The sequence below is a fragment of the Cebidichthys violaceus genome, unplaced genomic scaffold (assembly GCF_023349555.1).
Source record: "Cebidichthys violaceus isolate CVI_PGR_0920_01 unplaced genomic scaffold, fCebVio1.0.p SCAF_2, whole genome shotgun sequence".
Lineage (NCBI taxonomy): Eukaryota > Metazoa > Chordata > Actinopteri > Perciformes > Stichaeidae > Cebidichthys > Cebidichthys violaceus.
In genome coordinates this window covers 4,150,880-4,222,968 of record NW_027176372.1, presented here as the reverse complement: position 1 = coordinate 4,222,968, position 72,089 = coordinate 4,150,880, and the positions used below count along the sequence as shown (strand labels likewise).

General features: G+C 41.0%; 1 protein-coding gene across 1 annotated transcript; it reads left to right on the top strand.

Annotated features, from left to right (window-relative positions):
- Window positions 1-34,301: 34,301 nt before the first annotated feature.
- slc7a11 (solute carrier family 7 member 11) lies at window positions 34,302-63,959 on the top strand. Its single transcript, XM_068714119.1, has 12 exons — window positions 34,302-34,960; window positions 36,130-36,256; window positions 39,828-39,943; window positions 42,105-42,230; window positions 44,755-44,854; window positions 46,757-46,801; window positions 47,953-48,076; window positions 57,990-58,093; window positions 59,359-59,455; window positions 59,948-60,097; window positions 60,309-60,486; window positions 63,510-63,959. The coding sequence occupies exons 1-12, from the start codon at window positions 34,672-34,674 to the stop codon at window positions 63,563-63,565; spliced, it is 1,512 nt and encodes a 503-aa protein (XP_068570220.1). The 5' UTR covers window positions 34,302-34,671; the 3' UTR covers window positions 63,566-63,959.
- The last annotated feature ends 8,130 nt before the right edge of the window (window positions 63,960-72,089 follow it).

Genomic DNA, 72,089 nt, shown 5'->3' with positions numbered 1-72,089 from the left:
AATCTAGCAGTCACATACATTCAAAATGAAAACCTTTAGATGATTTATACCCAGGGCAATTTATTGTGAAAGCAAGGTTATATACATTATTTCTAATGATTGGGAGTGATTATTTGTTTTTGGGGTTTGTTAATCTAAGTTTTAAAATACTGGGCCTCTCCCAACATTGTGAATATTTTCATTTGGCCCTCCGCCTGTCTGTTGCATAAAGCTGCTATCTTTATCTGGCCATTTAAACTTGAGACTTAGAGTCTACAGCAAAGGCAGCGGCTCTGTGATGCTGTACTCATGCACAGCAGTGCTTTGAGCTGAATGCAAACATCAACATGATAACATGCTCACAATGACAATGTTAACATATTGATGATAAGCAGGTATAATATTTAGCATGATAGGCACCTTACTTTCATTGGATTACCAAAGCCCATAGGATTCATCCTGTTGACTCCACGCATTTCTGTATCAAATGTCATGACACTCCATCCGATAGTTGTGTCTCTAAAAAGACGTCAAACTAATGGTGGCGCTAAGGGGTTCACCAAAGCTTCATCCTCTGGGGACCATGAATTTCTGTACCATAGAAATAGAATAGGAGTAGAACGGACATTGAACTGTTTCTGTGGTCAATTGACAAGTACAAAAGAAAATGGCAAGGGATGTTAGCTGTTATGGGGACAACCACATCAGTGGTGCTGTAAAGTGTTACCGCAGCTCGCCGGGAAGAGAGCGGACTCAGCCCTGGAGACGGACGGCTGGCTAGTTAGCTAGGTAACTAGCTTGTCTTTAAGGTGGAGGAGCCGTTGGACGCAGACCACTGTTTGGCTCATTTTCTGAAACTAGCGTAGCATGACCGAATTAGCAAGTTGGATAGTTGGCTAGTTAGTGGATAGTTGGCTAGTTAGCTCGCTAGCTTGTTAATTCCACGACACTTAAATGCTACACTTTTTACAGAAAATTGGCTCATCTACCATTTACCAGTGCATAGACAGCAACACTGAAACTTCCAACAACTTTGCAACAGAAAGCTGAAAAAAATCTGGAAAATGAAACATTTTCTTGAGCTGTCAAAAAAAAATGAACTACCTCACAATTACAAACCGACCAGCTAAACATAGTCTTACAACATTATGAATCACTGTAAAGCCATCATCTTTCTCAGTGGCGGCTGGTCCAAGACATGTGGTCTATAAACACATGGTGTCACATACATTCTACATGGTACCTCTGTAGAGAAGCTGTCGATAGCTGATGTGATGTGGGGGACAATCAGAGCTCCACTGCTCTGCTGATAAGGACCTGACAGCCACGGCTCCAGTTGAGCAGCTTAACACTGCATTAGTTTATCTGAAAGGAGACACCTGTGTCCATGCACACAGTAATGTCTCTCTTTAGATGCTTGGATTCAACTGAAAGCATGCTGTCCATCACTAATGCCAACACTGAATGATGGATTATGTGCTGCACATTTTTAACAGAAGCAATATTCAGGAATACTAAGACGAATGCGGCTCCAACAACAGCTCATTATGTTGAATGAATTCAGTTGTTTGCTGAACATGGATACGCAGTCAATATAATTTTAATATATAATATAATTTAATATAATTCTGATGAAGAGGGAAAAACAGAATATGCCGATTTCATGGCAGACTATGACATGTGATAGCAGGTAAAGCACAGTAATTACTAACATTGATATTGACTACATTCTATTTAGTATGCAACATCACAACAGTAACAGAACACAATAGGGAGGAAATACTGTATAACAACTGTAAATAGAAAATGAAAGGTGTTCTGTTGTGATTTAGGACAGAGAGAGAGAGAGAGAGAGAGAGAGAGAGAGAGAGAGAGAGAGAGAGGAAAATTGAGAGGAAAACTATCTCCCACACCCCCAGCACCATTCTGTCCCCATCCTATTCAGCCCTCCTGCTTCACCCAGCAACAGAAGACCCCCCCCTCCTCACCATCAGCAAAAGACAACCTACTCATATCTGATGAACAATCCTACTGCTCTCCTATCTACTACACCAATGTCTGAACTAGGAGTGATCAAAACGACGCTCCATACTCTGTAACAGACTGCTGCAAACACGATGTAGAGATACCTTAGATAAAGATCTCTCTCTCTCTCTCTCTCTCTCTCTCTCTCTCTCTCTCTCTCTCTCTCTCTCTCTCTCTCTCTCTCTCTCTCTCCACACACACACAAAACAAGGTTAGTCTGAAAGAATTTTCTCTCCTGTAAATCGGTTGCACCAGATTGGTCTTTTGCCTCTTTCGCTTTGTTCATATTTTGGTTGAATTTATTTACAGCTACATAAAGTGCTGAACTATTTGTACAAACTTTTAATTCAAATGAAATAAAACATGCAATGCACACAGTAATATTTCACACTACCAACAGAATAAAATCAGTAATTAACATTAGCCATACAGTTGTGGTCAAAAGTTTACATACACTTGTAAAGAACATAATGTCATGGCTCTCTTGAGTTTCCAGTTATTTCTACAACTCTGATTTTTCTCTGATAGAGTGATTGGAACAGATACTTCTTTGTCACAAAAAACATTCATGAAGTTTGGTTCTTTCATGACTTTATTATGGGTTAACAGAAAAAGTGACAAAATCTGCTGGGTCAAAAATATACATACAGCAACATGAATTAGCAATTTTGGTGACTTAGAAAGTTGTGTCAATGAAATGAGCTTCATAGCATGGCCTCTTAACTTCTTGTGAGTGATTATGAGTGACTACAACTGGTGACTTCTCTGAGGCCATTTAAATAGGGCTCATTGGATACAAACGCCCACAAACGCTACAATGGGAAAGTCAAAGGAGCTCAGCATGGATCTGAAAAAGCGAATCATTGACTTGAACAAGTCAGGAAAGTCACTTGGAGCCATTTCAAAGCAGCTGCAGGTCCCAAGAGCAACAGTGCAAACAATTGTTTGTAAGTATAAAGTGCATGGCACTGTTTTGTCACTGCCACGATCAGGAAGAAAACGCAAGCTATCACCTGCTGCTGAGAGAAAATTGGTCAGGAGGGTGAAGAGTCAACCAAGAACCACCAAAAAGCAGATCTGCCAAGAATTAGAAGCTGCTGGAACACAGGTGTCAGTGTCCACAGTCAAGCGTGTTTTGCATCTCCATGGACTGAGAGGCTGCCGTGCAAGAAGGAAGCCCTTGCTCCAAAAGCGGCACCTTAAGGCTCGACTGAAGTTTGCTGCTGATCACATGGACAAAGATAAGACCTTCTGGAGGAAAGTTCTGTGGTCAGACGAAACAAAAATCGAGCTGTTTGGCCACAGTGCCCAGCAATATGTTTGGAGGAGAAAAGGTGAGGCCTTTAACCCCAAGAACACCATGCCTACCGTCAAGCACGGTGGTGGTAGTATTATGCTGTGGGGCTGTTTTGCTGCCAATGGAACTGGTGCTTTACAGAGAGTAAATGGGATAATGAAGAAGGAGGATTACCTTAAAATTCTTCAAGATAACCTAAAATCATCAGCCCGAAGGTTGGGTCTTGGGCGCAGTTGGGTGTTCCAACAGGACAATGACCCCAAACACACATCAAAAGTGGTAATGGAATGGCTAAATCAGGCTAGAATTAGGGTTTTAGAATGGCCTTCCCAAAGTCCTGACTTAAAATCCCATTGAGAACATGTGGACAATGCTGAAGAAACAAGTCCATGTCAGAAAGCCATCAAATTTAACTGAACTGCACCAATTCTGTCAAGAGGAGTGGTCAAAGATTCAACGAGAAGCTTGCCAGAAGCTTGTGGATGGCTACCAAAAGCGCCTAATTGAAGTGAAAATGGCCAAGGGACATGTAACCAAATATTAGCACTGCTGTATGTATATTTTTGACCCAGCAGATTTGATCACTTTTTCTGTTAACCCATAATAAAGTCATGAAAGAACCAAACTTCATGAATGTTTTTTGTGACAAAGAAGTATCTGTTCCAATCACTCTATCAGAGAAAAATCAGAGTTGTAGAAATAACTGGAAACTCAAGAGAGCCATGACATTATGTTCTTTACAAGTGTATGTAAACTTTTAACCACAACTGTATCTTCCAAAAAGCTGCATTAAATGCAAAGCTTAGAAAACAGATGTGAACTGGGGCGCCCTCAGGCTCATCCAGCAGTAGAGCGGCACTCGCTTCGCTGCATGTTATCCCCTCACTACACTTGTTCCTTTCGTTCTCCAAGATGCACTATAATAAAGACAATAAAAAGCCCCAAAAAATTTAAAAAAAAAAGTGAATATAAAGAAATGAGACAGAAAAAGACAACTATCAAACCAAAAACACAGACACCAACATGACCCACCACTACAACATGAACACTTTGAAAATCTAAAACAGTACAAACTGATTAAGACAAAAAAGAATGAAAACGCAGTAGACCCTTGTCAGTTCTGGGACATGTTGAACTGTTTAGAAACTACAAAATCCTAACCCTAGCCACAACAAAGTCAGACAAACAAAGTTAACTGTTAACCTGTTCAACATGGTGCTGACTAATGGCTGCATTCCTGATCACCTCAATCTATAAAAATATAAATAAATCAGACCCTAATAACTACAGAAGGATCTGTATCCTAAATTCCAGGATAATCGCCTTTATTAAAAAACTACTCAGTAAATGTTGACTTTCTTCCAAATTAATAAACTTCTGATCATGTTTTTTTTTTTTAAACACTTTAATTAAGAAACAACCATAAAAAGGGAGTAAAAATATTTTCTTCATTGATTTTAAAAAAAGCCTTTGATTCCATTTGGAATGAAGGACTTCTTATCAAAATCCTCCAAATTGGATAAGGTGGTAAGATTTGTGACCTTAATAAATGTGCGTACGACAGTGTGCTGTGAAAATTCAGTACTTTACTCAAGGACATGGTGTGAAGCAAGGATGCTTTGAAAGTCCTACATTATCCGACCTGTATGTAAATGAACTAGCAGAGCAGTTGGAGCGTTCAGCAGTTCCAGGCCTCACACTCTCACACACAGAGACTAGATAACTGCTATATGCAGATGACCTCATTCTGCTGTCCCCAACCACAGATGGTCTTCAACATCACCTGACCATCCTGGAACAGTACTGTCATAACTGGGCCATCGAGGTACATTTCATCCAAAACAATAAAAAAATAATCACCAGAAAAACAGGTGTGTTGAAAACAAATGTTATTTTACTTTGAATAACATCCAAATGAAAACCACAGAAAACTATACTTGCCTTGGTCTTACCATATCTGCATCAGGGCTCCCAATATGGCAGCAACTGCACTCAACGAAAAAACATGCAGGGTAATGTATGAATGAAATACCAAATGATTCATCATTAACATTTCAATTAGAATCGGGACACAAACTCTCCCACTCGGTAGATCGGAGCATGACTCATGGGACAAACACCCAATAGAGGCCCTGCTCACTGCATTCTGTCAAAGAACCCAAAACGTTCAAAGGAAAACACCAAACAATGGCTCCCCAGTGGAACTGGGACGTTTCCCATTGAAATGAATCCGGGAGCAGCTCATGCAAGCCACAGCCTGAGGGACTCACAATCACTAGGAGATCCACAAAATGTGGTTTGTTGCACTAAACTGTATAACATTGTGGTGTAATGGTAGATTTTTAAAATGAAACATCAATATCAGCACTTCACTAGAGACTGCTCTTTCTCTATGCATCCTCTCGGAGTTAAACATCCCACAGTATCTCATCCTACCAACAGTACAGTCTCTCACAGCCAGACACACACTCTGTCTCCGGCTGAGGAGTGTGTGTTTGTGTGACTGCAGTCTACAGGTTGGCCTCTATTATCATCAGTAGCAGCAGGGAGACCCACACCTTATGGGGACGTAGATACTTGAACACAGCGACTCAGCTTGACAAACCGGATTCTCTGGTTGTGTGCGAGAGGTTGTGCAAAGTTTGCTCATCTGTCTACACGGCTCTCTCTTCTACCAGACATTTCTTTCTTGAAATGGTTTTCTGTCCCTTTCTCTCCCTCTCCATTGGTGCTGCTGAATATTGCCTTTATGTAACCGTCCATGAGTTTGACTGTGCTCTTTATGCCTCTGTGCCAGAATGTGTGTGTGTGTGTGTGTGTGTGTGTGTGTGTGTGTGTGTGTGTGTGCGTGTGTGTGTGTGTGTTTCTATTTGAGATTTATGCGTGGCTGTGTGTGTGCTGGAGGTAAGCCAGGGGTCAGCAGAGAATGATGGGGCTATGGACTTCACAATTTCAGCTTCATTCAGCTCTGATTACTGGCTCAATATTCTCTGTGTAGTAATCTGGGCAGGTTCAGTATTGGAGAATCCATCCCCGCAGTATTGTGTCTGAACAGCGTGGCTTTGCCTCTCAGAGCTAAAATGAACTGATGTCAGAGCAATAAATACAACTGTCCCAGGAGCATTCAACTGAGTCAGAACAAGAGGTTGGTGAATTCTGTAAGTGAACAATGTTATCATTTTGTACACGCTGGAAATGATGGTTAAAACAGTGTGTATCTGTTCACTTACAATGCGATAATATAAGTCCAAAACGAGGCACTAAAATCATTCGCTCTAAGCCCCACACAAAAATCGTCAAGTCAGCAATGTAGTGACCGTTCATTCAAAGCTTAGTATGGGAGAATGTCAAATTTAAAACATTAGAAGACAACAGAAGCAATAGTGTTTCTGAGTCCCTTCAGAAAACCTCTCATTCCACTGCAGCAGGGTCCGACAGTCGGCCCCATGCTGTCTGCTTAGTAGCCTTTATCTGAATAGAGTTTTCAATATGACTGTCTTCTACAAGGGTGCACGTATGTTATCTGCTCACAACACGATTCTGTATAACAATGCTTATAAATATTAACATATAAAACATGTTTTCACTTTTACTTTTCAGAAATTACAGACTTTTTCTACCCATGCCTGCTGCCCTTTGGCATTATGGTGACATGGGTTTCAGGCCAGCCAATCAGCTCCTTCCCATCTTAAAACTTAATTTCAGACTCATTTGTCAAGTAGTACTAATCATTACTATTGCAGCTTCCTTGTTAAATAACATTTAATTGATTCAGTGTACACAGATACACTGCACACATGAAAAGCTAAATTAATTCAGGAAAATTAGACCTGCTGGTTCTATGACCACAGAATTTGTCCTCAAACACATGTGTCAAAGCACCACGTTTCATGCTATATAGTCATTTAAAATGGCCAATGCACTGAAGTTAATAAACAGAACATAGTCAGGTTCTGGGTTTCATTAAACAACTTTTAATTAACAATGAATTGCTCCTGAACAAACTCACCTTTTCATATTATGAACTTGTGATGGAAGAAGTATTCAGATCCTGTAAAAAGTACTAATACCACACTGTAAAAACTCTGTTACAAGTAAAAGTCCTGTACTGGATATGTTACTTAAGTAAAAAGTATAATTAGGACTATAGCTGTTCTATATTATGTTCATTTTTTAGGCTATATGTATATGTATTTAATTTAGCTCTACTTAAATTGATCACTGGAGTCAACAGGTTTGAAGACGCACAACTTTTACTTTGAAGGCGAGCAGTCTCTGTTTACTGCTCTAAACCCAATTTTCATTATTCAAGTTGGTTAATGGAACAAGCTGATGTTTTGGTGAGTGGAATTGCATTGAAACGTTCATTCAATGATACAATAACACATGGAAAGAGTTAACCGCGTTCAGGCGGCATCCGCTATTGAAGAGCGAACTCACGCGTATCAGAACACGTTCGCAGGAGGACCTCTGGCTGGAACTGAACCGCACCGATGTTCTGTACAACCACGTCATTAAACTCTTTGTTAACAAAGAAAGGAGGATGGACTTTGTCTTTAAGTGAACAGCAGCTTTGGTAAGTGAAGTGCTTTGTTTTTACATCTGCAGTAGCGTTACTACTGTGTTCATTTGTCTATGGTGTCGTTTTTATGATATGGTTAATATTGTTCCCTCTGATATGAATAATATTTGAATGGTGCTCTTCAGTGTGTGGTGGAATGCGTGTTTTAGCGCCACAATGTTTTTCTTCCGTGGTGGGCGTGTCATACAGAACGTTGGGTGGGTTGCCACAATTTAAGCTTCTGCCTTTTCCAAATGCACTAGTATTATTCAAACGTAAAAAAACCCTAAAATCTTATGTTCTTATAAATCCAACATGCCATCTGCGGTCCCTGAGCCATGTACATCGCCTGTGGTGACTGTGGTGTCACCACCATACAGTCTTGAGGGGTACGGATTGCGTAAGCCACTTGTGTCAGTTCTGTGTCCAAGTCTAGAGAACTCCCAAATTATTTGTGACCTCATTCGTGGCTCTTGAAGCAACACGTGTACCGTGTTAATCTAGTGAAGTGGGCTGCAATGCAGAAAGAGGTTGAGTATCTCGATCGGAGTGGCAACTCCTAGTTTATAGCCTAAAGGCAGTCTGGTGGCGGAGCGGTGAGAAGCCCTTTTTGCTCACATTGTTTTCTCCTGTTTAGGTAAGCTGCCTGTATTTACTTTTGTTCCTTTTGGATTAGGTAAATTAGTATGTAAATGAGGATTGTTTTGTTTATTGTGTTGGGCCAGACTCACCCTTACACTTATTGCTACTATGTCAATAAATAAATTGTGGACTGTATGGCAGCAGCACTGGTCATTATTGGGAGGAAGACCCATCATTATGCCCGGTCAGGTTTCCTCTAGACCGGGCGTAACAACACATATCTATGTTATATTGTTTCTTTTCGTCGCTCATTAGAGACTTGGTTACCTGTATACATGGCAGAGAAATCGGTGTTCTCCAGGAGAAATCTACCTGGGACAACAACCCTTAACCTGGTTATGGAAAACAGGTTTCTTATTAAAACATGACAATTAAGAAATCAACTCACTGGAGAAAGGCGACTGTGACCTGGTTACATTAGTGCAGGTAAACATGATTGTAAATGCAGTTGACTCTCAAGTGGGGGGCTTTCAACCAATGCAGCTTGTGAAAACATTGCATCCATTTCACATAAAGAAAGCCAGCTGCTCAGGGTGCTGGTGATCCGGGTTTGGGGTACTATGTCGAAAAATCGGCATTCAAGCCTGGTTATAGATGTTGACGGTTTATAAAAAAAGATTATACAACTGTACTGGTTGTAGAAACTGATCAGTCTTCTACTTCCTGACAAGATTTCAGGGACACGATTCATTTCTTGTCATGAACATTTCTAATTTGAGATCAGTGAATTCCTGCACAGGGTTTTGTGAAGGATTTTGAAAACTCTTATTTGTTGAGCAAACCAACTTACAATCCGTCAAGTTACCCAACCCATTCCTTTAACCATGCATTCATATTCAAGTATCCCTCAACGGCACACAGTGACTGTTAAAAGAATACAGCTAAATGAAAGCACTCCACAGCACCAGATGATGTCCTAATCTCTATGCCAGAGGCCTTGGCAATTGCTGAAGCTAGCAGAGAAAGAATGAAAACAGAGGAAGAAAGTTCAATAGTGAATGATAAGTGAGTGTGGTCGCTCTGCCACCAATGAGATGCACAGAAAATTAGATTTGCAGTTTCCCTCTGAATGCTGTTGCAGTAGAGTCGGAGCCAGAGCCGTGGGCTTAATAAATGACCTTGGTGTTAATGCATTTATGACTCCCTTCCACTCCCTCACATCCTCAAAGCATCAACTTTTTTCCTTCACCGTGTTCATTAGAACTCCTCATTATCTTGATATTTTCAGAGAGACTCGTTGTGGTTTATTGAAATCTTTTGCGCCTCGCGGAGTCATTCTCGGAGGGAAGAGAAATCTCCTGTGAGGAGAAGAAACACTGTTAGACGCCTCGGTATTCAGCAGCTTTGACAGTGAATTATGTTACTCAGCCTGAAAAAGCTTTGTCTGTAATTTTGCACTGTGTGATATGAACCATTCCATCATTGTGAGAAATGTCAATGTAAGAAAGTGATGAATTATTTAACAGTTTTTATGTATTTTCCGTTCATACAATTGGGAAGCACAGGGTCAGTTTAGCAGCTTTATAGAAGAAAGGAAAAGCTTTTTTTTTTTCCAACAAGTCCTCCAAATTGAAAGACCAAATACACTGTTTACCCAAGTCCTCTAGAACGACCCATAGAAGTGGTCCCTGATCTGACGCTGATCTGGCACAAAAACCTCTATGTTTGGTTCAGTGAAAGATATGAAGTTCTAGCATAAGTCCAGTCAGGAAGACTTTACTCTTACATGCATAAGCCTGTAGTTTATTTCTCATACATCTGCCAATCTCTCCTCACCCATACTCACTCTTTATTTCCTTGCTGTTATTGTTTGGGGCTGTCAATCATGACATCAGCTGTTCTGATCAGCTGGTCTCTTTTATCCAATAGCACAATGACATGGTTAGTCTATCATCTTGTTGCTGTCTCTCTTAAATACGATTGTCTCTCTACCTTCAGTACGTTCATGCTGCTGTTATGCATCCCTCCTCATCTCCTTTCAGTCTTCATCAGATCCATCATCTTCTTCATTATCTTTTCTTCATCTGACGTGTCTCTCCTGATTGAACTTAGTGTACACAACCTGCATTTTGTCAGTGAGCAGAGTTCAATTTACAATCACTGTAATTAAGCGTGTGAAAATGAAAGAAAACTAAATTTGAAAAGAAGAAAAATACGCTTCAGGGTGCATTTCGTGGTCTGTGGACAGCTTGATTAAGTCTATTGCCACTGTCAAAAAGTCACTCCATTGTTAACACTTTTATAGGATGATTTCTGTCCTGGAAGTTGTGGCAATTGTGGAGCATGTAGATGCAGCTGCCGGTAGCTCTCATGAACTTTGCTACATTGTTGTTTAAAATCTTTACTCGTTTATTACTGGAGCCCTATCCTCTAGCACAACGACATAAGCTCCAACAACGACTCAGTCTCAGTCGAGACGATCAACACCCATTGCTTCCTACGACCACTCAGCCAAACACCACAAAAAGCCTCAGGAGGATAGGGAGGAGAGCTGGGATGGAAGCCAAGCTAACCAAGCTAGGACCCCAAGACTGTTGGTTTGCATCCGCACGGTATGGTCATGTCCCTACTTTACAAGATGCTGTTTATTCTCCTTTCTGCAGAAGTTGTGCCCTAGTTTTAGGTAATGCTTTCTTCAAAGTCTGCATTCAAGGCTACGATTATGTTGTAATCTAACGGGTCAACAAGGCTGTCCCTAATCAAATGCTTCTCCAAATGACAATTTTGTTTGAAAGTGGAAGGCAACTAGTCCTTTGCAGTCATCACTGTCCTTACCATGTGGCAGCCACTCATTTGTTTCACTAAGCAATGAGTAAGTCTAGCAAGGCTTAAGGTATATTCTCATAACAATCTACCAACCATGCTTCTTTAGTCCTCTGACAGAAAAGGTTATATAACAGTAGATGGTGCAACATAGCTAAAAGACTATGGAAGCATGCTCTTTTCAGAATCGGCTAAACATGTAATTGTTAAGTTATTGTAAAAAAAAGTCTGCGTGAGTTAGAGGAGAACAGCTCTGTGTATTTAGAAAAAGAGGACTTAGCCATGCTAAACTGGTTGGGCTATGTAATTGGAAATGGGATTTAACCGATCCTGCTGTTAGAGAAAAGTTACTAAAAGCATGAAACTGGTACTTAGTGTTATTTTTGTGGGATTCACTTTTTTTTCATTTGTAAAGTTGCACTGGTTATAATTTACAATGTTTAAAGTGTGATGAATGGATGCTCTCGATGGTCTTTGATTCATCCATTATCAAGAGAGAGGAAAAATTATATCATTGACTTGTTGAGCCAGTCAGCCATACCACGGGAACAAAGCAAACATAGGATCGACCGGGCAGAGAGGCTTTGGTGTACATTTGTTTTACTAAGATACAGAAAACACACATTTGCACACAGTAATCATGTTAAAATGAATCAGTAAGATATAAGTTATTTTCAAATGTATCATTACTACGGCGTGTGCATGTGTGTGTGAGCATTTGAATGCAGGGCTAGTTTTGGTGTCCTGCTATATTTGCAGAACCTTGTGACTTCAAAAATATTTATTCTCTCACTTTAATTCAAATTTAAAAAAACCACACACGGGGCAACATCACTGTACACCCTCCCCCTCCATGTTCATCCAAAGAAACACACAGGAAATACAGGGTACAAAACGTCACATTACCTACAAGACCCACGGCACACAATTACACAAATGGGAAAATACAATTTCAGTTTCATTTAATTTCCAGATTGGCAGCCACAGACGTCCATTGTGAGACACATGGCAGGGAGAAACAAATCAAAATTGGCCAAAGTTAACTGACTAACAATCATTTCATGAGAAAATATGTGGAAATGTGTGGAAATGTCTCCCACTTTAATTTTGAAAGGAAGGTAATGTTCATTATCGTATTCATTGATATGTGCTTTGCCTTTCAGAGTTTGTGCTCATTAAGTTAACTGTGAGACTGTGCTGGCTGAACACTGTGTTGCTTCATTCCAAATCACAGCCATTGTCTTCCTCCCTTCCTCCCTACTTGGCCATGCAGCCACAGAAGCCCAGCCTTTGTGTGAAGCCCACAGCAGTAATCTATATTTCATAGGCCCTCTCCGTGAATAGGTGAACATTTTGGTGGAGCCAGCTGGCCCCCCACCTCAGGACTAACCACACTCTTGGCAGAGATTGTTGGATTAATAACTAATAATCCAAAAAGAAGCCTGAAGCTGGCAGCCAACAAGCTGCAAACTCAACAAAATTGTCACATTCTTTGTCTTGCTTCTTTTCTCTTCCCTTCAGTTTACAGCAGGTTACTGTTAATTATAGCTTTAATAACTCATGGGTCAAGGCTAAAAACCGGAGATGGAGCCTTTTGAGAAAGAGCCCCCCAAGCTCTAGATCGACCTACAGGAGGAGATCGGGCAGGCTAGCTCTGTTTCTTCTGTCAACTCCCTCGTAAAAATGCGCTTTTTCACAATTGCTTTCACTGAATCTTTTGGTTTTTACTGTGTTTTAGTAATTCGTACAACACACTTGTGAGTACTACTGTATCAGCTCTTTTTAAATGTATTTATATCTGTAATTTTACCTTACTTATGTATGCAAGTCCGATATGAATAAAGTTGTTGTCAGGAAGACAGGAAGTAAAACATTTAAAATTTTGTATGAATTTCTCGTGTTTCTTTTCCCATTTCCAGGTGCTGTACTTTAACGAACTCCTAGGAAATTAATCAGATCAGCTTAGAATTTGGTCAGAACAATCTAAAGACCTAAAAGTTACTAAAAGCTTGAGGTTTCATCGAACAACGTGGATGTGGTGTGGCGGCCATTTTACATGGTTCACCATCATCCATCAAGCTGTTGTAACTCGACTGTACTTTGTCAAAACTGTCCAACTTGACATGCTTGATGACTGTCATGATTTTAGGACTTCTGCATACCAATATTAACTCATAGTCATAGCGCCACCTACTGGCAACCATGGACGTAAGCAGGATTCTATATTTACAGCAGCCCAAACACTGAACTTATTAAAAGGGTTTGTGAGCACACCACCAGAAAAAGACTTCTCTGATCTAAATATGTGTAAACTGAGATGTTTGGAGAGCAGAAATTGGATAAAAAAAGTTTCTAAATCGCGCTTGTACATGGAGTTCTCATTAATAGTACATTTTATTGTTTTTGTTCGTTTTGGAGCCAGGCCGTAATGTAAAGTAATTTCATGAAACGTGAAGTTTGTTTAATAAAATCAAACTGCACCCAGCCTAACTTATATGATAGATTATTCTACATTGGCTCACCTTTTTTGGCTTAAATTAATTTTTTTATAAAAAGATGGGTTTTTTTGCACATGGAACTATACATTCTCCTATTTCTCCTCGACTCTTCCAGCTTTGAGTCTCTCAGCAGTGATTGTCAGAGACACCTGCACAAACAAATGGTTTTGAGACCTGCATTTACTTTGAATGCGCTTCAGTGTTAGTAAAATAACAGACTTTCAGACACATTCAGTTTTTTGTCAATTCTTACAGAATTACAGTTATGATTGTATTCGGAGGTACACTCAAAACATTCAAGGCTTAAGACGTGGCAAAATGACCTGGCTATGCCATTGATTTAACAGCAACAGAAACGCATAGCATAATTGTAGTTCAATAATATAGTATTATTGCATACATATATTTTACAACACTTATTTTGCTTACATTTTTGTACTGTTTGAGAGTCATTTCTATAAATCAAATCCAAAATTATGCCAATTCAAACACATAGGTACAATAAAGAAGGTATATATCATTTCAGTGAATCACTTTGGTAGGAAAGACAAGTGAGTAGTCTCAGAAACAGATTGTGAATACAGAGCGTGAGAGACAACAGAAGTGTGAATTTGTCTGTACACAGACAACATAACTCCTGATAAATATAGAAAACATTAAACAGTTTGTCCATAAGTATAGCAATATGACAAAACAAATGTCCTTCCAAGAGAGGGTGCTTTCAAAAAACATCCCACAAAAAGGGAAACTACCCAGCAACTACAACTTACTACAGATTGCTGACTAAATATTGTTTCATTCCATCCATAAAAACATTTTAACTTGTTTTGTACGTGCTGTTTACAAACAAAAGTACTCTATTTCTTCTGAAAACCAAATTTATACTTATACTTATGTTTATGAGCAATGGGCAAATAATGCCGTTTAACTTCAAAATCCAAGGTTTATGTCTTTTTAATGTCAAAAAAGAATACTTTTGTTTTTTTCAAGCAACAAAAAATATTTTTTTATAAGAGAAGCAAAGATGAAGCATGTTTTTATTTGTAAAAGTATTCTACATCCAATGTTACTGTATGCTTGACAACAAGTGCAACCAAAGCACAAAACAAAAACGTTTTTTCATATCCATCTTGCATGCAATATTGTTCATATAGGACAAGACACATTCAAAACCAACTTCAGTGTTTATGTACAAAAAATAAAATGTAGTAATTAAAATTATGTTTTAATAAACTGTTGAAGCTAAAATTAATTCACATTTTATTTTCAAATGAAGCATGCATGTTTAGCATTAATGAATCAAGCTGCGGTTATCTCCGTCACCTTTCTGCTTGAGGCTCTTTGAGAGTAGCATTACATGATCTTTCTTATCTGATCAACAGTTCAACAGGCTCTTCTTCCTGCAAGTGTTTTATGTCAATCAGGACACTGCATAATAGCAGCAAAACCGGTTAAATTATATTAGTTTTGCCTGGCAGTCAGGACTGCAACGTGCACTTACGTGTCCCTAATTACAGATTTTAAAGAGCGTGTGATTGTATTTACAAATGCACCCGATATATCGGGATGATTTTACTTTATGACCTGTTAAACCCTATCTGTGAATAACAGGACATGTGCATGTATCTAAAGAGGGAGGAAGACACCCCTCTCTCTCTTCACCATTTCTCTATCACATAAAGCAGAAATGCTGAAAAAATAATCTTAGTCAAAAAACTCCATCACAAGTAAAAGTCCTGCATTCAAAGTTTTACTTCATACAATTCTGATTCAAGTGACAAATGAGCGGCAGGAGTGTTCAATTCTTGTCACTTGTGTGTCATGATTGCAGCTGTATGTTGAGTGAAATGCAGGATTGGCTGTTAGTAATAACCACATTGTTTCTAGCTTGCTGTTAATGTTAGCTTTAAACAGTAACTCAAGTCATATGAATGCTACTCTCATTGTTAACAAACCACATTTTTGTACTTTGGATTTCAGATATCAGTGTGTGTGTGTGTGTGTGTGTGTGTGTGTGTGTGTGTACACGTACTTTATATACGAAGCTTGACCATAAAGTTTTGAACTTCGGTTCTATATCAGCTATAGTAACGGGTGACAGCTAGACCAGCCAACCAATCAGACGAGTGCGAGCTTCCACAGGCTAACCATATTTTTCAACCTGGTTCCAAAAGTGAGTTGAGTGGAGTTCAGTCAAACCATGCAGTGGAAAAAAGGTGTTCTTCATCCTTGTTGCTGCTGTCCAGAAACATTCTCAGACTTCAAACAGTATTTTCAGCTGTAAAAATTAACGTAGCTTCCTTTGTCTCAAACAACAACAACACTTACTAAAAATATAACCTTGAAGACTTACAGTCCGTGATACACAGCTGCTCACAGCAAGCAACAGCTCAGGCATTTCCCAATGTCCTCACTGCTGGTGTTAGAAGAGGCCCTACATCACAGCGCACGTATAAAGCACAACGCCACATGCAATATTGGTGAATCTTCACCTCAACTATAAACATAAAGGGTAACTTCGGTATTTGGGTACACTTTTGTGATACCAAATTACCACAAATGTGTGTGTGTGTGTGTGTGTGTGTGTGTGTGTGTGTGTGTGTGTGTGGGTCTGTGAAGACCTCTGAATGTCTTCACAGAGTGATCATTACAAAATTCATGGCTCTCAACATTTTAGTGTGAAGTGATTGTCCTATTAGATTGTTTTATATGTTTGTATGAGCAGTTTTTGTCCATAAATGTGAGCTCCTATATACAACAGAACACTGATTACAATGACAGTGATTAAATCTGCCTTAAGTACCTTTGTTGTACAGAATAATCTACTTCTCCAAGCTAATAAGGCAGAGTACTGCTGCATTCATCTGTTTTATTGTTGAAACTATTGTTATTGTTATGCTATGCCCACTGCTGGTGTAAGAACTATTTTGCACAAATCATTCAAATGCTGCAACAATCCCTCTTAATTTAGGAGCAATTATGAGGCTTCAAAATGTCAACAAGAACAAATGTATGTCCTTGTTTGTGTGTGTGTGTATGTGCGCGCGCATTTTTGTGTTTGTAGGAGAGACCAAGAACTTTGAGGATGCCTTTGAGCTGAGCAATGTGAAGCTGTCTGGTATGCCACTAGCCTTCTACTCTGGGATGTATGCATATGCTGGGTGGTAGGTATGGTCCTCACACACAGAGACAGTAGCTGGAGAGGTAGAGCGGTGATCCAATAATCAGAATGTTGGTGGTTTGATCCCTGGCCCCTGCAGTCTACATGTTGCAGTGTCCTTGGGCAATAAACTGAACACCAAATTGCTCCCTGTGAGAGTGCATGTGAATGTATATCAAAAATGTTTCCTGTTCGAACAGGTTGCTTCCTGTGATTGGCTAGTAAACGTTGTAGTTACATTACCTTCATTTAGCAGACGCTTTTATCCAAAGCGACTTACAATTCAGTATCTATCTATACACCGTGGGCACAGCTGGAGCAATTTGGGGTTAAGTGTCTTGCTCAAGGACACATTGACATGAGACTAGCAGAGCAGGAGCTGGGGATCGAACCGGCTCCTTGCTGGTTAGTTAGCTAGCTATCTTGCTTATTCCACCATGCATTCATGCTGGTTACAGAAAAAAAACATGGTCTACATTACTCTATTATTTTGCCAGACTTTAACAGTAATTCATAAGAATAATGATAGCCGTTACCCCAATCGCGTATGCTAGTTGCTAGTTCTTAGAATAAGCAATTCACAGGTTATTTAAACTTAACATTAACTTGTGTTATGTAGCCTGCTTAACTAACATCACGTACATGACGAAGGTAAATTACTTAAGTTCCCAACCAAACACAATGTTAACCACGTGTTTACTGCCACAGTTAGGTGTGGTGGTATGGGTTGGAGGACTTGTCGTTATTAGGTTGTGTTTTTTTTTTTTTTTTAAATAGCTACATAGTAAGTTACTCCATTTTAGAGTTTGAATCCTGTTTAAATATTAAAAAGAGTTCACGCAACAAAACCACTTAGACAAGTATAGAAAAGAAAACATCATGGTTTTGTTTAAATGAACTACGTTCGTTACATAACTACATGCATTCAAAAGATCGGTTTGGGCTAACATCACTAACTTAACTTTAGTAACATTTGTAACGTAACTTCTTATGTGCCCTACATAATTTAAAATCAGCAACGTAGCTTATGCAAGTCAACGATAATCATGATAAATACCCCGGTTTTCCTATTTTTCTGGTGTCTAAAATACGTATTCAAAGCAGAAGTCAAGAGGCACTTGAGAAAATGGGTACAGCAGCTGGGGCAACAAAGCCACTGTGGACACAGGGCATATTATCTATTTGAAGGGCAAAAGGCCAAACTAACCACCCTGGTCGTCATTCCCCCCGTGAAATACTTGACCTGGTTGTAGTTTATTGTATTTTTATCTCCTGTATAGACTCCAAGAGCAGGTGGTGCAAGGTGGATGTCAGCTATAAAAAGGGAGAAGTGGTGAAGTGGGAAGTATAAGTCACATTATAGAACTAGTGGATAGTTACATGACATTTTCTGGGAAATCCATAAGACACAGTATCAAACAGTAGCCACCTCAAAATGCAGATCTGCTTTTTGCAGAAACAGAAAAGTGAGGAATATAGAACAGTACAGTTCAACCCCTTTAATCCCAAGTAACATATCCAAAGGCTCCTCGTCGAAAGATGCACAACACAAAGAGGAAACCAAGCTACATAAACAAAACGCTCACAAACCCAAAAAACAAAGCATGAGCTTTGACTTCTTACCAAAGCTGCTTGAACAAGCTGCCAAGTTGGAGACACATTTGAGGTTCCTCACCTACCAAACCTAATTCTACCATGACCCTAAGCATCTTGAGGCATGCCATGCTCCAAGCCAGTTAACATACAATACCAGACAAACAGCATATATAATATGGATGACGAACTGAATGCTCAACGTCTTAATGGCTGCTGCACTTTATCAGATAGGCATGTGATAATACCATCTAAGTGAACAACTAGCCTCCAGCCCATGTTGCAAGGAGGACTTCAGTGTTCAGCAGTGGACATCATGTTGCCAGGTCTTAAGCCTCAAATATGTTGTGTAGCGACGATACAATCATAAATGTAAGCCTGTAAAGGTCATTAAGAAAATTGATGTGTGTAAAGATAGAACAAAAAATAAACTTGAAATCAGAGGATATTTATTTATTTAACCATCAAATATTTGATTTTTGACAAGTAAATATATTATATGAATTACCTCATCTTGTGAGGAAAGAGCCTGGAAGACGTTCAAATCAGGGAGTACAAAGTATAAAATAAATACCTACAATTATACATCTTATTTTTTTGTCGTTTTCATGGTAATGTGATATGTTGCAGCAAAGTGCTGTCCCATTCATATTTATACCATTTCGAGCCCTTGCAGCCTCTCACACTCAACCACTTACCAGATGATGTCAATTAAGTCCTTGAGGGTTCAAGGCTTAGGGTTTAGGGAGGACATTGGGATTTGGCCGTTCTTTTGTACCATCAAACATCAAGTTACACATACCTACAAAATTTCATACATCTAGGTGAAACCCAATGTTGGGGCTACTCAAAAGTGGGTGCTATCGAGCCAATTTTTCATCTCGCAGCTGGACACCCCAATCAGACTGCAATTTTTACCACGACTGCCTTGCGTGCCAAATTTCAAGATCTTACCAGTATCCCAAGCACCTCCTTTTTGCGACGAAACACGTACGATAATAATAACAAACATTAGAAGGACAAGAAAGAAATGTATTATATTGTCATATACATATATACAAAATGTAGCTTCTGCTTTTAACCCATCACCAACTTATTGGGAGCAGTGGGTTGCTGAGAAGCACCCGGGGAGCAGTTAGGGGTTCAGTGTCTTGCTCAGGGACACTCCGACACAGGACACATACCAGCCAAGGATCGAACCACCGATCGTATGGTTCCCAGACGACCCTTTTAACCCAGTGAGCCACGGTCGCCCCAACAATGGGTTCTACGCTCCAACTACATCGGTGCTCGGGCCCTAATTATCAGCAAAGCATCTCCAACAGCTTGGCTGCCCGGCAGCTGCTAATGTGATTGTTTCAGCCCAGCCCTGTTAATGTTAATCACATCATGGACATCCCATAATAACAGCCACCATTGCTTATTAGACTTCTGTCAGTGCTACTGATAGCCTTGAGCTGGGGAAGACTCATTCACTAAGAGGTCTCTGATCTTTTCTAACGCAGTTAGTTCTAATCCTGTGTGCGATGAGTGATAGACAGGCCTTAAGAAAGGTGTTAAGAGCATTTATCTGTTCTTAGAAGGCTGTGATGTAATACAATAATTACTCTGTTCTTCCTTCCACACAGACAGGAGGCAGAAGTTTACATCTCAAACTTAATTTGTCAAGAAGTTAATATGAAAAGTAATAAGTTGAAAGAGTTGAAGAGCTGAAAGCATGTCTGCCTTCTGGAGAACCACTTATTTAAACAACTTCACACTAAGCACTGCTCTTCATTGGGTCTTTAGCAACACACCATGACATACAGTAGTTACATCACACACCAAAGTCGCGGCTACTCACAATCAAAAATGTCAGTGAAATTTACTTCACAGGAAAAAAACATGAAAGGCAGACTTTACTGATAGAAATACTAGAAAATAACAGTTACATGCAGTGTGTAGAATGATGAGTTAATGAGAAAGAAATATTTGTTTAAAAGACCCACAAGGTGAATGACTAACACATCTTTTTCATTTTGAGAAAGAATTGAGATGAATCCTTTCGCTGTTTGGTCCTCACCTTATTAACTCACATTAAAGTTGAGTGGTGGCCCCCAGAGTAAAAGGGCCACTCACAGATAATTTATTATGATGTTTAGAAAAACATTGAATAATGTCACTATTCTAATTCATTGAACCCCGAAATAACTTACAAAAGTCCCAAAAGCAATTAAAATATGCAGCTTAAGTGTATGCTACTCAGCGTGTACTTCTACTTCAGAGGAAAACATTGTAGTACTACATTTACTTGAAGGAGAAATGTTACTGGTTACTTTGCAGATTCGACCCACAAAATATATGATTAAAATCTGACGAATTATTGGTCTTTAATTAAGCTATCCAGCATCATATTAGAATTGAAAGCTCCACATTGAACAGATATATTAAGTTAATTCAAGTTTACTTTATCTACTAGAATGCAGGACTTTGACTGTGCATCTTACTTCATTTGTTTAAAATATCATGATATACGTATGTGAGAATTTTGAGTGAAGCTTTTAAGTCTGTCATTTGTGTTACTCATTTATTGGCCACGGGGGTTAAAAGCTGAACAATAAAACTGAATATATTAAACAGATTAATGATTTTGATTTGCCTGAAAACAGCCATTTTTGTTGTTAAAATTGTAGATTTTCTCTATATAGTCATTGGAGTTACAGTCACTGCTGTTACTCCTCCTCCTGGTAACACCAATGACATTCCTGTATAAATGAGCCACATAAAAGCTGCAAAAGGACGAGGAGAAGAAAAAAATTTAAATTGTCCAATTGTATAATTAAACTTTTGTACTTTTCCTTTCGTCTACACGTCGAGCAGAGTACTTGACGAAACGGCGTCAAGGTTATGTCAATGATATCCTGACCAAAAGAGGAACAAAATAACAGATCTAACTGAAAGGGAAAGGAGAGCTCAGAGAAAGGCGTGCTGTGTTAACCAAGCAAGACATAGACATCTGATGAGAGCAGCACAGACAGTCTTGACCCCCCAATCTTCACCCAAAAGATCACCCAGCATCCCAAGGTAACAAAAAAGATCATATAAAATACAACATTGTAAAAAATGTAATCACCCACTTTCCTTATGTGTGTGGCCTGATTAAAAGGATGAGACCGGACACTAAGATAAATTTATATTTTATGTGGGTCTTTTATTTCCCCCTGACTGCACTCTTGGAGCACAGCGTGAAGGTACACAACAATTGACAGCAAAATGAAACAATTGCTTTTACTCAATTAGGATTACAATATAACAGGAATGACAACTGGAAAAAACACTATATTCGAAAGCTACATAGAAAACAACAGTAGTGGCTTCCTGACCCGGCATTTATTAGTGAATTAGAAACAATGGCCAAAAGGAGACGAAGAAAAATCCAGGAATTGGAGGAGAAACTTAAACTAAAACAATGTAACAACTACAAGAGGAGATACTTCTGTTTCACAATACAACAGCAATTAGCAAATTCTGAGAGTCAAGCTACAAGAGTAGAAAGAATACTTCAAGGTCATTTCTCCACTAAAAAAACTGACCTTTTTGAGAGCAAAAAAAGCCTTCAGAGAGACAAAAGGCAAAGAGGGCTTTTGCCTCAATTCAGAAAGGGAGACAAATTGGAAGATACAAATTCCAATCGCTGTGTCAGAAGAGCTTTGGCTTCTTGTACAAAGCTGGGAAAGAACTGAGGAGCAGGTGTGAAGACGCCACAAGAAAACAGGGGAAACAAACACAATCACCGCACAGAAGGTCAAGAAGCAGAGAAGGTTACTTTGTGACTTATTGCACAACCTTCATGTGAAGTTTGTAGCTGAGCATAGGGTTGTTTCTTATACCTTCTGCAGACACAGACCATTTTGGGTTGTCAAACCAAATGAGCAGGACAGAGAGACATGCCAGTGTAAGACTCATGAAAATCTTCAATGCATGGCTGACACACTGTACAATCATGGTCTCTCAGAGTCAAAAAATGTGTCCACCAGCAAGCGACCTCCACACCGGAGTTCTTTATCTGCATGACCAGCCACACGTGTCCTTTACCACCATCTCACCAAGTAGAAGGCATGGCCCAGTGGCTATATATTGTTCACATGAAGAGCACTACAGTCGGAGCTAACGCTAGTTATGTATTGAGAGGGACCCCTAAGTTATGGTTATAACTTTATAACACAACAATTAATAACCCACAACTAATTCTCTTTAACAGGGCAACACCACGGCACGCAACAGTTTGTGACACAAACGATTTGTAACACTAATAATTGTACATTTATAAAAGTATACCGCCGAATGGCATGCTGGGTACAGCTCGCTAGCTAGCCCGTTAGCTAGTCTGTTAACAGCTGGGAGAGGCTACAATAACGTTACATTAAAGAAAAGGGTCAGACATCGCTTGAAGAGGCATTTACTCGAGGCACTGCATATGACAAGAAAAGCAAGCGGTGGAGCGACATTACGAACGCAATAACGATCCACCTCTGCAAAAACATGGTCCCGCTACAGACAGTCGATAAAAACGGGTTGTAAGTAATTAAATTAATAATGCCCAATCATTGGTATTGGATGGAGCCATCATTAATGTTATAGTAACACCTGTGATTTGCCTCTAGAACTAAAAGTAAACAAACAGTAAGCAATCAGAGCAATGCTTAAAACACTGGATTCAAGGTATGTCTTACCGGGACGTTAAAATACCAAACTGCGATCCCAACATTATACAAACAACACCAAAGCAAGCTGGAAGTGGAGCTACTAAGTACAGTCGCCCACTTTTTTACAACAGTGTAGGTCAGTTTATAGTGTTTATACAACTATCTTAAAATTGTAAAACTTTAAATTCTGTTTTTACTACGTTGCAGTTTGCACAATAAAATGTTTTTACATTCTGCAACTGTTTCATGCATTCTGATTCCTTAATTTATTGTAACATTTTGTGGGGCCAAGCAAACCCTCTAGTAATCAAAGCCTTTATACATGATGACATTACATTTTTTTTATATTCCATGTACTCCTGACAGTAGAGGACGCCACTATAAACCTATATAAAAACACATTCAAGGGAGAAAAAAAATACTGTGATATACCGTGAAAACACCAGAATCTTAAAAAATACCGTGATACAAATTTTTGGTCATACCGCCCAGCACTTGTTTTAAGCCATTTCCAATGCTGATGTTCAGTAATGTTAACTTGCATTGACAACTTGTTCTAGGGTTACAGTTTGGTCTTGGCACTCAAATGTTTTCAACTTTAAAATAAGTTGAAAACATAATTTTTTTAATAAATTGAAACATGAATTGAAATTACATGAAAAATACTGTTTTATGTCAACAATGCCATTGGTGTTATATTGCATCACTGGTGTTACATATTTTTTCAGTGACATGATATTATAGATGCATTTTTTTAAATTTCTAGCAATCTTTTGTGTGTTGATTGGTGATGCAATGATACGTTGATATTTTCCAATTAGTATCTAACAATTTTTGTTTGAATATTCTTCATTTGTTTGTTTGGCAGAAACAAATTCAAATCAAATAAATCCTAACAATGTTGTTTAAACGTTTGCAGTTTTATTAAAAAATGAAAATAATTTAAAAAAATGTCTCGGTTTCATTATTCCATTACTCTGCCTTTGGTTGTTGTGAAAAAGAAAGATTTTTTAAACGTAATTTTAAATGTAATCTTGTTTACATTATAGGTAACACCAATGCCAAAAAAACTGCACATTCATTTTTTTATGAAATATATAAAAATACTAAAAATACATTAAGCTCAACGTTTTGTGGATTCATTAAGTTTAGAAGCTAGTTAATGTTATACAATAAGTTTTTGGTATGTAAACCAAAAACTGTTCCTATTCAGGTCACTGCTGACCATTAGCCATTGCTGGAGCCTATACATTGCAAGCAGGGCATAGCTGGCTAAATGTTAACTACTAATCATTCACTTGTCTCTCCTGATTGAACTGATATTTGGACACTTGTGCTCAGAGGGCTTCTAGGGAGCCAAGCCAAGCCACGCCCCCCATGCCAGATCAGGCAGATTGAAAAAAAACAATCTGAAAGTGAAAAAAAGATTTGAAACCAAAAAAAAGAAAAAAGATTTGAATCTGAAAATATAAAATCTGAATCTCAAATATCAAAAATATATATATGAAAGTGAAAAATGAATAAAAAAAATGTATTCAAAAAAATTCCAGAACTGAATCAAAATTATATTCAACCCCCCAAAAATTGGTAAAAACGCAATGGTTTGAGGCAACAGGTTTCCACGTAATTTTCTAGTAAAGTCAACTAATTTGGGATAAGAGCGAGTGGATGTCGTCATAGCTCTCGTTTCAGAGCTGTAATTACCCATGCCAGAGATATTGATGCCCGCTGCTGTTTGCATTCAACCCACGGCACCTTTTTACAGGAGACAAACTTTGACGAAATGTATGATACATGTTTATAGTGCAGAATGTTGCAACATGTCACTCCACTGCAAAACACTCCAATGTTTCGCAATTTTCCTGAATATTGCTGGAGGGATGGGAACTGCAAAATGGTGCTGTGCCAGTGGCAGCCTGTTGCAGCAGGTCCCTGTGTGTTTGTTTGATTTGTTTTAACATGTGTTTCACGGAGACATGGCTGCACGCGGATTTCCCCGCCCACAATGCGTTGGTGCCCGGTTTCAGGACTGTTCGGGCAGACAGAGATGTTGTACAGAGCGGTAAAAAGACCTGATCCTGTTTACACCCAAGTATGTTCCTCTGGTGCAGAGGCAGCCTGTGACCACCAGGACTATGAGGAGGTGGTCTCAGGAGCCTAATGACGCCCTGCAGGACTGCTTTGAGTCAACGGATTGGGATGTGCTGTGTGGACCATATGGGGAGAACATCAACAGCATGACGGACTGTATCACAGAATACATCAAAATCTGTGAACAAACCACCATTCCATCCCGGACGGTACACTGCTTCCCCAACAACAAGCCATGGATCACCAGTGACCTTAAAGCTCTTCTTAATAAGAAGAAAGCAGCTTTCAGGTCTGGGGACAGGGATGAGTTAAGGAGAGTCCAGCGTGACCTGAAGGTGAAGCTCAGGGAGTGCAAGGACACCTACAGGAGGAAGCTGGAGGCCAAACTCCAGCAGAACAATGTGAGGGAGGTGTGGACGGGAATGAAGCAGATTACTGGCTTCAAGGTTGGAGGGAGACAATCGTTTCTTCAATAGGTTTAGCTCACAGCCCTCATCTGTCTCCTCCACAAACCTCACCTCCTGAACACCTTGGGTGCCTCACCCCTCTCCCCCCTCTGGTGAGCTGTATGGACACAGAGCCCTCAACATCAATGGGCTCTTCCACCACCAACACTATGACCACCGCCCCTCTCTGTGACGACTGGCCAGGTTAGAAGACAGCTGGAAAGACTACACCAAGGCAAAGCTGAAGGACCCGATGGCATCAGCCCCAGGGTCCTGAAGACCTGCGCCGTCCAGCTGTCTGATGTCCTGCAACACCTCTACAACCTGAGCCTGAAGCAGGAGGAAGTCCCGGTGCTGTGGAAGACATCGGGCCTGGTTTCTGTACCAAAAAAGCCGACACCATCTGGCCTCAATGACTACCGAACAGTTGCCCTCGCATCACATGTGATGAAGGTGCTGGAGAGGCTGGCATTGGCCCACCTCCGACCGCAGGTGAAATCATCACTGGACCCTCTGCAATTTGCATACCAGCCTCATGTGGGAGTGGACAACGCCAACATCTACCTGCTACAACGAGCTCAGTCGCACCTGGATGGAACCGGTGGCTCTGTGAGAATCACTTTCTTTGACTTCTCCAGTGCATTTAACACCATCCAACCAGTGCTACTGAGTGAGAAGCTGCGGGTGGTGGGGGCTAACGTGTCCACCGTCTCCTGGATCACTGACTACCTCACAGGCAGACCACAGTTTGGTCAGTGATGCTGGAGCCCCACATGGAACTGTTTTGTCTCCCTTCCTGTTCACCTTGTACACCACTGACTTCCAGTACAACTCGGGGTCATGCCATCTGCAGAAGTTCTCTGATGACTCTGTAGTGGTCGGGTGTATAAGGGATGGACGAGAGGAGGAGTACAGGGCAGTAGTGGATGACTTTGTGGAGTGGGCCGGTAGAAATCACCTGCTTCTGAACGTGGCCAAGACCAGAGAGATGGTGGTCGACAACAGACTGAACTGGAAGACCAACATCAACGCTGTGTACAAGAAGGGGATGAGTCGACTCTTTTTCTTGTGGAAACTTCGATCCTTCAACGTGTGCAGCAAGATGTTGGAGATGTTCTATCAGTCTGTTGTGGCCAGTGCACTTTACTTCTCTGTAGTCTGCTGGGGGAGCAGCATTGGAGCCGGAGACACTAACAGACTCAATAAACTGATCAAGAAGGCCGTCTCCATCATTGGCTGCAAACATGACAATCTGGAAAAGGTGGTGGAGAGGAGGACACTGAAGAAACTATTATCCATATTGGATAACCCGGATCACCCTCTCCACCACCTGCTGCAGGGACAGCGGAGCACTTTCTTCAACAGACTGATCCAGCTCCGCTGTCACAAGGACAGATACAGGAGAACATTCCTGCCCTCTGCAATTAGACTTTACAATAAATCACCTCTGGCCAAATCTTCCTTCAAATGACTATAACACCGCTACACTGCTGTTGCCGATCTTTTGCACTACCGTTTAGCTTTCCTACTTAATTAATTTAATACCATTTTATTTTATTGTACATACTGTGCATTTTTTTATTACTTTATTTTCTTTAAATGTAATAGGTTCTGCTCTGTTACTTTATTGTATTATATATATTGTGCATTTTCCGTACTTTACATTTTACTGTGCAACTTCGTTTTCACCTGACATCTGTTACACCTCGGCTGTCATGTGGTATGGGAGCTGATCCAGTATGTACTTGCACCTCAGCAGTATGACAAATGACAAAAGGAATGTCAGTTGAGATTCCCACACCAATTTCGTCCTCTAAAAAACACCTGGGAATAGACAGAAAAACAACATTCTCCTGGGAAAACATTACCAGGTTTGTTCACAGCAGTTGAAAGGGTGGTGGTCAGGACTAGCCACAATTCAAATGGTAATTTAACATGAATTAAAGGACGATTCTGTAATTTTGAATCTAATGAATTTCCCACAATGGCTCTATAGGTCATGCTTCGCACTCGTTACTTCGTCATCTGGGCAGCTTATTTACATGTGTCAGCCTTTGTGCCAGATTTTACAGTTTTCTTTAGTAATCTAATCTTTTTTTTCTTGTCATATTGGTTACCAAATACTTAACCCAGTTAGTGAAACAGTGGCCTAAGCCAAAATATTGTAGGGAGGTGAAGAGAAAAGGCCACCCTATCCTGACAAACACCTTTTCTGCATCAGGGATTAGAATAATGTTTTATATAAATAAAGTGTTATAATAGTGTTTTCTATGGACTGCCTACCTTTTAGGAAACCAGTCTGATCTGGGTGCACAAGTAATGAGATAACAGATTCCAGTCTTATTCACAGTTGCATCTAAGCAGGTCCAAGCTGTAGCTGAACAAGATTCTTTGCAAACATCCTGCTCCCAGGATCAGCACACTTCCAGTAAGGTCTTGTTGTCCAATAAAGTTCAGGAATTCCAGCCTGTTCTTGAATCGCTTGCTGCTCCGTTTAGTTTTGTCTACATCAACTTTTTTGTTTTTTGAGCATAGATGTCCAGAAACTAAATAATACTTCAATTATCTCCTCCTTTAGCCACTCTCACTCCTCTCTCTGTTCTCCTCCATACAGCTCCTGTCAGTTGATTTCTTCCCCACCCCCAGCTCACAGGTGTGTCTCATTTATCTCCTCACTTTCCTGCCAGGGTGGAAAAGGGATATTCTGTGGATTGTGTTTCTTTCTCCCTTTGCGCTACATGCTGATCCTCTAATTGAAGGGCGACCCACTCTACCACTGAGCCACAGTCGCTCAGAAGAGAAGAAGAAACAAAACAAGAAAAAAAAAAGAAACCATTTGACAACATTTAGCACAAAAAGAGATACAACAGTATGTTATTGTGTGGATAACTGGGTGTAAGTTAGGTGTTCTATTTAACCCTGCATTGCATACAATAATATTAACATACAGGCATTTGTATACACTCCTAACTATATCTTCATATGCACACACGTACACCCACACATACACATTCATGCAGATGCCCACACACTGGACTTATGGTCTTGCACACACATACTTATGTACATATACTCATGCCTATACACATACTTACAGTCAGGGCCTTAAGTATTTGGACTGTGGCACTATTTTTCAAATGTTGCCTCTTTACACAACCCCAATGGATTTGAAACAAATCAGTCAATATGTGGTTGAAGTGTAGACTTCCAGCTTTAATTCAATGGATAAAAAAATGCTTTTAGGAATTACAGCCATTTGTACAGTCATACTCATTTTCAGAGGCTCAAAAGTAATTGGACAAACTAACATAATTGTGAATACAATCATTATTTGTAATACTTGGAGAAAAATCCTTTGCAGTCACTGATTGCCTGAAGTCTGGCACCATAAACATCACTAAACGGTGAGTTTCCTCCCTTGAGATGCTTTGCCAGACCTTTTACTGCAGCCTCCTTCAGCTGCTGCCTGTTTGTGGGTCTTTCTGCTTCAGTTTCATCTTCAGAAAGTAAAAAAACATACTCACTTGGGTTGATATCAGGTGACTGACTTGGCCATTGAAGAATATTCCATTCCTTTGCCATAAGAAGCTCTTGGGTTGTTTTCACAGTATGTTTTAGGTCATAATTCATCTGCACTGTGAGGCGCCATCCAATCAGTTTTGTTGCATTAGGCTGAATCTGAGCAGATAGTTTAGCCTTAAACACCTCAGAATTCATCCTGCTACTTCTATCAGCTGTGACATCATCAATGAAAACCAGTGACCCAGTTCCATTGGCAGCCATACATGCCCATGTCATACTGCCTCCACCATGTTAAACAGATAACGTGGTATGCTTTGGATCATGAGCCGTTCCTTTCGTTCTCCACACTTTTCTCTTCCAGTCATTCTGGTACAAGTTCATCTTGGTTTCATCTGTCCAAAGAATCTTTTTCTGAAACTGGTCAGTCTGTTTCAGATGTTTTCTGTTAAAGTCTAATGAGGCCTTCCTGTTCTTCAGTGTCACCAGTGGTTTGCACCTTGTTGTAAACCTTCTGTATTTAAATTCATGAAGGCGTCACTTGATTGTAGACTTTAACAATGGAACGCCTACCTCCTCCAGAGTGTTCTTGACTTCAGTAGATGTTATGAAGGGGTTTTTCTTCACCAAGGTACACCAATTCTTTAAACCTAATAAAAGCCTCCTTCACTTGCATTGACACCTTTTTGGTCCGCATGAGAGTTCCAAGGACCAACTACCAACGGCATCATTTGTCATGAAATAGTGACAGAATAGGCCACATCTGGCCATGAAACCGTTTGTCAGACAATTTTTCAATTACTTTTGAGCCTCTGAAAATGTGGGTGGCTGTGTAGAATTGGCAATATTGGCTGCTGCTAGTTCTATTTGAAGTCCATAACGTTGGGGGCAGTCACTTGTTGTGTCTACAAATGTGTGGAAAACTCCAGCCGTACAGCTTTCATCCTCTGCCACTGCTGCTTCAGCAGAGAGAACAGATAGTCATGTGGAGGCATGGCTGCAGTGGGTCAACAGAGGCCAACATACCTGCTAGCCTCATAGCCAGACCTCTAAAGCACTGTGTCAGTGCTGAAGGGGCGAGCTGACCACCTACATCTTAACAAAATATGAATTCAAAAAATGAATAACTAACGTGATGAATGCATCCAAATGCATTTAATTTTCTATAAAAATCTACTCAAGTAAAAGTTAAAAGTAACTAATTTGACAAGTACTATTTACTCGGAAAAGGTACAACTATTACATGCAACGTGAGTAAATGTCTGTCAATACTACCCACCCCTGGAGAGTTGATTACATCACTTGATTTAAGAGATGCATATTTCCACATTCAGAACACAGACATTTTCTTTGCTTTGCTGTCCAAGGCCAAGTTTTGAGAGAAGGTGCTGGCTTGTGTCCCATTTCGAATTGTTCAACGCCTTTCATCGCCATCCAAAAAAGGACAGGAAGATGAGCCTGCTTGTGACACAGACTTGCATATGGGGCCCTGTTCCCCTGGAGGGAGAGGGTCTTCCTTCTCTGAGAAACCCCACTAGGGAACCTTCCTTACAAAAGATCAGTGATCACAACAGATCCATCTCTGAGGGGCTGGGGAGCCGGCGTGGTGGGTAGGACAGTGAGATTCTGTGGGAACCCCTTTGTTTATCAGAATATATAAATGTGCTCTAACTGATGGCCGTTCATCTGACTCTCAGGGTTCTTTTGCCATTCATACGTCACAAGCCTGTGCTGGTGAGAACAGACAGCACCACCGCTTTTTACCATCTAAGCAACCAGGGTAGAATGTAATCACAAGAGCTCCCTGAGAGCAGTCCCGAGTGTAGGAAACAGTGGTGGCTACACCAAGATATTAATGACTCAAATTTGGGTTCAATATATAGCCCAGGTTGTTTATGGTTGTTTCTCATCCATAAAAATTACCCATTGCCTAGAATTTTACTCATTCATTGGTCACGGGTCCAGTTTGGGAGTAGATGTTATGTCACAGGAATGGCCAATAGGCTTAACATATGCTTTACCCCCTCTTGCTCTTATTCCTCAAGTCCTCTAGAGGCCGTGGTCATTACATCATTTTGTTGGTTGCTCCACATTGGCCAGGAATGCCATGGACTCTAGACTTGATTCAGCTGATTTTCTGTCACAGGTAGAATGGCCGATTTGGCATCCCAACCCAACTGCCCTGGACTTGTAGGTGGGGCTGCACTGAAGGGAGTTGCTTTGGGAGATAATTGTACAGCAGCATTATGGTCTACACCATGTACGTTTGTAAAATTTTACAGAGTTAATGTTCAACACCAGCTAGCACTGCTGTTCAAACCTCGCTGGGCAATAGACAATTTGATTATTCTGTTCCACCGACCGTTTTGGTATGAGTTGTCCTATTATGTCTGAGGAACATTCTTCGGATCGCAACGAATGAGTCTCCCTTAAGACGCACCGTCACAAGAAGAATACACGAGTTGTATGAAAAGGAGAGGACTACAAAAACGACGGCGTTACAACTGGACATTGCTGGGTAACCATAATCACCTCAGTTACAGTGCATTGTATTGATGAACAGTGGGAGCTGCATTCACATGCTCTGACTGTAATGAAAACAGAAGACAGTAATTTTGCTGAAACGTGCACAAAACATTTTGTTCATGTTGCACAGCAGTGGAACATTTCAAATAAAGTCAGCACACTGAGCACAGATAGTGCAAGAAATATAACTGTTACTGTGTAAAAGGAATAGTGCTGTTAAAAAGCACCTTATTTGTTTAAAGTGTTTGCAAACCAAATGTTATTGCACTTTTGTTCATATAGCAGTACTTTTAAAATAAAAGTGCGCAGTACACTACTTTTTAATTAATTATTGAACTTTGCGCATAACTATGCGATTAATCGCGATTAAAAATTGTAGTCGTTACCCAGCACTAAATATAATAGAACATGTTTATTTATTGAGATGCCCCTATGGACCTTGTTTGTTGGGGAAACCAATAGGGAGGCAAAGATCAGGAGTTGTAAACATGAAGTGCAATTAGGAATAATGGTGTTAAATTAAGCTATGATAGGTTTTTACTGTTAATTTACCATCTCAATTAAATGTTGATGCCTCCATGATCAAGTTAATCAAATGAGACTGAGGACAACTATGTCCAAGAAAAGATGTTCACTTTGCCTAATATGGCTGCTTGACAGAGTTCTCCATGTGTGCCCTGGTGTTCTCATGTTTCCTCACGTTCTCATCCCTCACTCCCAAATCTGTCCATGCTGGATCTGTCCCCGTTGTTTTAAAAAGCTAAATAAGTCATTAGCATGACTGCATCCAGCTAGCCAAACCTGGTGTACGAAGCTTTGCATGTACTGCTTCTCTTTCCCGCTAGTCTGCTGTCTGGTGAGGTCAGGTTGATCTGGGATCAGCTCTGTCAACTGCAGTTTCTCTGCCGAAGTTCTCCTCTCAAATGGGTCTTGGAGGAGAAGTGCTCACGCTCGCCTGTAGAGACTACTCCTGACGAGGACACGCAGCTTAAGGGCGATACAAATGTTGCCCAATGCTGAATGTATTTGAGGATGCTGATTGGCTAAACTGCTTCACAGAAGCGGGCGATTTTTCCAAAGCTGCTGAGACATGCAGACAGGCAGAGAGGACGTGGAGGAAAAGCATACATTTTGCGCAGATATCATATTTTACACATATTACTGGGTGCATTCCATATTTCATTAACATAAATATTGACAATTTGTATAATTTATTATTGTTTTTTATTTATTTAATGTTGTGTGGCTCAAGGAGGGGGCGGCACCTTAGTGCCCTCTATTGACCAGCCACCACTGCCCTACTCAATGAATAGAAGAAGGCATGAGGTCAGGGGACCACCTCTAGCAGCCCCCACGTGATAGCGACATGCTAATGTCGACACCATCAGAGGAGGCTTCAGAACTTGTTTACACCTCCCCCACTGAAACTTATAGCAGACTCTTCCCGTCCACCCCCCTCACCACTCCACTGACACCCACTGCTGCCACTGCCACATCCCCCACCTCTCAGGCTGGACTCTACATCATAGCCGTCAAGGTGAGGACAGCTGGAGAGATTTCACATGGGTAAGGCTGCTGGACCGGATGGCATCAGACCCCGGGTGCTGTTGGTGTGAGTTGACCATTCATGTGTAGTAGTCCAGCACCTTTTCAACATGAACCTGTACCTCAAGAAAGTCCCTGTGCTGTGGAAAACATCATCAGTGCCTGAAAAGGGACGTCCCACAGAACTAAATGACTGCAGGCCAATAGCACTAACCTGTCACATCATAAAAGTCTCGTCCTAGCATACCTCAGACCAGTGGTGGGCCCATTTCCTGCAGTTTGTGTATCAGCCACACCTGACTGGCAGACTGCAGTTTGTGAGGCTCCCCCCCCCCCCCCCCACAGGGAACTGTATCATCCCTCTTCCTGTTTAACATCTACACATGAGACTTTAAATACAACCCTGAATTGTGTCACCTTCAGAAATGTACTGTTGACACTGCCAATGTGGGGGGGGGGGGGTGGAAGGTGGCCATGGGGGAGGAGTATAGACGCAGGTGGACCACTATGTTCAGTGGTGTGGGGAAAACCACTTGGAGCAGAGTGTGGCCAAAACAAAGGAGATTGTGGTGGATTTTAGAAAGAGGAACACCGCACCTTATCCAGAAGGACTGAATAAACTCATAAAGAAGGCTGGGTCTGTCATTGGCTGCTAGCCAGCCGATACACATGTTAACATGTGACTAAGGGCAGTACTTAAAGTATTGAACTGGTGTGATGTGTGTGTTGCTGGAGTGGATCTCTTTCACGTTCCAAGTAAATCAAGTCCAGAGGGTTTGCCACCTGCACAGATTATGTTGCTTCTAACATGTCACGCCACACCCCAACACAATGCAAAGTAATCTGTGAGAAATCAGTTAATAGGAGTGAAACCCTGTTTGTTGAGTCATGATTACGTAGACAAAACCCCGCCCCCTTGAGCAACAGATGGGTTTATTGTGAGACTTGACAGTAACAGAGAGGAAGGAAGGGACTACAAAAAAACAGACACAGACCATACTTATCGAGAAAGAGGTACAAGAGGAAAACAGTTTGAAGTCAAAAAGGGGAAGAGCAAGCCTCCGAAGCTTTTCAGAGGTTTATCAGTGAGTGAGACCGGGAGTCAGGGAGACAGAGAGAGAGAGAGAGAGAGAGAGAGAGAGAGAGAGAGAGAGAGAGAGAGAGAGAGAGAGAGAGACAGAGAGAGAGAGAGAGAGTGTATTTTGTAACTTTGCCTGCTCCAGTCACACAGGCTGAGTGGATCCAGGCTACACCAGAGGGACAGATCCCAGGTGAAATACACCTTGACTCTATTCCAGACAGACTGTGTGTGGTTTTCAGTGTTAGGAAGTGTTAAAAAAAATGACCAAAAGGTCAGATTCTACTCAAAAAGATGGAAAAGTCGCAGCAAGTGGACACAAAGTTTCCAAAAATGAGAGCCAGCCAGATCCCGGCGGGAAAAAGCAGGACCAGGACGACAGGAAGGTGGGACTGGGGAAAAAGGTGACCCTGCTCCGAGGGATATCCATCATCATCGGCACCATCATCGGAGCCGGGCTCTTCATCTCTCCAAAAGGCATCCTGAAGCACTCAGGCAGTATAGGAATGTCACTCATAGTGTGGATTGCCTGCGGTGTGCTGTCCCTCTTCGGTGAGTTGGTTCACAGGTGGATCAGTAGATGAAAAACATGTCTTTTCTACTTCGAGAGTAGCAACATTAAATGGGAAAAGTGCTGGTGGAGGTAAAAGTTACAAAATATGTTAACTGTCTGTACACAGATTAAATAACTAAATAAACAGAAGTCCACTTTCTTGTATTGATTCCGCCCCTAAAACAGTTAATGTGTATATAACTTTATTAGGAATGATTTACGTTATAAATCCGAGTAGCCTACACAATGTGATGCAAGAGTCAGGCCTTCCTCACTCACAAAGCGGTGCTTGCTTTGCTGGTTGTGCGTGTATAGTCATCAATGATGACCAAAACTGTATTCTTTTGCAATAGCAATTGCTTCATTGCAAATCAGGCATACAAGTGCAGGGGTTACTGTGAGTTGACAGTGTCTGCTTGGAAAATTCTGGCCCTTGTATAAATGTAGTTGATTACCGCTGGTGTACAGCTTTTGTAAAAATATTTAAAAAAGGGGGAATGGATCATTTTTCAAAAAAAACATATAAATATGTTCCACCGAGCAGGAGGTCATGTTTTTAACTTAATATTTGTAACTACACTGACTGACTTCACTGATCTGGTCTGAACTAATCTGTGGTGTCTTTCTACAGCCTCCATCCACCTTAACCTACTCCTTTTGACAATCAATAAAACACAAGACAAGCAGCAATTAGGTTTGTCCCCACAGTGTAATTGGGAAAATATTATAGAACAATATAAAAGTAATTTTGTGGAGTTAGGGTTGAAATACTGGTGCTGCAGGACGCAGTGCTGAAGTATTGCTGTGCACAGCTGTGTATTCTAGCATATATCGTTGCAGTGTCCCTAAATCTTTCAGTTTTTGCACAGTAATGAAAAGTCCGAGCACATTATCCCTAAATACCCTTCCTTAACCCCTTTTCAGCTTCCTTTAATTTGTATTCCCTGAACTGGTAATTCAAATTTGTCCACCTAAATCTGTTTCTCTTAAGTTACGGGTTGACATCCCGAAAGGCTCCCACAGTCATATATCTGGGTGATTGTGGGGGCCAGGGAGGGACTGTAAATTTCTATAGATGTGGCTGACACAGTTAAACAGCCATAGGACTGTTGTGTGCCAACCTTCTTGCTTCAGAGCCAGAGCTAATCAGTCACCTCTGTCACTGCAGGAGCCCTGTGCTACGCTGAACTGGGGACTTGTATTAAGAAGAGTGGTGGACACTACACATATATAATGGAAGCCTTTGGACCTCAGATGGCGTTCATAAGACTATGGGCTGATCTCATAGCTATAAGGTAATGTCTTCCTCCTTAGCCTAACTTTAAAAGTGCATCAATAAATATGTTTTATACTAACAATGGATCAAATCAACATGTTCTCTTCCCAACTCGTCACATACGGATGCTTGGCCGGGACCCCTTGGCGTCAATGTTAACACACTTTAGCGTAATCTTTCTAATGTGCAGGGTTGTCCGATACACCTCATTGTGGTTACCGTTGTGAATTTGAACAAAACTACATGGTCAGGTTTAGGAAAATATCATGGTTTGTTTTAATAAAAACTACATTTGTTTTTGTAAGTTACACAAGCTTGCATGCAAGTTAAAATAAGTTAGCCGTGACTTTTTGTTTTGTCTTGTGGGTGTAAATCCTGTGTATGTTTTTTAACTTACATAGGTAAAACTTAAGTTTGTTACACAAGTTACATATGTAATTCAAAATAAGTCAACGTTGACCTTTCGTTTCACACGGAACATAAACACCAGTCTCCTGGGTGAAAGTCCTGTGTACGCTTACTTTGTTGCTCTTCATACTACATGCATACCTGCCTCCTGCTTCACTCCTTTCATAACTAGAGGCTGTCCTTCACGTGCAAAACTGAAGGCCTTTGCAGATCAAATCTGAATTCTCTGCCCAAAATTGTGTTGAATGGTCAGAAAACAAAGGATGTCCTAAAGAAAGAAGTAATCTCTTGGCAACTAAACAAAAGCTTCCTGCTAATGTCATTCATTCACTCGCCCCATTTGGGAATACCACTATCCATTGCACCTACCTTATTAATTCAGTTTTGTTTTCATTGTAAATTCTGCAACAAATAGAATACTAAAATCGATCAGACTCAGTGTGCAAGGTCTCTGTACGTGATGTTTTTATCAGATGACGGATTGTTAAAAAAGCATAGGAAAAATTCAGATGTATTTTACTGTGCCACTTTCTGATCTGACTAGACACTTATACTTTGATTTAATTGCAATAAACGGATAAAAAGGATGCCAAAATAACTACATATTGATGCCAATTTGTAAAAAGTCTAAATTCATGCTTTGTTAGGTGCCTACCCCAAGACGACAAGCAAACAACTTTCAAAATGCTTGTTTTCTGAAGGGAGTTTGGATCGATTGATGCTAGTCTATGCTAACATTGTAGCTGCTCCATCAACACTCAAAATAATGTCATCTAGGCGTAAATACGGCAGCTTGTTATTGTTTGTACCATATGGGTTACACACATACATTTATACACATAGTTTGGTCCGTAGGTATCGTAGATCTCTCGTGGAACGCCTACGGCTACATCCATTTCTCATGCAACAAGCGTCCATTACCGCCTTTGCATTGTAATCTTGGCACGCAAAAATGTGCTTCGCGTTTGGTGTGAACACAGCCTAACACTGGTTGTAGGAATACTCCACAAAGAATGTATTATTTAAGTTTCAAAAGGTACATCAGGAAGTTTGAATAACAGATTCATGAACAACAGCTAGACACAGTTGGGATTTGCGGCACTTATAATGGATTCTAATGGCCTTAATTGAGTACATACGTTTCAAAACACTTCTCAAAACCTGCAGCATAATTCCTTTCCAGATGTGTTCCAAACACACTTTCTCTACACCAGAGCAGATAACAGAAGTTCTTTTTCACACTGTGGCCTCCTCATAGCTCCGAACCATTGCTGAAAATAGTGGTTATTAATTGGTGATCATTTGCAACATACATTTCAGCAACAGTGAAGTGGATTATGGTGTCATTTGATACATTTAGGCATGTGGTATATTTTTGGTTGCCATTGAAACCCATTGTAAGTGCTGTGAACCCAAGTTGACTACAGCTGCCGTTCTCAATGACGGAGAAAGCTACAACCTTTTCAGAGCTACCTTACAAGCCTTCAGGGAGAGAGAGTTTCAGTCTAATTCAAGCCATTTACACACATGATGGAACATTATGTGTTTCTCTAGCATATAATCTGTTTCAGAATTTCTATTAGACTGTGTTGGGTGACAGAGCCCAGCACACCAGGCAAATAAAAGCCCTATCTGACTGCGACCTCGTGAGGTGAGCTACTGAGTTTAGTTCAGACTGGTGAGGTGAGAAAAGGCTCTGTGTGCAGCTGTCTATGTACACAGCCAAGGCGAATAGTTTAAACAGTCCAGTGGCTATCCTGAGCTGTCCAATTTTATGCTGGCCTCGGGCTAGTGGGACTCGATGGAAGCCATGGGAAATGAACAGAGACAGAGGCAGAGAAGGAAAACAAGAATGAGGGAGACAAAGAGAGATGTCCATGGCTTTAGCAGCTCAGTGGCTGCTGTGGGAAATGAGGGGAACACTGATGAGCCATAAGATGAGCCTATGGGACCAGCCAACCTTATTTGATTCTTATTGAAGCCAAGTCTGTAGCTGCCCATTGGATATTACACACACACACACACACACACACACACACACACACACACACACACACACACACACACCTATACACCTACACACACACACACACACACACACATACCATGGGGTTAGAAAAGATCATAGAGGACAAGATGCACGTACACATGGGTGTCTGATTATTTACACAGTTAGTCTGTGCGTGATTAGTAAAACTCAGCCATGCAGATGTACGTGTTTTTGAAACCACAGTGGGCCTTCATAGACAATGAAGCCTGTTAGGCTGCTTCTTTCAGCTCGTAAAGTGAACTTGTGAACTTTAATAAAACATCTTGGGAACTTGCATTTGCAGGTATATTTGAATTTAAAAAAATGTAATCCTTCAAGTAGCATGATTTTTTTACTCTCTTGCCTTCTCTCATCATGTGGACACAAACGGAATGTGATCATACTCAACAAAACCAAAGGTTAAATGCTTATTTAACATCCCAGAATTAAATCCCTCTTTCAGTATCATGGATAGCGCAACTCGGTCAAGTCAAGTATTTCCTATATGCATGTACATTGTACACGTGTACAATTGAAATGTTTGATTAAACACTGCAAAGTGTATGGGAAAGATATTAACATTATACTTTCTATTTACATTACACACGTGTGTACATGAAAGCTACAACAATAGAACTGCGAATCAAGCTGACAGACAGTCAGCACCGACCTATAGATGACATTATATATTTGCATAATATGTCTGCAGACTGCAACATTATTATTCATTTTTTGTATGACATTGTTTGAGATGTATCTATGTTTTATTTTGTCTTGTATCGACTTGCCACCTGTTGCTGCCTTTTTGGCCAGGTCGTCATTGGAAATGTGAACTGGTTCTTAATTGACTTATCTGGTTTTAAATAACGGAATGAATAAATAAATACATTTGAAGTCCTTGTGTGTCCACCTAATGAATATAAGTCCAATATTCTCTATCTTTTAGCTCTGCATTTGGTCGCTACCAAATCCTGAGAAAAAAACATCCCAGCTCTGTAGATGCTCCACTATGTTTACCAGCTAGTCTCTAACGGAGAACTTTGGATTTATCAGAGGTTTCTCACTGAAGTTGGGGGCTGTACAACCAAAACCATGTGCTAAGATTATTGACTAATGTTCTTCGTCCATCACTGTGTGTGTATGTTTCTTCCAGGCCTGCAGCAATTGCAGTCATCTCTCTGACCTTTGGTCGGTACATCCTGGAGCCTCTGTTCATGCCCTGTGCTATCCCCCCTATGGCTGTCAAACTGGCCACCGCCATCGGCATAAGTATGTATACCATTAATACATCGGTGTGACAATATATCAGGATATTATCCTTTTGACCCGTTGAATCCTATCTGTAAATGACAGGAAATGTGCTCGTCTTTATTAAAGGAGGAGGAAGACAGTGGTGGAAGAGATACTGAGGTCCTTTACTTAATTAACAGTAGCAATGCTACAATGTAAAAAATACTCCATCAAGGGTAGCTCACTGGGTGGAGCTCGAACCATTAAGGCTTAGTGCTGGCTGATGTGGACCAGGGCCCTTTCCTGCAAGTCAACCCCTCTCTCTCTCTCCAGCATTTCTCTATCACATAAAGCAGAAATGCTGAAAAAAATGATCTTAGAAAAAAAATTCCACAAGTAAAAAGTCTTGCATTCAAAGTTATACTTCATACAATTCGAATTCCAGCGATAAATGAGCGGCAGCCAGCAGCAGCTGCTCTCTGTCTCTGTTTTCTGCAATTTCCCTACAGATTAAAACCGTTTTATTTCATCTTATTTTATTTAAAAAAGTACATAGTATGAAAAGTAGTGACCCCCATGAGTGTTATGATCTCTTGGCAAGATCAAGATTTCTATTGCAAAAGAGAGCTGACAACAAATGATATACACACAAGATCACAACAAGAAAATGCATTCACTCATTACAACCATCAAACACATACAGCCACACTAATTCAAATGTATTTTATTTCTTTATTTTGTTACTGACACTTTAGCATTTTGCTATTGTATGTGGTTGAGTTGGGACTTATTTGAACTATTAAATATATAGTTTGGTAGTTCATTCTATAACAACACAAATGTATCTCAGAATTGTACTGTACTTGAGTAAATTAACTTAGTTACATTCTGCCACTAGAGGACAGAGAGGATGATGTCAGCTGTCCACATGAAAACAAACCCAGGACTATCTTTTCTTAGGTAACCTGTGCATTAAATCAATACGTAGACAGTACCGCCGCTGTTAAGTAAAATACAACCTAGAGTGAAATTTGCTGTTGTTGGATAGCTCAGCGAAAAAAGTGCCTAACATTGCTGCCTCAAAATCAAATCTTCCCATGGTAATTTCTAGCATAATAAAGCCACATTCATGCATGTGTTTTTAATTTTGAATTGGCTGAATCATGATGTATGTATCAGTGTCATATGGCATAGGTTTATATGTGCACACTCCTATAGTTTGGCCAGATGCAGGATAAGAATGAGTATTCTGACTTTGTCACATTATCAAAAACAGAATTAGTTGCAAATAAGTTACAGAAATCACAACGATTATACAAAATCTTTGATTCCAGAAATTTTCAAAAGAGATTATACATTATACAATGACAAATCCACTGGTTTTGGTAGCTTTAATCCAGTGCATGGATACATTTATTTTCTTTATTGTCACATTTTCTCAGCTCCTTTCTCAGAATCCAATAGAATTGTTGATTGGATCAACGGAAAAATGGTTAATGGACTGTACTTGTCTTTCTAGTCTTCCGACCACCCAAAGCTCTTTAACACTACATGTCATTATTCATTCATTCACACTCATTCATACACTGATGTATGCCACCTGCCCATCAGGACTATCTAACATTTATACTACATTCACACACCGTAGGCACAGCTACGGGAGCAACTTTTGGTTAAGTGTCTTGCCCAAACACACATCGACATGCGACAAGCAGAGCCGGGGATTGAACCGCCAATCCTCTGATTGAAGGACGACCCTGCACTACCACAGTCGCCCCAGTCAATGCCATGTCCATACTATTTCAGTGCAAGTGTAGGCACAAGAAACAAGACAACTCAACACAAGAAAGACAATACCATATGGACCAAAGTACTGGTTGTGGTTTGATCAGGTCTTTAGGTTTTCAAAAGTTCTATTTGCTTCACGATCTATGGGTCTAAGGTTAGGCAACTAAACCACTTGGTTAAATTGAGGCAAATATTAGATTTACAGTTAAAAAGATGCAAACAATAACTGTTAAACTGTGTTAAGACACAAACTTAAGTCTACACATTTAAGCCAAACCTGCCCCATGCCCATTCATCACCTTAACTGACCTAACTCTCTGATTTGCTTATCGAAAGACACACTACTTGCATTGCATTGGCACTGAATGTTGTCACTGGCCATAAATGTGTGTGTCTTTCTCTGTCCCTGTAGCTTCTGTTATGTACCTGAACAGTATGAGCGTGACATGGACAGCAAGGATTCAAATCATCCTCACCATCAGCAAGCTGCTGGCCATCAGCATCATCATAGCACCTGGAATGTACCTTCTCTTTAAGGGTAAGACACCTTCATCTTCACCACTGTCAGTACCATCATCCTTATCATCATCATCAACACCACCTCTATTAGAATCTATTAGTGTTATTCTAGAGCCCATATACTCCAAGATATATACCGGCTGTACTCAACTCGACTCACTCTTTTTTGGTTTTCCAAAAGCAAAAAAGAGTTAGAGTAAGCAAAAGTTATGGATAATACCTCGTAATTTTTGGCACTATGTCGGTGGTATACTCCACCGATACTAGAAGGTGGAGTCAAATCACTGCCGACCACTGATTATTCAGAGAGACTTGTCACATTTGCGACACGGAACATTCTATACAAACCTGCCATTTTTAAATAGCTATGCTAACGTCAATAGCAACCTCAGTTGTTTTTCCTCACTCAACCTAAATGGTACTATCCGCAGTGGAAAAGTAAATAGGGAATAGGACCTGGTACAAAAAATGAGTTGAGTTGAGTCGAGCCGAGCCGAGCCGAACCGAACCATGCAGTGGAAATGAGGTGTTATGACTAATGTGGATCCTGCGGTTGCAAATGGTAAATGGAGTCTACCTAGTTCTAGTCTTCTGACCACTCAAAGCACTTTCACACTACATTGATCGTTCACCCATTCACACCCATTTATACATTGATGGCAGGGTGCAACTTGCAAGGTGCCACCTGCCCATTTGGACTAACTACCTCATTCATACCCCGCACATACACTGTAGGCACAGCCTTTGAAGACGACCCACGCTTCCTCTGAGCCACAGTGCAGGCATACATAGTACTGCAGTGGTTTGCACATAGCATGTCATTTCTCTTAGATTTGCACCTGCGGTTTTCAATCCTTTGTTAGACAGTCTTTGATTTATGTGATTGCTGTACCTAGAAGTAATTAGGTTGTTGTTGTTGCAACAGATGTAAGTAACTGTCCAATCAAATGTTAGCGGTGTCTGGCGCATAGTCACATCTTTATGGAGGTGCGCAGCGCGTCTCTACAGCTCTGCAAGCTCCGCTAGGTACGAAAATCATCACTGCGGCTTTGCGAAATCTCTCTGCAAGATTTATATACGTAGTATAGTAATAAGTTACGCGTTAATGTTTCAACCTTGTTACTGTTGTTCAGGGACATTCTCAGACTCCAAACAGCATTTTCAGCTGTAAAAATTAACGTAGCTTCCTTTGTCTCAAACAACAACAACAACACATACTAAAAATATAACCTTGAAGCCTTGCAGTCCGTGATACACAGCTGCTCACAGCAAGCAACAGCTCAGGCATTTCCCAATGTCCTCACTGCTGGTGTTAGAAGAGGCCCTACATCACAGCGCACGGACACCATTTTCAGCAATGGACCTCACTTTTAAATCTGCATATGTGTGTGTGTGTATAAAGTACTAGTACACATGCAATTCTGGTGAATGTCTACCTCTACTGGAATTGCTATTACATATCATATATAGTATTACTCAAAATGACTTCAGTTAATTATCATACACATTTCTTGAACTGCAGCTAAAGCCAATAACATTAACAGATCTTGATGACTACAGCATCTGTATTCATCCTATGACCCTCCATCATAGAAAGGATTATAGTGAAAAGTAGTTCATTTCAAATCTGTATTTCATCTCTTTCCAGCACAGATGACCAGGCTTCTGCCTCTGTTTTTGGCAGTTTATTAGTGTTTATTTTGATTTTATGCTCATACATGATTCTACGTGGATCAGTCCCCTGTTGGGAACACGGGTCCTTGGCATAGCAACATGCAGCTATTTAAACCAACTGATGAATAAACTGTATATGTTTGCTATTTAATATTGCTTTAACTAGTGTGTATGAATTATTAATTTGAGAGTATGAGTTATCAAAAACTGTACCCCTGATAGAGTTTAATTTCACTTCAGATACACTTAACTATTTTTAACACTATCTAATAAAACTGCATTCACAAAACTGATAGGGAATAATGTTAATTTCTGTAATCATATGTCTTGTATGTTATTGTTTTAAATACATGTTCATTTAAACACATTACCACAAATAGGGGGGCAGTGTATTCACCTCTGCATGTCTTCACAGGGTGCTCATTACAAACAAGTCATGGCTCTCAACATTTTAGTGTGAAGTGATTGTCCTATTAGATTGTTTTATATGTTTGTATGAGCAGTTTTTGTCCATAAATGTGAGCTCCTATATACAACAGAACACTGATTACAATGACAGTGATTAAATCTGCCTTAAGTACCTTTGTTGTACAGAATAATCTACTTCTCCAAGCTAATAAGGCAGAGTACTGCTGCATTCATCTGTTTTATTGTTGAAACTACTTTTATGGTTACTATTGTTATTGTTATGCTATGCCCACTGCTGGTGTAAGAACTATTTTGCACAAATCATTCAATTGCTGCAACAATCCCTCTTCATTTAGGAGCAATTATGGTGCTTTAAAATCCCAATGAATAGAAATGTGTGTGTGTGTGTGTGTGTGTGTGTGTGTGTGTGTGTGTGTGCGCGTGCATTTTTGTGTTTGTAGGAGAGACCAAGAACTTTGAGGATGCCTTTGAGCTGAGCAATGTGAAGCTGTCTGGTATGCCACTAGCCTTCTACTCTGGGATGTATGCATATGCTGGGTGGTAGGTATGGTCCTCACACACCACACACTCTCATCACCTGTCAAGCTTTTTAATACCTGGCCAACCCATCCTGACCTTTTTGTCTTAGATTTCTTGGTGACAGAGAGACCGGGATTCATACCTAATCGCATTATCTAAACTAAACCATCTAAACTTACAGTCTGTTCAAAACCGATTATCCTGCAGCCATGACACAACAGTCAGGCTCAAGGTCTCCCTACGAGTTCTTTCCAACTCCCGGTAGATCTTAAGCCTCCACTCCTCCATCAGCGAGGGCCAAAAACCACATACACCAATGTAATAGCCAACCAACCTCTTATTATCAGCAACCTCCTTCCTGCCAGTCTACAACCCACAACCCTCCAGCCTGACAACCCCCCATGGAGCGCTTGCATTGCTACCAGCTTATTGATTTGGTCGTATCCACGTCCACAAATGGAGTCCGGCATCAGAGATTGGAACGTCGCCGGCCTCCAATGATTTCTGAAAGGGAAAGGTATTCCCCTCTCCCGCATCAAAAATGTGGTCACATTATTCCATTCACTAGAACCCACCACAGTCAGTGTCGACATGTATGACGTTACAGGCCTTTCTGCTGCCTCAGCGGCCACAGCCCTCATCATCACCCCCCATCCTGGTGGGGGCCAGTTTGTCTTTTCCCCTGTACCTGCTCTCTCTGCGTCTGATAGGTCTCAGAGCATTTTAGACCAAATCACCCAGGTCCTTTGCTGCTGGTCATCTCAGGCATATTTGTTCTACATCTGCAACAGTCTTAGTGATCCCTGTCAAGCCCACATTCAACTCAGCTCAATTTAAATCTGACTCTTTTGGGGTCCGCGTGGGTTTGTCTCAGATTTCTTGACCCACTCTTCCTTTCCCTTCCCGTCATCCATTGTTTTTCCTATTTCATCTTACCCACATCTTTTCATCCTCTCTTCCCTTCTCCCCTAATACCTTCCTACACAATGCATGTACGGCACAGTACATACATTTCCCATGTCTCATTGAAGGAAATGCCCGTACTTCAGTATGTTGTACCATACCAGCCAAACAGACGACATCCCTCTTTCACCTTCAGCCCTACACCCATTCATCAGTCCAGAACATCCAATACCTCCTGAATTAACCTTTAAATGCCATATTGTTGTGGCATGGTCTGTGTTTGTGAATATGATATTAACTAAAAAGGTGCACTCAGTAGAGACCAGATCTCAATAAACTGTGTGTGCAATGACCACTGCTGGGATGTTTGATTCAACAAATGCAACCCACAAATAGCTATCCCGCATCTAGACCAGGAGCGTAACAGTGTTTTAATCAATGCAGGTGCCTACATCGGTTCTGTGCAGGCATACGTCACATGGGAGTAAACACGACTTGAAACGTTAACTTAGGCTTCAACTCTATTTTTTTGACAATAAGCGTGTAAACCTGAGTAAAGAAAGACCCGGAAACTTCTTGGATATTAAGTGTTGAGTGTTCATGTAGTAACCTACTCAGGCAATCGGCTCAAAGAATACATTCCATACAAACTTGAAGAAGCAAAAAACAAACTCACCAAACTTTTTTCCAGCTTAACAGCGGCTGAGCTTGTCCTCTTCATGCAGCCGACTGCCATGTTTCTACAGTAGCCCAGAATGGACAAACCTTACACTAGTTAGTGCCGTTGGCATTTTCACGCTGACCTTCGTAATTCACCTACACGCTACATGAGAGGTTTCAGTTGGTTGCAATCTGCAACCTCACCGCTCAATGCCGCCAAATCTTACACACTAGATATTTAATTGGTCTCAGTTTGATGCATATCATTTTGGATGTCTTCACTTCAGTTCTGTTTACATTGCACATGATTTACCATTCATTAATCCTTGGAGGTTTTACAATAACTGTTTCCTTTTGCAGGTTCTATTTGAACTTTGTGACAGAGGAGGTAGATAACCCTGAGCGGTAAGTTTAATGTATGTATTGGGTGTATCGCATAGTTGATCTATATTTGCTGAATTTAAAACCCAATGGAAAACAAGAAAATATTTCCCATCAGGCTTTAAATTCAGCAGTAGTTGAACAAAGGTTAAATTGCACCATATTAATGGGAAAGATGTTTAATGCAACGATAATCAATAGTTTTATACAAACAACAGACCGCATGATTTGTGAAAGGAGTTGCTCATAGTGATGAACTCACTATGAGCAGTTATCTCTAGCTTGGTAGTTCTAATTAGCTCCAATTTAGCTTATTGTTTTGGTTTTAAGTCTGCAACTTTATTGAATTGGTTCACTCTCATGGTTCTCACCACATGGTTTTCCACCAGCAGCTAGCTGTTTTCAGGGAAAACCTGTTGTACACTACCTGCCTAATAGCTAAAAGAAAAACTTTTTGACTTGCTGGTGAACACGGGATCATTCAGCAGCTAAAGAGATCAAAATTCTAACTAAAATAGACAAATGATTATGTTGTACTGTGAACTATTCACATAGTGAATAAATTAACAAGTGTGTATGAATCAAAGCCTATCTCATCCGGTTGTGCCATAGTGCTCCATTATTGTCTAAAAACACATTAATTAGCCACACTGTTGCACTGGGTGACATGTATCTTCATTACTTTGAACACACACACTGTAGTTTATTTTACTCAATCCCCCATTCACCATCCTGCTGCAACAAATATTCACTAGAGCACTAAATGTGAATTAGTCCGCTACTGAAAAAAGTCCCCAACAAATGCATTTCAATTTCCTCCTTTTTGAGTTTCCTTTGTTAAAAACTACAGTGGTCATCTGTTTAAGAAATAAAGCTATATTTTGTTCATGTCTTCAGTAGGACTCAAAGGGCTTGGGGCTGAGAGACGCAAACAGTGTAGGATAGACCACCATTTGAAGAGCAGGTTTTATTTGATAATTTATGGTATATAATCCTGAAATATGTTAACTCTGTGCATTTATTGGCCCCAGCAACAGTGTTTTATTTAGATGATTATCATACAGATGAAGAGAAATTCAGAGGTCATAACAGAGGTGAAATAAATGTGAATGAGATGCATAAGTGAATTACAGCAATTACAGTACTGCTTCTGTTATTATCCCTCTTGCCATCAGGACTATGCCATTAGCTATCTGTATCTCCATGGCGATTGTGACTTCCTGCTATGTGCTGACCAATGTGGCATACTACACTGTGATGTCAGCAGACGAGCTCCTGGCCTCAGAAGCTGTCGCTGTGGTAAGTAATACTAATGGAAAGGCTTTAAAAATATTGCCCAAAGAAAACACAATTTTCTGGCTAACTTCTATTTTACCCATTGTAGTATTGCATTTCTATTTACGGGGCTAATGTGTTTGTTACAGCCCAACCCTGTGAATGCTAATGTAACACTTCTAGTCCTAACCAATGATAGCAATACATAAATATCCTGGTAATCTTAGTCCCTGGACTACTTTTTAAAGAATGAAAAGGTTCCTCCATCCCATTGTTGTTGTCACAGTTCAGTCATCCAGCCATCAGTAATTTTCCATTGATCCTGCCTCTGCCCCACTCAACCTGTCAGCCACGCCCACCTCGTCAGTTCACTCCACTCACCTGTGCACACAGCTGCCTCTCATCACATGCAATCAGCCCAGGATATAGTCACCAGCTCCACACTCACTCCTTTGCCAGATTGTTCTTTGCCATGCGAGTCTTTCCAGCGTTCTCCTGCCTGTCTTCCCGGTACCGACCTCGCCTGTCCCTGATTCCCTGCTTCATCTGCCTCCTGGTTATTCGACCTAGCCTTCCGTCCCTGACCAAGAACTTTGCCTCTCCTCTCCTGATTCCTGTTTGCCGGTTTCTAAACCGTTTGCCTGTCTGCCGGAGTCTAAGTAAAACGTTGAACTTTCTACCTCTGTCTTCTGAGTCCTTTGTACTGCAATTGGGTCCATACACCACCCGTTACAGTTGTCTGCAATTCCATTGCAGTTTTAACACATGGACGACTGAAAAAAATAAACACACCAGAACTCCACAGTGTCGACGGGGGAGTCACACAGGGTGACGGGCTGGTGGGGCTGCATTCTTCCGGAAATCCACAACCATCTCCACTGTCTTTAGAGCGTTGAGCTCTAAGTTGTTCAGACCGCACCAGGTCACCAGATGGTCAGTCTCCCACCTGTAGGCAGACTCATCCCCACCAGAGATGGGTCCACTGGGATGGGTGGTACAGAGGCATGGGCCCCTGCTGAGCTGAGGGAGGGGGACATGGTGGTCAGGGGCTGGTTGATGGAGCTGTGGGGGATGGAGTCAGGACTGTCCCATTGTCTATCAAAACCACAGTAGAACTCGTTCAGCTCGTATGCCAGGCGGAGGTCATTCATGGAGTGGGGGACTTACATCATGTAATATGCCAAGGTGCGGGCCATTGCATGTGGGAAAAATTCTTCCCAAGGGGAAATCTGCGGCTTTGTGAGTTCTACCAAATTTCCAACATTGGATATTTTACTTTATCTGTTCTTAATTCTTTGAGCTTCCACACTTTGTCTGGTAGTGGGAGGTTGATTGATAGCATGCACACAGATACCTCATTTGGGGTTGTGGCTGATATCCTAGTGCAGTGTGTCTACATGGGGACTTCCAATCATCCCAGAAGAGATTGGTAGCTGACAAAGGGAGATGTAGGTAATCCAATATAATAGGAAATGTGTACAGTTCAGGTTCTTCTACAGTTACAAGGTTAGTTAAAGCCATCTTCAACATTACAAATGCATGAATGGTAAATGGACTGCACTTGTATAGCATTTTTCTAGTCACCCATTCACACTGATGGCAGAGGATACTATGCAAGGTACCTTCTGCCCATCTAACTAACATTCACACACATTCACACACCGCAGGCACAAATTTGGGGTTAAGTGTCTTGCCTAAGGACACATCAACATGGACTAGTGGAGCCGGGGATCGAACTGTCGCTCCTCTGATTGAAGCCTGCTCAACCACTGAGCCACAGTCGCCCATCATGAGTGTTGTTAAGGGATGAAATAATGAGGGTCCCTCCCCTCGCCAGAGATACCTTGAACTCGTAGTCTGCTGTACAGGAGCCAAAGGTAAAGAGAAGCTTGGATCAAGGGGTACTCCAGTAAGCTGTGGGGCATATGAAACTGCAACTGGTTTGGAGCGAGATAGCTTGGATGATAAGGAGATAACAGTGAATTGGTTGATGACACTAGAGGTGTAGGGATAGGCAGAGGAAATTAACTGTGAGGGCCACAGCCTGCTGGAGCTGTACTTACCCCTGGGATGGTACCGGGGGGTATATTTGGTGAGAAAACACACAGGAAGAAGAGGCTGTTGGCATCCATACAGATGTTATTTGTATGTGAATTTGAGGTGTTGGAATTGATGAAGGTGTGTGGTTAGAAGGGTTATACGTTGACAAAACTGAGCTTAAGCCAGGCCCTGAATCTGGTCTGAACTTTGAGGTATGTAGGAGGCAAATGCTTGGTTGTATGGCACATGTGCTGATAAAGCTGAAGGTAATATAGTTGGGGTTTCCTGAATTCGATGATTTGGACCATATCTTACAAAGGAGACTGAAGCAGGTCTCTCATGCTCACATTCTTCAAAGGCTTAAGAACATAGGACAGTGTTTGGGCTGATTGGGACATTTTTCCAGTGTTCAAAGCAGGTACTGATTCAAATAGGTCAGGTTGAGATTGGGCTTTCTCACACTGAGCCTCTTTATTAGTAGGTAGAGGCTGATAACATTCATGTTGTGCTTGTTGGGCTTCCTGGCACTGTATATTACACTCCTCCGCTACACCCCCTGAGGCCATGTCCACACTACTCTGTTTCCATTCAAAAACGCATATGTTCTGCTACGTTTACACTGAGCGTCCACACTATGCCGGAGTTTTAGACCACCGAAAACGCGTTTGAAAACGTTTGAAAACGCTCCCGAGGAGGAAGTTTGAAAACTCTGGGGTTACCACTTGGTATGGACGGTCGTAAACGCATAAGTTGCGTAATGATAATGTAGACACCCGCGTTCGCTACTTGATTGGTTCTTAGCAGTCACAACGTGTCCTTCCCTGATTGGTCACGCCCCTATCATGTGAGCCTTTCACGGAAAATCACAAACAACAACAGCATTCATCACCGATCGTCTACCAGGTTAATTCAACATGGACAACTGATTACAGGTGTTGCTGACTTTGTTGTCTTTACTAGCAGCTGTTGTGCAGTTAAAGTCCGCATTTTTGCAGGCAGAGAAGCAGCTGTTACTGGAGCAATTAGCAAGCGGTGTGTCCAGTGGAGGTATCAGACCTACGGAGCGGACGTTTGAAGTTACGGTTAGCGGCTTTGAGGATGACAGACACAAAACGGAGGACTCTCCTGTCCTTATTGATGCTTATTTTGTTCTGCACAACTATTGTGAAGTCCACACACATAAACTTTAAAGGAACAAAACATGAATTGCTCTCCAGTATGACAGAGACTTCAGCCACCAGCAGAGATATGAGTGAGAACAGACAACAACAAAACCAAGGAACCGAGCGAGAGACGTGTGTTGACCGCATTTATGGATCATAAACTAGTAAACCTTTATGTGTAAGTGCTAATTTTAAAGTAAATTAGATGTGAGAGAGAGCTAGAGCAAGACCCACAGCGTTGTAACTAAGTCTGAAAAATAAAACTTGTAAAACTAAATAGTATCAAGTACGACCTTTCATTATTAAAAACCACTTAGTCGTATATTTTTTTAACTAAGCAACCAATCTACTTCCAGTGTACGTGAATAGTCACATAATATTTGTTTTCAGACGTGATAGTAATGACGTAGATCATTTTGAATATGACACTGAAACGCCTGTGTGGAAGGAAATTGTTTTTGTTTTAAAACTCACTTGCCATGAAGTTCAGTTTGATAGACTTGCAGATACCTGGAAGGCATCTTCTGCTGCTGTGTCCTGCCTCTCGGTTGTCTCTCATCTTCAAGGGAAAGAGCATGTGGATTCATTTACCAACACAGATGTTCTTTTGGACTTAAGAGACCATGAAAAAACTATATTAGTTGTTATGGTGTTGGCTCACAGAATAACTGTAATGTGCACATTTAAACAGTTTCCAGGAACCCATTCCAACAATTTATTTCAGCCAAAACATTCAGACTGTTAAAAGTTGGGATGTTGGTTGGTGGATGATGTTTTCTATACCAAGGAATGTTAGTGCTATATCACTTTAAGTGGACAGACATTGTATTCCGCTCCCCTTGGGAACAAAATGCTACACCTCTAAATGACATATGGGGTTATAGTAGCAATAACACCAATAACATCACGGACCTCCCAGCCACTATTGCTTAATTGACAGAGGACTGATATCAGTGCTATGTTAAGCCTATAGCTGTTCTTAGATGGGTGTGATGTGATAAAATAATTTCACTCTGTTCTTCCTTCCACACAGACAGGAGGCAGAAGTTTACATCTCAAATTGAATTTGTTTAGAAGTTATCATGAGGAGGCTGGCCTCAAAATTAGTCATTTTAGACCACTTAAATTACAGGTTTGTTCAAATAATGCAAGAGATTGAAGAATTACGTACAACTAAATGCAATTTTATGTGTATTTAAAGTCATTACAAGGTAGTCATCACAGAAGTTTGAGACATGTTGAAGATTTTGTAGTATAAATGCAAAATAAGCAGCTTGCATGTTTTTCAATTAATTAGAATTAGAAATATAGAACTGTTCAACTACAATGTTTGCACACATATTACTAAGCTTAAGAATTTTTGCTAGCTTCAGAAAACAGTACTAATTTTAAGGTAGCTCTCTTGTACTGGTCTGTATTTTTCACAATTACTCTGAGAGTGATGGCGGGTCACTCCAGAGTTCTTAATCTTGGTGTTGTGACATTTTACATTCGGATACCAAATTATGCCTTTTAATGCAGTATTATCATAATGAAATATTACTGCTACAAAAATGACATCTTTAAAATTCTTCATAATTAATATATTGTTTGCAAACCATGCTTGGCCAACCAGAGTTGTGCCGCAACAAGAACATGATCACACTGCAAATTGTGTTTGATAGGGCCAAACTTGATGCACTGTATTGGCAATTGAAATCTAATACCTGTTCATCCAATCTACTCAGGTTTACCAATCAATATGCCACATCAACTGGGATTATTGACTGTAATCTTATTTCAAGCTGCACTGGCATACATTTTAACAACCATCAGAAACCAATTTTAAAAGGTGTCCTTCAAGAGGTCCAACTGTAGACCTTCACATCTGGGTACCCTGAATCTGCAGGCCAATGAGAGGGCAGGGTCCCAAGGCGTGGGGTGCGTCAGTTCTATCAGGTTCCCGAGCAGTGAGATGCATCACTTCCGTAGGCAACCTTTTCTTTTGCACAGGACAGCGTCAGCAAAATGTCTTTTGTCAGGTAGCAGCCAAGGACAAACCTAAATCTAGTTCAACTTTATTCCTTGTTGTACAATAGGACTGCTCTGCGGAACTAGTTATGTAAATACAATGCTAAACTCGTTGTTAGGTAGTGCAGGTGATGTTAGCAAGCAAGAATGTTAACTTAGAGGCAATAGACAGGGATGGGAAGATTACTACAATATTATATACTCAAGTAAAAGTACTGTCATTTTGATGAGATGACATTAAAAGTAGGTCAGATAAAATATACTCTGACTAATTCTGTGGGACTTTCCAGCCTGTGCATACAATTGATGGTTCATTATTAATATACAACCACGTTTTTTGGTGTATCTTCACTAGAATTAATCAGAAAAAAGACAAAACTAAGTCAATTAAATGCAAATGATAAACACATAAATAAAAAGGGAAACCAGGGAGGGTGCAACAAGCCTCATCAAGCCACATAGAGCAAACAGCTTGACACTCCTTATTAAATCAACTGCAGAATAAAACACCTCCGAGGCAGATGTCACAGCTATGTGTAAACTATACAAACTCCACAGTGGCCACTTGAAACAAATACACTGGTGATAAAAGAAAGCACTTAAAGTTGGAGTCCTGTTCTGGAGTACACTCAAACAAATACACTACTCTCATCAGCACGTTAGCATGTGCCAGATGTACCATCCCTTTCTCTTTACACATCCATGGCCTATCCTCTGTCCTGTGCACGAGCAAGAACGCTGTTGCTGATTGGTTGGAATAGTGTTGTGTGGCCCGGTCTGAGCCACTTTGTTGTTTCCTATTTACAGAGCCAGGGCTGTGTATGAACACCAGAATTTTTTTTCATTTCATCTCTTTAGTTGTCAATGTCTACGTTAGTGTATTTTCTTCATGTGTTCCTAAACTCCAACTGCCTTCAAAAAGTAATACATGCAATACATACATTTACATGATATCCTTAACCTCTTTGGTGCGTTCAAACCCCATCATGCATGCCACGTTACTCGCCGGGGACCATTTGTGGTCATTCGCGTGAATCGCGCGGAGAGGGGGCGTGGCTTACCGCCCTGGAAGCTGTTATTAACTTAAGCCATTTATTTCCGCCATCAACCATGGAAGAAATAACCTCCATTTCTGCTTAGTACTTGTTGTGGAAGTCCCAGATATCCCGGGAAACTAAACGTCTTCTTGTCTGGGTTCATAACGTCATCCGGAGGAGCTCCGTGGATTTCATCGAGGTGTATTCACTGTTTCTAGCTAGCCATACGTCGGCTGGTTTACTACACAAAAACCAACACAAAACAAACAGAGTTTGCTGTGATTTAACTGCAATAAACGGACAAAAAGAGATGAAGAAATAACTACGTAATGATGCGTAGTTTGTAAAAAGTCTGAATTCATGTTTTGTTAGTTCTCGCCGCAAGACGACAAGCAAATCTTTTAAAACGCTTGTTTTCTCAATGGAGCTCGGTGCTAGGCTATGCTAACATTGTAGCAGCTCTATCAACACTCAAAATAACGTCATCTAGGTGTAAATAAGGCAGTGTCTTTTTCATTGTTTTTACCATATGATTTACATACATACATTTATACACATAGTTTGGTCCGGTCTCTACTAATATGAGGTATCGTAGAGAGGTAAACACCTACGGCAGGATGTCAGATGACAGGGGAAGCATCTCAATGCTGTTAAAACATTTCAACGCACCTTTACTGTAACGTCAGCGACAAACACAAGACTACCTTAGTTATGGTTATATTTTCAAGATATCTTTTTTGGAAGATTAAATTACATTTGATATTTGAGTAGGGTCTGATTGGATCCTAGTCGGTTCCAAGTTATATTTGCTTGGTAGGACTTAAGTAGAAAGTCGCATTTCCATGTTGTTGGGGGGGGGGTCTCACAGCTGGGGGAAAGAAGCTGTTTTGAAGTCTTGTATTACGGCGGCTGATTCTTCTGTATCTCTTACCAGACGGCAGCAGGGTGAACAGGTTGTCGCTGGGTGGGTTTTGTCTTTTAATGTCCTTTGAGCTCTTCCTCTTCTCATGAATACCACTAATGCCAGTAGATGGTACCAACGATGTTCTGGGCGGTTTTATTCACCCACTGTAGAGCCCTTCTGTCCTGGGCTGTGCACATCACATGCCAGTTTTAATGCCAGTTTTCCTCATTTCAAACGGGGAACAAACTGCAGTCTCTTGGTCGCTGTTTGTTGGACCCACCCACCTCTCACCCGTCTGGTGTGTGATTTAGCCGTCATTATAGGTCCTTGTACAAAATGACGTGGATAACATATGAAAACATTTTTACAGATTTTGCATTAGTTTTCATAGATTTTGCTCCGCATGCTGGATAAGAGCAGCCTGTATTTTCTGCCAGGATGCTTTCTATTGCTCTTCTGTAAAAGTTAACAGGAACTTTTTTCTAAAATCAACAATCAGAATCAATCACGTTCTAAGAGAAGACATCAACACAAAAACAATATCCCTCCTCAGTCTCATGGTGGAGACCTGTTTTAGTGAATCCATCTCTAATCATAACTGCACACATTGAGATTTTTGTGTTTTATATACATGGTAAAATACATATTTTTCAGGAGTAATCCTATTTCCGGACTGTGGATGGAATGCATGAAACTTGGGTTCATGACAAATTGTATGACCATTTACTTTAATTATTTCCCTGCTCTGTTCGATATATTGACCATTTGTATTGAAATAGAAGTCAAGCTTAACAGTGTTGCATCATTAAGGAGTGGTGGCTTAGAAATTTTCCCAAGTGACAACACCATTTCAGTGTACATTTGTATAAGACTACAAATGCACATTTTTCCCTCACAGCCCGTCCTTGTCCATATAAGCGTGGACTGGGATTAATCAGCACTGAATGGCTTCATGAATAATAAGCAGCTTTCTCTCCCACGTCTGCATGACCCATTTAAGACAATTACTGCCAGCAGCCCTGTCAACAGCTCTTTTTTCATCTAACCAACTACAGTTGAAAAAAAAAAAGACAAGCTACAATTCACTAAACTGATAGCTGGAGACTTTGATGCATTCACTGTGAAACCCTGCTTCTCTTTTAAAACAATATCTAACATTTTGCGGAATAGGCTATACCTGTTTGCTTTCTTTACAAAAATGTCAGTGTGTTGTTCAGAGCTGGAGTCAGGAGAAAAGTCACCTATTCCTAACAAAATATAAAAATGTCTATTTGTGGGTTTTTTCTCTTAACTATTTCTTGACAAACAAGCCACTAGCAACGGACAGCAAGCTGCTTGGGATAATGCTGCCAAGTACGGAATGCTGAATGAGACAAAATTAAGGAAAGCAATTTTGTGGCTGACCAGAGGCTCCCCTTGCCTCCTCATTTGTAGTGTTGCCATCTGGGTGGTGGTATTTTCCCCCCTCTATTCATAAATACAGTTATTAAGTTGTTAAACAGGGAATGCTCTAGCTCTTTAAAGCAGTGGTTCTCAACCTTTCTCAGTGATGTACCCCCTTGTAAAATATTTTTTCAGCCAAGTACCCCCTTACCCAGCGCAAAGCATTTTTGGTTGAAAAAAATACACAGCGCTGTGCCATCAGTGTCTGATTTATTAAACTGTCAACACTGAAGATTGCATTGTTGCATTGAACTGAGTGCTTTTGCATTTGCATTTTAGTGAGAAACTTGTGCTTGTGCTTCACTGAGGATCTTTGTCAGTCTTGGTGGCAGGGAGGCAACTGCTGTGATCGAGCTCTTCTCCAGGCACAGTCTGCTTCTTTGCTTTGTTTTGATCACAGTCATTGCAGAGAAGGAGGCCTGACATGTGGAGGCAAAGGTTAGTAGCTCCTGCTTCACACACACACCCAAAACTGTGTGAGCGTGGAGGTGGCTTCATCTGGAGGCCACGGTCAGATGACACTTCCAGGAGTTTTTCCTGATAAGTGACAGGTAGCTTGCTTCCGTTTGCTTCGGACAAGATAAATGTGTTTCTCACCCATTCCAGCTGTGCAGATTTATCCCCCATGTCAGGAAAGTAGGAATGAAAATCTTGATCAGATGTCCCACTATGACCGACTTTACTTGAGCTCTGTCCACATCCTCACTAGACAGAAAATCATCCAGGAAAGCAGGTGAAATCCCCCTGTGCAGAGGCCCTTCTCCACAGCTCTGCTTTCTTCAGGAATCCATTTTTGAATGGATACTAATTTTAAATATATTTAAAAAAAATCTCACGTACCCCCTGGAGTGCCTTCACGTACCCCCAGGGGGTACACGTACCCCCATTTGAGAACCATCGCTTTAGAGGATGTCTATCTATCTATCTATCTATCTATCTATCTATCTATCTATCTATCCATCTATCCATCTATCCATCCATCCATCCATTCATCCATCCATCTATTTATCGATCTATCCCCATCCATCTATCCATCCATCCAAGTGTTGAAGTTCTCCCTTAATCAGAACAAAGTGTCATTGATACATTCTTTACTTGGAAAAGGAGCCCTTGAAGTGACAAGGACAATGAAGGCAGAGTTTCTCAACCAGTAAGCTAGCTATCTTGATACCCAAAAGAACAATTTAGTGAATATTGTTATAAATCCAAATGAATGAATGAATAATATACCATGAGTTTGTGAGAAGATACACTGCTGATATATGTAGGTAACTTATTACATCCTTGAAGCAACAAATATTCTCGCTCTCTTTGCTCCCTCTCTGTCTCTACCTACTCAGACGTTTGCAGAGAAGCTGATGGGGAAGTTCTCGATAGCAGTGCCAATTTTTGTGGCCTTGTCCTGCTTCGGATCCATGAATGGCGGCCTTTTCGCCTTATCAAGGTAAAGATGCTTCCTCTCTGCTGTCTCACATACATGTATTACCAACGTCAAAACACAACATATGTATTTTAAAGTCAATAAAGTGCCATATAGCACTGATGATTTGTTCAGTTGTTGTAAGCTATTAAAAGAATAATGACTGGTGTCATGGTAGTTAGTATACTGTAATCTCCCCAAATAAAGTTGGTATTTGTCTTAAACAACAGTTAAGGTCTGAAGGAACAGATGAAGTAAGTCACTAGTAAACACTGGGTAAAAGTCATTGAAATGGTGAAATTATCTGCACTCTATTCGTTCACATTGTAAATGAGTAAATTATACATTTCCACGGACAGCACTACTTCCATCAGTCAAGGAAAATTAACACTTGCTGCAGATTTTTCATTTTAAAAGTCTACCAGGAATTGGAGGGATTTTTTATTTAGTTCAGAACGCGTTGAGTTTCATAAACAATAACTTTTTAAAGATCCCAAAATAGCAAATTGGAAGAGAAACAGGGAAGCTTCTTACAAAAGTGTAATGAAACACATATCTACAGATGTCCCACCAGGGAGACGGCTGTTTGTTCTCCTCGTGAAACGAGGAGTCAACATTGATATGTCACCTAATTTGCTTGCTTCAGTAACGGCACAGGTTTTATTTTTTTAACCCAAACGCATTCTTTTCCGAAACTTAACTAAGTAGTTTTGTTGCCTGAACCTAATTGGTTGTTTCCTGTGAAGATGGAAGTTTATTTTTTAAAGACTGTATTTCATAGGGTACTATACACACCATTTCATGAGGATAAGTTGGCTAATGCTTCAAACACAAAGTTTTGCAGATGAGAGCAATTTGCCTTTACTTGCTTCTGATTGCAATCATCCATGTGACAAAGTATAAATGCACATGATGCCAATGGGCCACGACGGTCAGCACAGACTTTCAGACAGGAAGGTGACGAGCCGCCTGGGGCCTGGTGCTTTCCTGTTCGTCTGAGCTGACACACATCCTCTTCACAGGTGGGGTCAGTGGGTGGGGGTGAGTGGGGTGCAGGTTGTTGATTGATGTCAGAGTCAGAGCGGGTAAAGGGTTTGAATGCAGTAAAACACATTCAGCTCATCAGCCAGTTGATGATCAGTGTATATGTAATATATATGTATATATATATATATATATATATATATATATATATATATATATATATATATATATATATATATATATATATATACATATATATATGTATATGTATGTATATTTGTAATGTGTGTTTTTGTGTTCACCAGAATGTTTTTCGTAGCATCCCGAGAAGGACAGCTCCCTGAGGTTTTGTCTATGATCCATGTCCGCAGGCACACTCCACTGGCTGCTGTCCTCATACTGGTCAGTTTACTGCAATTTGAACAATAATGACAAAAATCTATAACTGTTCATTAGAAAAAAACACTAAATGTCACTCATACCCCCATTTGAAATAACAACCATTGATAACAGCAATTGCAAATATCATTTAACAACAATCTACAAGGACATCAATACTAATGTTGAAACAAATCATACTCACCATATTATATGTTAATTGTTGTGCCAGTGGTAACATATCATGAAGCATAATGTTGTTGCTGTGGTTACCTGCATATATCTTGCATGCTGGCATATGGTTAAACAATTGACCTATGGTTGAGGTGTCCCGATAGTAGATTTGAATGGACAACTGACCGTGGCAGAAATAAGACTGTCTACACAACCCATTGCTTCTCCCAAGTTGGATACAAATCTTTTGACTTCTTAAATGTGTGTTGTGTGTGTGTGTGTGTGTGTGTGTGTGTGTGTGTGTGTGTGTGTGTGTGTGTGTGTGTTTGTGTGTGTGGTCAGTACCCTATGACCATACTCCAGGTGTTTGTGGGAGACATCTACAGCCTGTTGAACTTCATGAGCTTCCTGCGGTGGCTGTTCATCGGTGTGGTGGTGTTGGGCCTAATCTACCTCCGATATACAAAACCTGACCTCCCCCGCCCCTTTAAGGTCAGTGTTTCCACACCTGTCCACATCTCAATCCTATCTGAATCTGTGCCACAATATGTAGCTGTTTCATTTTGCTGAGGAAATCCTAAGTGACGTTTAAAAGTATCATGTGAATTTGTTACTTCCACAAAAAGTTGACGACAACAAATATGTGCGTTTCTGCTTGCAGACAGTATATTGATAATAATAACAGGCGTCACTTCTGACACAGGTCCCGCTCTTCATCCCAGTGGTGTTCTGCCTCACATGTTTCTTCATGGTCTTTCTGTCTCTGTACTCGGACCCGGTCAACACAGGGATTGGATTTGCCATTTCCCTCACTGGCATCCCTGCCTACTATATCTTCATTTACTTCAACCACAGACCAAAGTGGCTTCAGTGGGCTTTAGGTAAGTCGTTGCTTATCCAATGGAACATTGCATTCATCAGCACATGACTGGAATCGATGGATCTGCTTTGGGATGAATGGTCATGCTGAACCTTTATGTCATGTAGCACAGAGGTAAAGGATCATTCCACTCATTTGTCATATGAAAGTCACCACACAGCTGAAGAATGTCTTCTGTGGTTGTAAAATCTGACAAAAGAGTTCAAATAATTGATAGATAGAAAATTGTTCTTCTAAACCGGGGGGTTAGCATTGGGGTGAGGGTATTTATCCTTAGGGGGAAAGTCTAATGAGTGATGCTTTTGAATTGCATTATAGGAATTGTAGGATCCAATGTGTTTGAAGTTTGATTCATAAAAGTGACTAAAAGTTAGAATATCATTACCTTTTGACCAATATTTATGACTTTTTCACTTGCAAGTCACCCAACTTGAGCAACACAAAATCAAAGGACTAGCTCTTTAGTCTAAAAAAATGTTACCTTAAGTAACCCCAATGGTTTTGCTAAGATTATTGGATTTGGAAATCGTGACCTCCAGCATCCACTGGGGCGGTTTGCAGCCGAGTGTGAAGCGGCGGGGATGAGAGTTGGCACCTCCAAATCTGAGGCCATGGTGCTCTGCCGGAAACCGGCGGATTGCTCCCTCCAGGTGGGGACGGAGTGCCTACCGCAAGCGAAGGAGTTCAAGTATCTCGGGGTCTTGTTCACGAGTGAGGGTAACATGGAGCGGGAAATTGACAGGCGGATCAGTGTGGCTGCAGCAGTAAAGCAGGCGCTGCACCGGACCGTCTTGGTGAAGAGGGAGCTGAGCCAGAAGGCGAAGCTCTCAATTAACTGGTCGGTCTACGTTCCTACCCTCACATATGGTCACGAACTCTGGGTCGTGACCGAAAGGACAAGGTCGCGGCTACGAGCGGCCGAAATGAGTTTCCTCCTTAGGGTGGCCAGGCTCAGCCTTAGAGATAGGGTAAGGAGCTCAGACATCAGGAGGGAACTTGGAGTTGAGCCGCAACTCTTTCTCGTCGAAAGGAGTCAGCTGAGGTGGTTCGGGCATCTAATTAGGATGCCTCCCGGGCGCCTCCCACTGGAGGTATTCCGGGCACGCCCAACTGGGAGGAGACCCCGGGGAAGACCCAGAACACGCTGGAGGGATTATATCTGCCAGCTGGCCGACTGACTAAGAATTTCACTGCACGTTTTACTGTGTATGATTATTTTCTCAATGTATTTAATTCCTCTCATCTCCTGTGTGGAGAAGGGAGGAATAGACACCTCATCCAGTGGTTAAAAGTTGATTCAATGAGCCCATCCATGGCGTTGGGGGCTCCCAGGAGATCATCCAGATCATCCTGCTCCTTAGGAGCATGGTGAGTCCGAGCCACATATTGTACAATCGTGAGACTGTTTACCGTTGTAAACAAGCCCCCAGGAAGAGTGCTAGGCTTTGAAGCAAATGTGAGACTTACTGCCCGGAGTTACAACTTCCAGGTCCGTCGCATGATGCCGTTTGGTCAAAACATAAATATTTCAAATAGATTCATATTAGGAAAAAGACAACTTCAAATCAGGGCAGCTTTGGGGTGTAGTGGTCAGCAAGGTTACCTCACATTGAGAGGGTCCCGGGTTCTGTGTGGAGTTTGCATGTTGTCCTTGTGCCAGCGTCAGTTTTCTCCTGGTTTTCCAGTTTCTTCCCACAGTCAAAAGTCATGTAGGTTAGGTTCAATTTTTACTTTATATTGCTCATATGTGTGAATGTGAGCATGAATGATTGTCTGTCTCTATGAGTCAGGTCTGTGATAGCCTGGCAACTTGTCCAGTGTGTACCCTGCCTTCACCCAATGTCTGTTGTGATCGTCTTCAGCTCCCCCGCCACCTTGAAAAGGTAAGCGGTTAAAGATAATGGATGGACGTCTGTTAATAAGTGGATAATTTTTTGGGAGGTAACTCAACTTCCCAGACAGTTAGCACTTATTTAAAACATTAGGTCCTAAAAGTCCACCTAAAAGAATCCATAGTTACTTTCCTTCCTCTGTTCTGCCGTGAATGAGACCGAGAGGCTGGACCAAGAGCTGGGAGGTGGGGTTAAGGAAATGCTAGTGTGATTGCTCTATGGGCCCATGGATGTGAAAGATGGCCGGAGGAGCTTTATTCGTAAGTCAAACTTTTTTGCTTCATGCACCAAAGGGAATAAATGGGGCTCCAGTTCCAATGCTGTATCAAGTTCCCTTTTTATCCAAAAGTTGATTTGTTCAATGCATTTACCCTGTGCTTGTATTGGAGCATAGTCCACTGGTAATATGGTTATGTTAATTGTGTGGAATCTACATAATTATGGCAACTTGTTTTATTGTCTTCCATAATCTGAGCCAGTGGAAGCATGTAGATGTTGAACAGAAGAGACCTCAGAATGGAGCCTTGGGGATCTCTGCATGTCCTATTTGTCCACTCAGATGTGTTACCTGTATTACTTACAGACACAATGTAGTCTCTGTCCTTTCAGTAGGATTCAAACCAGTTTAGCACTGTGCCAGAAAGTCGCTCTCAGTTTTCCAGTTGTTCTGGTAATTTATTGTGTTCAGCTGCGTCGAATGCTTCATTGACATTCAACAAAACTACGGCTGAGACTCTGCCACCATCTGTGTTTGAGGGGATGTCATTGAAGACCTTTACAGGAACAGTCTCACGGCTGTGGCGTGGTTGAAAACTTGATTGGAAGACATCAAGACAGTAGTTTAGTGATTGGAAGACTAACAGATAACTAACAGATAATCATGAAAGGAGGTGAGTCAAAAACTCAGGTAGCAAACAAAGCATGTTGATTTTGCATTGCGAATATGTAACAATATTACTAATGTATTACTAATGTAATTGCTAGTAGTATCTAATTCCCAAATTGTTACAACCTTGTAAATGTTCTTTGTGAATTCAAAACACCCCTCGGTTTTTTCCACCACACTATTTATTATGTGTCACCGTATAACATGAGAGATGATGTAATTGTTTGGTTTTCTTTGTGTCCCCAGATTCCTTCAACAGAACCTTGCAGATCATCCTGGTTGTCGTCCCTGCTGAGCAGTAACGGTTCAGATCATCACCTCTTTGGGCCCCTCTACTCACACATACATGTATATACTGATCTCCATCTCAGAGAAAACCTGGTGTTGTGCTCATTTAGTACAAAGATACAATCATGAATGTCTCTGCTGAATGTGAGTGAGTTAACATAATGTGTTTCAATGAAGAATAAAGATTTATCTAAAATGTCCTTTGTATCTGCATGACATTGTGTTTGTGAGTATTGTGATTGTTTATGTCACAGTAAATGCCATCTGATAACCTTCTTCTTCTCACCAACCCACAACAGCTGTGTCTGAACAGAGCAAGTTCCTGCACATTATACAAACACTGTCTGTGATTTTCTTAGAAAATAATTCTTTATAGAAAGGTCTAAGTAAAGTCTAAGCAACCATAGACTCAAGTGTGTTCTTTCAGTAGATTAGTTAATTGTTTGGTGCTATCTGAGCATCATGTCATCATGTAGCTGGTTCAGATTTGGATCCAGTTGCAGGTGGAAAATACCAAGCTTTGCTCCATGGCTAACAAATCTAACCCTGAGCCTATCCTTGCTTTTTTGAATTGCAATGTGCAAAGTAATCAGTTAACAATACTGCTTTCCCTGAACAAATGCTGCTGCTGGCAGATTACATCAGCTGTGCAGAGTTTTTAGGTGCAAAACTAGAAAATTACGCAATCTTACAATTTGGAAATGTATTACTTTACATTTCCGACAGTTTAACACACACTGTGCACATACCTGACACACTGGGGTGATGTCTGTTTAAATGAGTTAACATTTTGAGTTATTGCCATTGATGTAACCTACACTCGTATAGCAAATGCGACATACCGTTGTTTTTTTATCCACCACTCTCTTGCCATCGCCCTCATAATATATAGGGAAACCAAAGTGGCTTCAAATGCCAGACTTGCAGGTTATTGGAGGATCTTCTATTTCTGGTCTGGTAATAATGGCATTACTAGCCATATTGCAATGAGATAGCTTAGTGTAGCGTGCCTCACGCCCTCATATATATATATTTATATATATATACACTGTATATATATTAGTGCTGGGCAAGTTAACGCGTTATTATCGCGTTAACACAATTAATTAATCAATACACACCATTGATGCCAGCAAATCACCCAAACAAACAAACGGTGAAGGGAGGCTTTGGCAGACTACGTTGGATGCAGCGTGTGGGAGAAGTATAGATAAACAAAAGCAGGACAAGCTAACAAATGCTATAGCGAAGTGGATAGCTACAAACTGCAGGCCAATTAGTATTGTGGAAGATGTCCGTCTGAGGAACGTTCTTAGGATCGCAACGAATGACGGCACGTATGAGCCTCCCTCAAGACGCACCATCACAAGAAGAATACACGAGTTGTATGAAAAGGAGAGGACTACAAAAGCGACGGCATTACAACTTGCACCAGCTCTCACTGGAGACTACTGGACATCGCTGGGTAACCATAATCACCGTGCATTATATTGATGAACAGTGGGAGCTGCATTCACATGCTCTGACTAATGAAAACAAAACAGTCATTTTGCTGAAGCATGCGTGGAACATGCATATACAGTATATATATATATATATATATATATATATATATATATATATATATATATATATATATATATATATATATATATATAACAGGATGTAAATAATTCTATGATTTCCTGTATTCTTAGAAGGCTGCAGGAAAGTGGCTGACTTGACTGCAGCTTTTTGTAATGATTAGACACAATCAGGAACAAATCAGGCACGAGCAGGAAAATAAAACCAGACATGACAAAAGGTGAATATATCAAAATAAAACAGAAAACCCCAAACTTAGAAACCCAAATCCTCTAGACAAATCACAGGACCAATATAGACAACTAAAACTATGTAATGCTGTAGTCTTTTAGTCTTATCAAAAAGTCTGAAGGTCTCTGGACATAAAGCTAGTTTGTCACCGTGCGTTAATCCAGAATCATATTCAATTAAGTTACCTCTGTGTACATGTTTTTCTGCTGTCAGCAGGTGGGGTAAAATTATTTTTATTATAAAAATTAAAATGTATTTATTTATTTTTAGCTCAGTAAGAAGAACCCATGTTTTGCATCAAATTGTTGTGTCCCTCTTTCAAACAGGTTGTATCCTGCAGATAGTCCAGCCCTAACCTTTGCCATTTGATTCAATCGTTATTATGACTTTTCATCAATTTCATCAATCTTGTGTGGATTTTCTGCTCCCCTGGTAGTCCACTCATTAGCCAGTCAGACCGTAGCAGCACCATGAACTGGCTTGGCCCTATGCAGCCTGGTGTGGTTATAGTCTTATACTCCGAGGTCAGTGTGTGTGTGTGTGTGTGTGTGTGTGTGTGTGTGTGTGTGTGGGTGTGTGTGTGTGTGTGTGTGCGTGTGGCATGCAGTCTGCTGATGTGGCTGCTCTCCATCCCTCTTGGGTGGGATTTGCAGGTAATCTATCTGTGTAACCGCTGCCCTGTGGCACACTGCATTCCCTCTCAGCACTGTAAATGGAGGGCTTTTACTGCTGATGAGAGGCTGGCAGGATGGAGTCAAAATGCCCCGGAGCTTCCACTTTAGCGCTGAGCAGTGAAAAAGCTGGCTTAAACTCAGCTAGCATTAGCCTTTGTGAGAGAAAAGCTAGCTCTGCCCATGTTGCAGGCATATGAACCTTTTACCACACTGTTGATGGTCCAGACTGTCACTGCTCAGGTTGGAGTATTACTTTAACATTGACTTCATATGAGCCTTGATTGACCATTTGCTAAGCCCCGCCCCCTGCTGCTACTCCGTCAAGCAATCAGAGCTACCATGGAGCTTTCACTAGCCGCACTCACTGAATAAATATCTAATTTAGGAAAAAAGCAACTTCAAAGAGAAGCAGACAGAAAGGTCTACAACAATATGTGTTTGAAGGATATATCCAGGATGTCAAAGTGATTCAGCAGAGAAAACAGGTAAAAAAGATGAACCTTTAGAAGCTAAAGCCACTGATCACAGTGTAACAGTGAAACACCACATAACCTGGTGATTGAGACGGAAGGAAATGAACAACAGTGTTCCTGTAAAGCCTGTCTTGGTCGATCTTACAGAGTGGTGGTAAACCAAGGAGCTGAATGTTGACTTTAGGAATGAGGAGGCAAAGACACACACCCCTGTCTACATCAATGGAGCTTAAGTGGAGCAATGGGAATCAGCATCACAAACAACCTGACATGGTCATCACACATCTCCATCCTGGTGAAAAAAAATCATATACGGCTTTTATGGAAACTTAAGAAGGCATAACTCCCGGGCCAAGTTCTTGTCAACTTTTACAGAGGAGCAATAGAAAGCATCCTGACTGCAAACATTACAAACTGGCATGGGATGTACACGGCCAGGACAGGAGGACTCTACAGCGGGTGATTAAAACTTCAAAGCCCTTCATTGGTACCATCCACCGAGCATCAGGGATTCCTCTGGGTTTCTTTCCAGACGGCAGCAGGGGGAACGGGCTGTGGCTGGGTGGGTAATGTCTCTTAATATCCTTTGAGCTCTTTCACACCTCTTCTCACCAATATCACTCATGCTCCTAAGATGGGTACCAATGATGTTCTGGGCGGTTTAAATTACCAGCTGTAGAGCCTTCTTGTTTGGGGGCTGTACACATCTCATGTCAGTTTGTAATGTTTGCAGTCAGGATACTTTCATTTGCTCCTCTGTTACAGTTGACAAGAACTTGGCTGGTTGCATTGTGCCCTTTTAAGATTCCTTGAGGAATACAGCTGTTCATGAGCTGTGAGCGAGATGTGTCATGACCACGTCAGCGGCTTTGCGATGCTGATTCCCAGAAACAGAGAACTGTTCACTTCTGCTCTGTTGATGCAGACAAGGGTGTGGGTCTTTGCATCCTTCTTCTTAGAGTTGCTTTCACTGATGTTGAGCAGTAGTTTGTTCTCGGAACAAGATTGTTGATTTCCTCTCTATATGGAGTCTCATTGTCGCCTTTTATCTGGCTGATGACAATAATGTCATCTGCAAACTTCACAGCGGCAGTCTGTTCATGTTAGGGGTTACAGTCGTCGGTGTACAGCGTGAACAGGAGGGTGCTGAGCAAACAATCAACACCATGAGTGGAGGAGGTGTGGCTGCCAATCCGAACGGCCTGGGGTCCGTTTGTGAGAGTGTAAAGTTTACCATCAGTTTAATTGGAAATATTGTGTTGAAGACTGAGCTGAACTCAAACAAACAACATTCTGATGTAGGTGTTGTTGTTTTCCAGATGAGTGAGGGCTAAGTGGAGAGCAGTGGAGACAGCATCCTCTGTGGATATGTTGGCTCTCTATGCTGGTTTAGGTCCAGGCTTGTTTTTGATGCTGGACAACCAGTTTCACAAACCACCTGTGAGTGCCACAGGGTGGTAGTCATTTAGACTGGACACTGCAGACTACTTTTTAGGGACAGGGATGATGGTGGCTGTCTTGAAGCAGGTGGAACTCTCTCCTATGGCTGGTCGCCACGTGTTCTTAGTATACGACCAGGCATGTTATCAGGCCCAGCAGCTCTACTCATGTTCACTCTCATCAGGGTTGTCCTCACATTCTCTGAGGATACTGACAGTGGGCGGTCCTCTGGAGGCGGAGCAGACTTGACAGCTGACTCTTTGTTGAGGAGATCAAAGCGAGCATAAAAGGTGTTCAGCTCATCTGGCAGCCTGGCCTCACACATGATGGGGCTCTCCTGCTGTTATAGCCTGTGACATTGTGGATCACTTGCCTCATATTAGTGTTGTTGGTGTTGAGGTCTCTCATCAGTCCATCTTGACGCCTCCTCTTTGTCTCCTTGATGCCAGCTTTCTGTCTTGCTCTGGTGATGCTGTATGCTTTCTTGTCACCTGAATTGACTGATTTTTTTGGGGCTTTGGATATAACCATTACGTCTCCATTCATCCAGGCTTTCTAGTGCGGCAATGATTTTGATTATTTTTGAGATCATCACATCATCAACACATTAACTAATATATAACCACTGTTGATGTGTATTCCACCAGTTCTCCTGGGTGACAGCATCCCTGAACATGTGCCATGTCTCTACATTCAAAACAGTCTACAGTTAGGACTACTTTTTTTCATTTAAAAGAAATGATGAACAGGGAAATCTGTACATAAATGTTGATTGTGTCTGATTCGGTGTCCAGAGGTGTGACTTTTTAATTTGACCTCCCAGCATAGAGAGATAATTAACACACCAAAGAATTGAGGTTCCAGGTGCAAGATGAAACACAAACGTACATAAGGTGTTATCCAGCGTGTGTGTGTGTGTGTGTGTGTGTGTGTGTGTGATGAAATGGCTCTATCACCACACTGTGTCAGCTCTGAACATTCATGCTGCAAGCTAAGAGATAACACACGTGTACACACACTAGTACTGATATAGAAGAAATGCCAGGAGGTGGCGCAGTACCAAAGGGTTCTGATCTCTCTCTCTCCCCTCTCGCAGGCCAAGAGAGGTAGTGACAAAGAAAGCGAGAGAGAGAGAGAGAGAGAGAGAGAGAGAGAGAGAGAGAGAGAGAGAGAGAGAGAGAGAGAGAAGCATTCTGAGAAGGCATCACCGACCTGCATATACATACAGAGTGTGTAGTGACTGAGAAATCAATCTGAGACACCACACACCCAGATGGAACCAGATGAACCCAAATGGGAGAGATGTGTGAAGATGGAAAACATCATCAAAAATAACCTGCGGGTCTGGAAACATAAGCAGTCAGGTTAGTTAACAGGTTAATCTGACATATCTATTGTATAGGTTGACGCACAAAAAGGCATTTTGAACTATGAACCCTTATCATCGTGGTTGAAACGACTTTAGGGAAGATTAGGGAAAGATTGTGATCAAATTTATAAGAAATAAGACGCTAGTCATACATACGTTCACAAAACCAGGACTGCCAACTCACACACATTGACCATGCAGCATTTGACACTTTTTACATGCTCTCACGCCACACGTCTATTTTCTCATGCGGTGAAAAATGAAATGTCTAACACTTGAGGACACTGACAGAAAAGACGGAGCAACACAGCTCAAAAGCAGCCCCACAAAACACTACAGTTTGTCAGTAGACACACTGTATGCAGATTGAGTTCAGAGTCTGTTGTGTGTGGGCTCCTAAATTTAGTTTGTCAGCGTCAGGTTCAGGGTAGTGTGAAAACTGTATCTGGCGCGGACTAGACAAGCAGATCAAAAATGCTGGGTCAGGTGTTCCAGGTGAACTCTATAGGTTCATTATTGGTGAAACCGAAGCAAACCCACAAAGTCATTTTGTGATAATAGAGATATGATCTCAAAGTCTAAACTTCAAAATGTAAACAAAATGATCTCTAAGTGATCCCTAAAATACAAAAACTGTTCCATCCATGAGTTACCTCCAAAAACACTTTTGCTGTCAATCACACTGTCATGTGTAATGTATACTACCTGCTTCATGCAATATACAGTTTTTGCATGTTTGCATTATGTTTTTTATTGAATTCATTTACCTTACTGCTTCCTCCTCTCTTCTCCTCTAAGTTCTCCTCGCCATGTAGAGATGCAGTTCTGTGGGCAGACACATGGGGGTGCTGCAGTGCTTCATAACGCTGATGACATTCCTGTTAAAAGCACAGAACAGTATCAAACAATGAGAAGCAGTGCACACAAAATTATATAACACACCAAAAAGAGAAATTATTGACTTTTTGTAAACGATTTAGAAACTTTTATTTGCTTGTAACAACGAGGAAGAAAAAATTAGAAACATGTTCACTATCGAAATGATTTCCGATTAGCAACAGAGGGAAATGAAAATGTTTTCCTGACCTGCATTCATTTAGAAAGAGGAAGTGTCTCCATCAGACGATAGAAGAATGTTTTATAGATTCAACAGTGCAGGCTTTAAAGGCAGAAACGGCTCTTATTCTTCTAGCAAACCATGGTTAGTAAATGTTGGAGAGATGGATTCTCTTTTTTTTTAAATCAAGGTCGAAAACACAGAGAGGGAGAAAGCGAGAGAGAGGGAGAGAGGCTGGAGGGGATATTGATGTATTATAATAGTTTATCCTCATTCTCTTCATATCTCTCTCTAACAGGACACATTTAACCCAGTTAGTTGTCTCTGTGGTGATTAAGATACAGTGGACAGTAAAGTATGGACAACATTTACCAGCTCAATTACATTGACTATTGTCCCTGTATCATACGGTTTTCCATGTTTGACATTCTGAAGTAGCTTTAATGTTGTTAAAATCATATTTCACTGACAGAATCATGAATACATTCTTTATCATGTTGTTTCAGCCAGAGCCATAGATGCCTCTGAGGACACCGAGGTGAAAACGTAGAAAGTTTGGAAATGTTGTAACCGTGGGGATCAACACACATGTGTTTTGGTGAGAAACGATGCATGTAGACTGAAACTTTATTTATAGAAAAACTCCACAGGGGAGCTTGAAAAACTAATGAGAAATGCGGACAATTCGTACAAAACTCATCATTTCCATTCCTAACTAAGAGAACAATTGGAAAACGAGAATTCTCTTAAATCACTGGCATGTGCCACAAAAGAACACAGCTCTTCATATAAGTGGTTTCTGTGTTCTTCGATGGTTCTGAGGTCTGTTCCACGAAGCAAGTTCAACAAATGCCCAGGGTAACTTTAGGTTATCTAGTTTAACTAACCCTAACAACCGCCATGCTGCGAAGTGGTCCCAAGAAGCTGGTTATCAACTCAGCGAGTCAACAAGGGTTTCTCAGTCTGGTTATGCGTTCACATAAAGAGAAAACTATAAAATTAGAAAAAATAGGTTGAAACGAATCCCTAAATACAGGCTGAAAGTAACATATTTTAAACTGCCAAATGCAGAAAGGACAGCTGGTAAGAATCTATTTGTGTGAATGTGTAAATTAACAATCTATAATATCGCTGCCTAAATGTATTTTCAACGGCTAAAGTCTCACTGGGTAGAGCTGACTATAATTTCATGTGGATTCCGTTAAGTTACTGTGTCGCTTGGACGTATTCTGATGACAATATTTTAGCCTTATTTCTTCAGCTGGAACTCCGGCGGTGTGAAGTGGCCTGGGAGCAAATAGCAAATAAATGTAAAAACATAATTCATGTGTAATTATAGTCAGATCGATCGTGCTTTAGACGAAGCAGTGATGTCATAAATCTCTCATCGCGGCTCTCCTCCCTCTCTTCCTGGGTCCATCACATGGCTATTGATGGTGTTTTTCTTTGGCCGGTCCGGCTGAGTGGTTGGAAGATCGTCTCGAGATCTGCTGAGCTTTATCCAATCCTTGTGACTTCTTTTCTGATGTTAATGAGTATATATATTTGTCATAAATGTACCAACGTCTATGGGAGGTTCTGCACGCTCCGCCGGTGCGGAGTTCCTGTTAGGCAAAGTCTGCGGAACTGCGACCCTCGCAGATTTAGGGTGAATGCGCCTCAAAAGTCTGTGTGAGGTATTTATGGGAAATGAGCCCTGGGGCAGGGTCA

What these genes read in the sequence shown, in the direction of transcription:
- slc7a11 (XM_068714119.1), top strand. Translation starts at nt 34,672, where the DNA reads ATGACCAAAAGGTCAGATTCTACTCAAAAAGATGGAAAAGTCGCAGCA. An exon ending in GCTGATCTCATAGCTATAAG is followed by an intron (nt 36,257 to 39,827) that starts GTAATGTCTTCC and finishes TGTTTCTTCCAG; the next exon opens with GCCTGCAGCAATTGCAGTCA. An exon ending in GGCCACCGCCATCGGCATAA is followed by an intron (nt 39,944 to 42,104) that starts GTATGTATACCA and finishes CTGTCCCTGTAG; the next exon opens with CTTCTGTTATGTACCTGAAC.